This window comes from Dermacentor albipictus, chromosome 3 (assembly GCF_038994185.2).
Source record: "Dermacentor albipictus isolate Rhodes 1998 colony chromosome 3, USDA_Dalb.pri_finalv2, whole genome shotgun sequence".
In the NCBI taxonomy this organism is placed as follows: Eukaryota; Metazoa; Arthropoda; class Arachnida; order Ixodida; family Ixodidae; genus Dermacentor; species Dermacentor albipictus.
Genome location: NC_091823.1, coordinates 82,496,367 through 82,557,314, shown reverse-complemented (window position 1 = coordinate 82,557,314; position 60,948 = coordinate 82,496,367). Strand labels below are relative to the sequence as shown.

The 60,948-nt window shown below is 44.6% G+C and overlaps 1 protein-coding gene across 4 annotated transcripts; it reads right to left on the bottom strand.

Annotated features, from left to right (window-relative positions):
• Positions 1-18,432: 18,432 nt before the first annotated feature.
• LOC139046652 (troponin I-like) lies at positions 18,433-40,652 on the bottom strand. Of its 4 annotated transcripts, XM_070535693.1 has the most exons (11): positions 40,500-40,647; positions 35,493-35,538; positions 31,447-31,503; positions 29,374-29,508; positions 27,777-27,900; positions 27,038-27,138; positions 23,341-23,384; positions 23,195-23,224; positions 22,966-23,074; positions 21,483-21,520; positions 18,433-18,752 (listed from the first exon to the last, which is right to left on the bottom strand). In XM_070535693.1, exons 2-10 carry the CDS (start codon positions 35,499-35,501, stop codon positions 21,485-21,487), a joined length of 645 nt encoding a protein of 214 aa, XP_070391794.1. In that variant the 5' UTR covers positions 35,502-35,538; positions 40,500-40,647; the 3' UTR covers positions 18,433-18,752; positions 21,483-21,484. The 4 variants fall into 4 exon arrangements, with proteins under 4 accessions (XP_070391794.1, XP_070391793.1, XP_070391792.1 ...); XM_070535692.1 differs by lacking the exons at positions 21,483-21,520; positions 27,038-27,138 and adding an exon at positions 25,063-25,163 and having other exon boundaries at positions 40,500-40,652; XM_070535691.1 differs by lacking the exon at positions 21,483-21,520 and having other exon boundaries at positions 40,500-40,645.
• Between the last annotated feature and the right edge of the window lie 20,296 nt (positions 40,653-60,948).

Genomic DNA, 60,948 nt, shown 5'->3' with positions numbered 1-60,948 from the left:
ACAGATCCTCAGATTCAACTATTCTGAAACAAAGCCCAAACTTTGGCACGTTGGCAAGGCAGAATTCCTTATTTTATCTGCTTACGCTAAATCGGATATCATGAGAAAAATAAATAGGAAAGAGGGCACAATCTCATTTTTCGGACTCAAGGAAAAATCTGAGATTTACCACTCTCGAGCAATTTTTGTCCAGCAGTACCGCTCGGCGCACGGAAACTCAAAACTCACTATTGGTCGGCTTGATCATAATTGGTCTTCAGTTTTCTGAGGAGATAGTAAAACCAGTGTAGGCTTAGTAATAAAGCCGTAAAGGTGATTTAACTAAATTACATATATTCGTTGTAGCTGCTGTAACTGTTTCAGAAATGCAGGTATATGCATTGCTCTGTTGCACGTTCACACGCACCCGCATTTTTTGGGTGTCTGAGAGTGAAAGAGAGAGGAGGATAGAAAAGGAGAGAGGGAGGGAGATCGCCTGACTGGAGTCTCGCGAAGGTTCGCAAGTCTAGAAAGAGTCTCTTGCGTACATTTAGAACACGTTGCTACGAGAGCTAAATGGGCTCTTGCACGTACGAGTATCAATATGGGAAAACCTAATTACATGGCATTAACGCTTACCAACCGCAAATGCTCGACGACACGGCATCCATACAGTTGATTCAAATGCCCCGATGGCGTGCTCACGCCGAGAGAATTTCTACTCTTTCTCCCTCACTCTCATGTTGTTCGAAAGGCTGCGTATACGAAACACGTGGCGTACGAGGCACGCCGCCAACGTGCCTTACCTCCGTTAGTGCCGGGGACAATAAGGGTAGCATGCACGAGTTGTCAAGCCGAGGTGGCGTCCTGATGGCAGAAAAACAAGGAGACCGACAATGCGGGCGCTGCCTAGACAAAGAGCGCACGTTAGGGATTGCATGGCGTCTTACTATGAACGGATGCGGACCCTAGAAAATCAACGCCTCGTGATGTTAAGCGTACTGAAAGTACGGGGGTACTACATTGCTGGACGAAGCACAATGGAAATCAGTTCTTTGTACAGGCCTCTTGACCGGAACAAGCTGAGCCGCCGAACAAACATGCGCCACTGCAGTGTTGGCTGGCGTCCCCGGCTGGCCGCCTTCTTTCTTTCCCCATCCCGTGTTACACCTACGCAGCAGTGTGACACTTCGACTTGATACCCTTGGCTACAAAGAATGCACCACTGTGCCATTGCGAAGACAAAGGTTTAATTTCGAATCTGGGTCAAAGCTCCGTACCCGTTGTTTGCCCGAGATGTTCCCGAAATAAACTTCGCGGCTAGTCGGCCAAACTGCGCAGTTTGCGACACCGGCGCCATCGTGAGGATTGTTCAGGAAGCGCTGAGCGAAAGCTTCAGCTGCTTCCGGTAGATAGCGCGGTATACTTAAGCACGTTAGTGTTCCTGTATATGCTCCCGCAGGGAGCAGAGTTGCGCATTGGTCCGCCGTCGTGATCCAGCTCTGCAGCAAAGCCCCTCCTCGCGCGCGCAGGAGCCAAATGCCGCGCGGTGTTCCGCCTTATTATCTAGTGGTCGCGAGCTACAAGCGCCAATTGTTCGCAGGCGCTTAGCAAAGGGCACCTCTTAATACAGGCTACGCTCGAATGAGTCATTCGTGCAGTCGGAGGGGGTGAGCTTCCAACCAACCGAAACTTTGCATGTACCTATGTAAACACGCATATACAAACACACACATGAACGTACAAATAGGGGGTAGGACCGCCTTCAATTCCCCAAAATGAAATACTCTCATGGCTGGAACAGCTCCAAAGTTCGCTCGTAAACGCGCAGTACGTTGCCACAAAAGGCGGTGCAATGATTTTCAGCATGCATATGAAGTTGTCTTATTGTCAGAAAGCAAGAAATGTTTTAAAGAGTTATTAAAACTTCGCACACATAAGCTGGACAGTTAGTGCATTTTGGCTGCCGAAACCAGCCGATTAATGACCGTCGCCAAGAGAGCTATCGTGCCTGCAGTTATGTCAGTGACCGTTAATAGAGCGTCATTTATCACTAACCATCGTTCACAACAGCTGCACGTTTTCGATACATGTGGTGCAGACACAGATTTAAGCGCATTTCAAATGTTTACATGTGCACATCTTAAGCAAAGCTTACTTTTATGATCCATTCATACCGCAGACTAATCACCTATATAGTAGCAGCAAATCTGCAAGCAGAAAAAGATTTAAGATGCAAGAGCTTCTAGATCAAATTTATTTCATAGAAGGGAATGCATGAACGGCTGCTGGCAGCAGGCCAAGTGTGCTGGTTCTTGGAACCTTGGGGGCAGAATTCAAAGAAAATGGAAAGGCAACAAGCTATTAAGAGTAACAACAGGTTATTTTTATTGCACTAATCACATCAAGATGGCAAACTTGCAGAGTAATTATTCACACAGTGCAGACTGTAATCTGACAACACATTTTTGGCATCGTACTGGCACAATACAAGTGCCAGTACGATGTGTTTCGTATCACTTCACTAAGGTCCTTGACTTCACATCGTCGAATACCGTACCTGAAACCCGCAGCTGCTCCTCTCAACGCACGACCGACGGTCCGCTGATTGCAATGGCGATGGCACTGACGGAAACGATGAGTTCGCATGAGTTGGCGATGCGCCCGTAAAGTTGGCTTCGCAGCGGCGCGGATCATTTGACGTCATTTTTCGCGCTCGGCCAATAGCTGTGCGAGCGGCGCCGGAAAAGGTATGCGCAACTCTGCTCCCTGCGGGAGCATATACAGGAACACTAAAGCACGTCACGTTATTCTTGTCTTTCCAGTGTGCGAACTGCCTTTCTTACGTTTCCGTTTCCTGACATGAATTACAGCGAGCGCACAAGTGGTAGCGTAAAAATAAGCCATTAGAACTTCGAATTGAACGTCTTTTTTCGTGAGAAGGAAACACAAAGCTCGAACTGTTGGTCGTGTGGCAGATTTCAACATTTTCTTGTTATGACAAACATTTCGTCTTATCTCTTATTCCTTTTATGAATACCTGTCATAGTTCTAAAGCAAACCTTCTTATACCTCTTCCACTCGGTATTGGGTGGGCTCGATGCTGCTGTCTGACACAATGGGCCGGTTTCAGAGATAGTGCAAACCGACCCTGCACATAGTGCCAGCTCATGCGGTACCATGCGGCAGGTGATTTACGTAAGCGCTGACGTGAAGTCTAGGGCAAACGCCTCATCGTCGTCATTATTCTGTCGTCGTCACTCAGTCGCTATCTTTCCATCGTCATCGCTCCTCCGTTGTCGTGCTTGTCGTGCATTGGGTGCACGTAACAGAACGCCAAGTGGTCAACATTTATTCATAGTCCCCCACTACGGCGTACTTCATGATCATATCGTGGTTTTCGCACATAAAACCGCAAAATTTAATTTCAATTCCTTTTTTTTTTCATAGTGATGTTCTCGCCATAGTTTCCTCGTTTTCCCTCTGTCGTCGTCATTGCATCATCGGCGCACCGTGATCATAATTCCATCGTCGTTACTTCATCGACATCGTCCCATCGTAATCATGCAGTCGTCGTTCCGTCGTCATCATTTCATCGTCGTCATGGCGTCTTGGAACGCCATCATTATCATGCCGTCGTTCACATACAGTCGCTGCTTTGCAGTCATCGTCATTGCATCATCGACATTCTTTCTTCGTCATGCGTGGGAACAACGCGTACAAGAACAACGGTCCTCGCTAGCACCAATAAACCTAGCTTAAACCGGTTACCACAGTGCGTGAGATCCGCATAATTTTTGTTGTTGTTGTTGTTGTAGTTGTTGTTGTAGTAGTTGTTGTTGTAGTTGCTGTAGTAGTTGTTGTTGTTGTTGTTGTTGTTGTCGTCGTCATCGTCGTCGTCGTCGTCGTCGTCGTCGTCGTCGTCGTCGTCGTTGTTGTTGTTGTTGTTGTTGTTGTTGTTGTTGTTGTTGTTGTTGTTGTTGTTGTCGTCTTCATCGTCGTCGTCGTCGTCGTCGTTGTTGTTGTTGTTGTTTGAGAGGTTCTTCTCTTCTTCTCTTGAAAGGTTCTTCTTTGTTACAGCGACGTATTTGATGAAAACTGCGCTTTTCACTCAGTCTCTGTCGTTGTCCCAGTGGAAAAACGGTTGCGGTTGTTTTGGCGAGGTTGAGAATCCAACGTAGGGGACCCAGGACACTTCAACGTCTCTCCGGCCCCCGTATCTCTAAACATCGTTATGGTTTCGTGCCGAGATCGAACAGTGTAGGTTGTAGAGACAATTTTTTTCGCAAGCTTAACTGAACGTCCATTTAAGTATTCAGGCGAATACGAAGCAGGGCGCTTACTATTCGCTGGTGCCTAACTACCGCTCGCTTGATATATTTTCGGTTCGCTTATTATATATATATATATATATATATATATATAATAAGCGAACTGAAAATATATCAAGCAAGCGGTAGTTAGGCACCAGCAAATAGTAAGCGCCCTCGAGACATGTCGCGTTCTTTCCATCCCTTTCATTGTTCTACTTTGCAGGCGGTGCAGTCAGGTGACCTATCCTCGGGCAGTCAGAATGTTCTATGTAGGGTTCGCTGCATTTGTACACAATGCGCACCACGCGCAATCCGCGTCATTTCTTAAACTTCCTACGGTAAGTGGCTCGCCGTATCTCTCAAAGTGCGTGATTTGTTGCGTTTGGGTACGCATCACGAATGCATGGCATTTGTTGCTCTCCCAACAGGAAGGCATATTCTAACGCCAGTCAAGGACGCGTCTATCTGTTCGCCTGTCTGTACCTTCTTGTCTATTTGACCGGTAGTTATGCGTGTGCTGTCTCAGCATTTGTGCCACAATTGGCACTTCACAACAATGCACATACGTTTTTGATTGGAATGGCTGATAGCGCTGAGTGCAATACCTGCGGTGTTGAGGAAACTATAGAACATCTACTGGGCTACTGCCCATCTTTTGAAAGTGAAAGACATGGTCTCTGCACAGCTCCTCAACCAGTTAGATAGAAAACCATTCACCTTGAACAAGATCTTGGGACCATGGCCTCGCATATCGCAGCTACAAAACGCCACAAAAGCGCTGCTGCGATATTTGAAAGCTACAGGATTCAGTCAGCGTCTGTGATCTGGACTGAGTGACCGAACGATATCTCGAGTGGACTTTCTCTTCTTCTTTTAATCTTTCCATCCCCTTTTCCCTTTGCCCAGTGTAGGGTAGGCAGCCGGGCTCAGTCCTGGTTAACCTCCCTACCTTTCATTCATCATTTGCTCTCTCTCTCTCTCTTGACTCGCTCTTTAAAACTGTATAAATTCCTGTTCCCTTTTTCACGGTGCCGGGTAGCAATCTGGATTTTTTTTTTCATCCGACATCCATCCCTTCCTTTCCTTTCATTTTTCCTCCCTCTATCGCTTTACTCGTATTGTCAATAGTCATCGCATTGAAGTGATCCGATGACTACTGAAAAAACTGAAGCTTTTTCAGCTGAAGCTGAAGCAAGCTGAAGCTTTGTTAGGAGTCGGGGTCCGAACACCCTCCGGAGTTTTTTTGGGGGAAGGGGGGAGGCAGAGCCACCCACCGGCGATGCCAAAGCAACCCCTCCCCCCCCCCCCCCCCCCTCTAAAATGTCATTACCATAGTTCTGCTAGCTACATAATTTAATGTTTATTTGGAGTTGCCTCTACCTTTCTACCTAAAATCTTATTGCGGCTAAAAGCTTATTCCATCATTGTTGGCGCAGAGGTGCGCGGAGTTTAATTCGTATTTTTGCTTTATTTCTGCAAACCCTGACAATAGGAGGACAAGAGCATTAAAGCACCAGCGGCTGCTACCTCATCCGTATTTTTTCACTTCAACGTTGTTTTTTTTAATACCACTGTGAACACCATCCACAAACACAATATCTGTATATATATGCACAGGACAAACATTATTGTATATTTTTTTTTTCTAACGGTATGCATAGCCTATGCCTAGAAAATGAACGTGTTGCTGTATGCTCACCTCGCTTCAAATTGCTTTGCGTGCGTTGTTGACCCTGAAAGAAACCTGCAGGCTTCAGTGACCCCTTCGGCAGAGTCTTTTATTACCAGCGCGTGAACTGCACGTGAATGACATGTGTCCCAGTATTACATCTCTTTCCAGTAGCCAATGCTAACCACTCATGAAAAGAAAAAAACTTCGCCGACGGTTACGGTACTGCCTAAGGCGAAATTTTAGCGCAGCTCTATACATGTTTTCATTTCGCGATATTTGGCTCGTGCGGACAATTTGTCTCGTGAGGCCCTTTCCATACGAAGCGAAGTGTGGCGCCACTGCCTCGCCGATCGAGAAATCACCAGCGCGTGGGTGACGCGCGGGCGCGATTCACAGTCCCCGCCGCAAACAGACCTCCGCTCAAGACGTCACTCGCTGGCTTCCTTGTTTACATCAGACTAGAAGTTTAGAGTTGTTTTTTTTTTTAAGTAATACTAATATTTACGTAGATTATGTAGCAATATTTGACCCATGCCATCATGTGTGATTTTTTTTTCTCGAAGTGATGCGCCGCATTGTATTATTGCCATTTGCTTTTTCAATGAGAACTATACACTCTAGACTACATCCATTTGAGGCGTGCTGTTTCCTTTGTGCTTTCATGTTACTCTATTACGTTTCCGTGAGCTTGTAATAAATAATGAAAAAAGAAGCATTTTGCTGCCGAATAGCCGCCGCGTAACTTTTCAGTTCACTGTTTATTTATTTATTTATTTTTTTGGGAAACTGGGAAACTGGAACTATTCAACATCCTATTCGATATTGGAAGGTCGCATTTCTGAAATCCACGTATTCGATTCGATTCGACATTCCAACACCGCATTATTATTATTTTTTTTTCGCACTCAGTGTGGATCGAGATGAAATAAACGCGGGAGTGATGAAAGACGCGTCGAAGCATCGCACCACGTGCGATGCTTCGACGATGACTGCCCTTTTGTGTACGGCTGCTGTAGCTGTACAGCATTGAACTTCATTAATATATTCGTTGTCTTCCACCGGCAGCCCATTTCTTCCATCTGATGACAAAGCCTGCTTATGTGCCATAGGCAGTGTAAGTTTACTGCGATCAACTGGACTCAGCCTGGTTAACCTCACTGCCTTTCCTTCTTCCCTTCTCTCTCGCTCTCTCTTTCTCTTGCTGCGATATGTAATGGTTCGCGAAACCTTATCAATTTTTATTTTTCCAAATGATAGCTAATCCGGAACGATGTCGGGGTGCGCTGAAATCGAACCCCTACTGAACCCTAATATTTTCTTTTTTTTAGACACCCTGCCTCGTACTCACAGGGACACTGAGTTTTCTTTAAACTAGTTCTGCTTGCTCATTGGCTAAATTTTTTCCTTCCTGGGAATGATTATGCATAGCCAACACGCAACCTTTAAACCTTTCGTTCAACTTTCCATCTTGCACCATCGCTGTAGTATAACTTATAAGCTGCAGTTGACCACCGCGACGTTGCTGACGTGCGCCTCGCCATTTATTATTTTTTTTCGTTACAAAGTATATAGGGTTCTACGTGCCGAAACCACGATCTAATTGCGAAGCACGTCGTAGTGGGAGACTCCAAAAAATTTCGTCCAGCTGGTGTTCTTTAACGTGCGCCTAAATCCAAGTACATGCGTGTTTTCGCATTTCGCCCCCATCGAAATGCGGCCACCGTGGCCGGGATTCGATCCCGCAACCTCGTACTTAGCAGCCACACACCATAGCTACTAAGCCCCCACCACGAGTACGTTTTTGTTCTGATCAAAAGGCGCCCGGAATGATGCACGTCTGCATTTACTTTTAGGCCTATCTGTGAACGTGACCTTCACGTCCTGTTCATTTTGAAGGGGTGCCTCCCGCCCCCTGCTGGTTCTTGAAATAGGAGGAAGTATGAAATGCAGCTGTGCCAGGCCAGCTTTCTGGGTCGCCTCTCCACGAGCTCCAGCATTCGGCGGCGTGACACGGGTTCGTGGGTCGAAGCTGTGAAGCCTGCTCCGTTACCGAGCGCCGGAGAGCGGTGCTTAAGGGGCATGCGACTGCAGGGGCAAAGAGAGGGTGCTGTCAACCGGAACGCATTCACTGGACGGCGTCCAAATCGCCGGCTCTTGACAAAGTTACAAGAGCGACTGTGGCGGTGCCTACAACTACACGCGCCTCAAGCCTCACAGACATGCTCGACACACCGCCCCCTTGTGCGAATGCGAATAATAAGAGTGCAGTAGGGTAGTTTCTGCAGCTCAGTTCTACTGCGGTGTGCCTAGGGATCCTGCCACTTTTCTATGTTATACTGTGAATCGCGGTTGATTCCACTCAATGGACACGACCCTTTTTTTTTTCTTTGCCATTTTAGAGAAAACAGAAAACAAGCCTTGCTGGGAAGCGCCAACAACCTGTACACTTGCAGTGCTATGTTTTCTCATGATAATTTAAGGATAAAGCGCCTCTTACTGTCCCTTAATGCTGGTTTTATCTATATTTGACAAAGCGTACTGGTCGTCTTTGACATAACATGACCACCGTTCTAAAGACAAAGACGAAGGGGCCTTTGTCTTCTTGCCCATCGAAAAGGCCCCCGAAGACACATCTAAGACATCACAACAGCAACAAAAAAATGGGTAAACAATCAGTTTTATTGAGCATACGTTATACGCAAGCGTGAACTTCTGCAGCAGTTAGTAAATTGCACTTTGTATGATGCACAAGGTAAAAATAAAGAAAAATAGCAGCCTGCCCATCAGTTCTGCTTCAGATGACGAGGCTTAGCGCACAGGTACGAAGTTTGCGGCATTGAATCCCACAGCACTGACTGTGCCTTTTGCACCAATAAGTGTTCGCTGTTACCCAAAAATATTTTACGCAAACGGAGCCTAGAACGTTTCTCTTAAGTTGCTTCAGCGTGTACCTTATTAAGAGTTAATGCTCAGTATTTGTGCCATTGTAGTTAACGTTCACTTTTTATCATGGAAGGAAACTGAGTGCTACAGGTAATCCTAATTGTAACTAACTGCCTTTGAGGTTAAGAAGCAGCGGACCACATGGCGTACACCCGCAGTTCTGACGTGACGTAAGCCGACTATTCCTTGCGTTTACTGCTTCCCCCAGCGCCATTGAAGAGCTCTCTCCTTCCCGCCGCCTCCGTCCACTTGAGCAATGAACAAATAGAGGGACTGTGACAAGGATCGAACTGAGCTGTAAATTTATGTGCTTTCACAGCGCTTACGCCAAACGGACTGTAGACAGAAATCAAAAATTGCATCACTTGAAAGTACGAAGCTCAAATAACAACGCGATGCTGTGTTAGCGGCTCCGACGACGATGACAGTGGAGCCAATGACAACCGAAGTCAACACCGACAACAACGGTGATGACGCAATGAAGGAAACAACAACAACGGCAACGACACGAAGACTCGGACACCGTGGAGCCGACGTCTAATCCTGGGCAAGGGGGCTCCGTAAGCTGCGCCACTTATTGCCAGCACGCACTAACCTTCCGCAGCTGACTTCTATTGTAACGCTCTCCCTACGTAGACCCTGCATCATTTCGATCTGCAATATAGCCCTTAATGGCTACCGCACTGAAAGCAAGGGCCAACACGAGAGCTGTTACCCTGTGGTCAAGTTGTCCGCTTCTTTCTCTTTTTTCGAACGTTGCTCACGCTGCCCGTTCGCGGGACAATATACTAAGCCCTCCTACCTTCCTCCAGGTAAACACTTTCGCTGTCTGAAAACGGAGGAGCCGCGAGACTCCATCGTCCCCCCTCCGAAGTGGGTCGCTAAATTTAGCGCGCAGGAAATAACGGCAGGCTATGTCTGTCACGAACACATCCGTCACCCACGTACACTGCTGGTTTTCAAATCGTGGTCCGCAAGAAACACTACGTAAATGAGCCCATCGAAGCCATACCCGCATGTCTTGACGAGGTTTCTTTTCCAATGCACGTGACCGGGTGCTTTCATTGGCAACATATGTAAACCGCCCCCGTAGAATAAAACGGGGGGAGAGGTGGGCGCGGAAGGGGTCCATCGACAACTTTGTAGAAGGGGCAAGACGACGGGATCACGTGGTACTACTGACTCTAGCGTTGCGACTACACTGCAGGTTACGCGAAATGCTTCGTTTGTATTCGTCTCTGTGTCTCGTTCCACTCCTTCGCGCTCTCCTTCTTTTTATACACTAACGTCCTTTCGTTCAAGTGAGTAGTGTCGCCAGCCAGAACTACCCTTGCGTAATAGCCCTGCCTTTCTGTACAATCTTATTTTCATATATACCCTTTCTTTCTAAACAGCCGGCCTGAATAAAGAAATGTATTCGTTGTCAGTTTTGTTCCTGGTACTTGTGCAGATATATTCTCCTAGTAAATTCTCTTCTCATCTTTTCTGCCCTTACATCTGTCACTAATGCAACAGTAGCCAAACGGACAGTATAACTCATTAACCTCTCTGCCTTTCATTTCGTTCTTTTTTGTCTCTTTCTCGGCACTATGCTAGCTTTACCTGAACGGTTTTTCGTCAAGCTTAGACACCAGATTTCGTTAACGTACTTTTTAAAAAAACGTGGTAATATATTTTACACTCTATTTCTAAAAGCTTATGGTATTGGCTTTCTGACACGCCCCTAATTATTTAATCACAATTTAATCGGCCTATCAAGTATTCTCTTAAACAGCCTGTTGTGTTTCTACACTGGAGATGACTACATTTCTTAAAAAGATAAATTAACAATGCGGCCTAAATTGTCAACAACTTCCACAGCAGGCACGTTCCCTCCAAAACGAATGATCTGCTTCCCCTCTTATGAATGGATGGGAGCCTTAGTGAGCCCCCCACCTTACACTACATGCTTAGTTCATCGCCAGCATAGCGGCTCTCAGCGGGTCATATATTAATAAGACCGCGCCCCGTGAACGTGAATAAGAACAAATTTATTTTCAGACAGGAGTGACACAACCAGTAGCATCCCACATTAATGCTCCGGCGCGACGCATCTACTTATTCCGTACGCACTCCTTATTTACTTTCTTTTTTTTCTTTTTTTTCTATATTAAGGTGGCATCCCCCCACCCCCGAATGCCCGCTCCCTTGCCAAGCTTCGCACTAAGCGCAATACGACACGGGGTCAGAGTCACGGCGCCTGCTCCAAGAATGCCAGCCGGCCGAGAATTCACGCTGCCGCTGGCAGCAAGCCCCCGGTGGCTGCTTTAAAAGCCTTCCCACACACGAGCCCTCCTTCCGCCACAGCGAACGACCACTCAGCGCAGCGCGACCACCGCGGTTGCCGCACCAGACATTCGCCTCGCGAAGCAGAGCTGCGCTTTCTAAGTTTAACTAGGCGGTGCCGTCTCGTTTCTGCAGCTGCCACACCTTCTTTTTTTCATATTTTTTCTTAACGTTACTCTGTCGTCTTCCTAAGGAGGCGCCAAGATGCCGGTAAGAGCAGCAGCAGTAAGCGCCTACCTATGTAACACGTCGCCCTATCCACGGCAAATCATTCATAAAATGACGATGTTCTTATTCAAAATGAGATCGTCGTGTTTAAACTCGTGAAAACAATTGCGTCGTCTCTTATCTACTTTCTTGCCTAATCGCTTGGCTAGCTATTTCATAATCCTTTATTTGTAAACGTCAATCATCCTTAACTTTCCTTCATTTTTTGCTTAAGCTAACTTTCCAGCGATTCCTAAATCTTACAAAAAAACACAGTGACGCTTCAATTCGTGAACGCGGGTTACGCACAAGCGCACGGGTTATATTCCCTCTTTGTGCATTACGCTTAATTAGAATGTGAGCATTATCACAAGTGGCCTAGCACGTTCCTCGAGAGTCTCCTGGTCATGCAAAGCACCGCGTCTTTTGCCGGACTTGTTTAGCTCGTGCCCGGCGCTTGGCGACGACATCGGATTTGGTCGACTCGCACTGGGCCTGCGGCCGCTTCCGTCTCTGCTCCACCCTTCGCTCTCGACGCTCGGCCTCTCGATCACGGGAGGAACCCGGTACGTCCATAGTGCACATAGAACCCGTATAGAAACTGTCAGCGCACATCAACCCAGCGCGCCTCCTCGAAGCTTCGCCTCCTTTCTATTTCCCCGCTTAGTTCTACGCCACCAATACTTTCTTGTTGGTGGCATTGTTTTGCCGAGCGCATGTTGCTACACATGCGAAGAAGAGACGCTGCGAACATGCACAGAGACCGAGTGCGATGGTGAAGAGGAAGAGGCGCTGTTTTCTGCCGCCATAGCACCGTGACGTCGACGCGCAAACGGAAAGGGCGCGAACGCAGTCGCGGACGCTGCATTGATCTGATCGCTACGTTGAGCTCCTGGTACACCGGCGCCCGATTTCCTTCTGCACCCCGGGGTGCCTTCCTCCTCCGGCGTTCGTTTCCCTCTCGGGCAAAGACGTCATGTTTTGGCATAAAAAACGACTTGCGGCTCTTGCCCACTTTTAGCGTGATCAAGGAACGCGTACGTGACCCGAAACGTCTGTGTATTATTTTCACCTTGACTTGATCAGCGACCGTAATTTCTTGATCATCATGTTACCTGACCAGACGAACTTTCGTCGAGCTGTTGACTACTATATCGTTCAAAATTTGCACTGCAGAAACTCCCTACTGCGACTTGTCAGAATTTCGGGAGCATTCTTTATGTGTGCAAGATGTGTGCGTATGTGTGCAATGTGTACGTATGTGTGCAAGATGAGCGGCACGAAAGGATGCTTACGCACTGTCTGAAAAGTCCCTCTAGGGAGCTTCTTCAGTGTTCTTTTCCAGCGCGGGGGTAGGTAGGGAAGCTTCGAGTCGGAAGTTATTTTCAATCACGCCTTGTTATATACCCCTTACGTCGTTTGTTCTTTCGAATTTTCAGTTCATGTAATTCCATTTTATTAACTAAAAGTTATGTCCTGTCATCAAACATATCGGTAACGCGATTATGTCTGGCACACTTAAGTGCACACATTCATTTTCCTCATATTATAACCAGTGGTTATTACATGAAGGGTGGGTATAGGTTATTAGATACAGGAAAGTGTAATAAAAAAATTGTATATATATATATATATATATATATGTATTACTCTCTCTATTATTACTCTCTATATTACTCTCTATTACTCTCTTATTACTCTCTCCTGTATTAGATACAGGAGAGAGTAATAAAAAAATTGTATATATATATATATATATATATATATATATATATATATATATATATATATATATATATATATATATATATATATATATATATATATATATATATATATATATATATATATATATATATATATATATATATATATATATACAACAGAAAGGGGGAAAGGGTGTTCCACATCCGCCATCAAGCAAGGCCGTGAGTGGTGGCGCTGTTGCGCTCACGCGCTTGCGTCTACCTTCACCAAGCGCCGAAGCCCGGCGAGCCTGTCAGCGTGATAATGTGCCGTCGCGCATGATTGTTGTCGTGAGGAGGGTTGTGTCCTTCTCCCTTCGTGAAGGCGAGGCTGTTAAAAAGGATAGCGGAGCCACGCCGAGGGATTCTGCGTATCCACCGGCAGCCCTTTCAAGGCCGATCCAAATAGGTCGCGAATCTTCGGGCGAAAAGTGGTTCAGTACAAATTGTCACCGACATCAGCGAGGGTGGTTACGGAAGCAGCGACTGAAGCGCGACTATGTTTGGAGGGAACAAACATTAGGAAAGAAAAAAAGCGCTTTTTAATTCAAGCGAGACACAGTTAGATTCCTTGAACGAAAATAAAATTCCTGGTCAATTTTATATATTCATGACGAGTTAAGAAAATACAAGCCCATTTAATTTTATTCTTATTAATAAATAGATTTATTTTCAGCGGCCATCTTTACAGGGGGCATTGACGTCGCTATCACTCGCAATGCAATGAACCTCTTTATATTTGCAGAAAGGCGCGCTCGTAAAGTTCACCTGTTACAATACGCCCCCTAACACGTTGTGCATTTTTGCTTGTCGAAGTTTGTCTGAATTTGGTGACGCGGGTAGCTTCATCGCTTCTTAGCCTGTTCAGTCAAAAGTAGTGAGTTACGACCGTCACATAATTGTGTAGTTGTTTTCGCGCGACTGCGCTGGCCGACAGGCTGGCATCCGACGATAGGATCAGCCCTCTACACCTAAAGTTTCGTCAGCCTCCAAAGAAAGTAGGTTATGTGCAGGGGTGCGATTTCGTCAACCGTACGGCTGGCCTTTTCCTGCATCGCTTTCTGCGCTGAAAGCTCGAAACGCCCATCAAGTCGAATGGCGGGGCATTTCAATATATAGCTCTTAGGGCAGGCCAACAAAACAAATTTCCCGCCTTCGGAAACAAAATGGCGTCACTTCTGTTTCTAACGGATACTGCGTCACATTATTTTTTCTTCTGCCGAAAGTGTTCCCTGCACGTACAGATGGCGCTAAGGCCGATGAACCGCCACAAAACCGCCATATTTTTAACGTATGGGCTCCTACGGAAGCTTCGCTACCAGGTATATTTACCTTGGCACTTACGCCGGATTAAAATAAAGTTGTTCGGAGCCCTGCTCGGCCAAACGTAACAGCGCTGGCTAACACTCCCAGGTTTAGTTCCTGGGGATAAACATAAATGCCTCAGAATAATAATAATATTTGGGGTTTTACGTGCCAAAACCACTTTCTGATTATGAGGCACGCCGTAGTGGAGGACTCCGGAAATTTTGACCACCTGGGGTTCTTTAACGTGCACCTAAATCTAAGCACACGGGTGTTTTCGCATTTCGCCCCCATCGAAATGCGGCCGCCGTGGCCGGGATTCGATCCCGCGACCTCGTGCTCAGCAGCCCAACACCATAGCCACTGAGCAACCACGGCGGGTTAAATGCCTCAGAAAATGTATGTGAATGCGTCGCCGCGGGAGTTCATTTGGTAAGAGCATCGCACGCGTAATGCCAAGACGTGGGTTTTGTATATGCAACTCGACAATGTATGTAGCAAGGTTTGGGTACGGGCTAGTTGGTATTCCACGGTATCAATCGTCACTTATAGCGCATACATAGACTTAGGTTACATAGACTTAGGATACATAGAGCAACATAATCGATGCCTTAGAGTGGCGTTTAGCACAAATGACTATAATAGCACCCTCCACGCATTTGAAAGATAGGAGTTAAAACAACACAAGTACGATCCCTAACGAACATATTAAATAACAGAGGACTTAAAATGAAGCCCTGCGAACCGCCAGCTTTGATTACACACACGTCACTTCTAAGCATACCAATAAACAATTGTCTATCCTGTAAAATAATGCGAAGTGATGTATAAAGGTTTTATTCATGCCTAAGGTGCCTCGGAAAGTCTGGCCAACGTTTCGTTAGGAAGACCCATCTTCATCAAAGGCGGCTTTGTCACCCTCGGCGGGTTAGTTTTACCTGTTAAGTAGAGTGACGTCACGTGCAGTCGTTGTCAGTACCGGCGGGCTGTAAAGGGAGAGACTGAAGATAAAATCAGCGCTGTCGGTTGTCGTCTCTAGGCGTGGTTTCTAAGACGAGGGGACAAGCAAAAGCCTAGTCTACGAAGTTTAATTGCAGCAATATGTCCATGGCCAGCGCTGCGAACCTTCAAAACAGTGTGCCACTTCACGGCACCGACATGAAATATGCGCAATAAATTTTTCTTGCGCGCCGTAATGTACTGACGTAGAAACACTACGTTTACGTGCTCACATGTCACTTGCAGCAAAGTGCGCATAGGCGCTCCACTTTTTCTTTCCTCCATGCCCCAAATTCCCCCAGACAAGTGAGCACTGTGACTCTACAATGGGACTCTGTCCGAGGTTGCTCTGCCCATGGTTGGTTGCGAGCCAATTTCCGTGCACTGTGGGCGGCGCGTGCTACGATGGCCCTGTCGTGCTCAGCGCTAGGCATATGGGCCCGCTCATGTGGAGATTGGCCTGTGCTTCTTTGTTTGGCGTTGCCACATGCATTTGTTTTGCCGGTTATGGATAAATATTTCATTCAACGTGCACATAAATCTAGAGCGCAGCTAGAGGCGCAAACGGCAATAGTACAGTAGCTTTGCCCCGTGAACAAGCCCAGGCACTTCAAGTGTTCTTGCTGACTTGGCGAGGTGCGTTTACTGCACTGCAGTATGACCACAAGTCATACTTCTCCTGCTATGGCGAAGGTAGCTTGCGGTGAGCGAGATCAAAACACGCCGTAACCTGAGCATGCAGTCCCACGTATAATGTACCGGGATGCCTCGACAGTTGTTTGAGATGTCTGAAATGTTCTTTCCTCATCGTCCTAGCGCTAGTTTTCCCTAGATTTGGTCAATTTTCCTGTTTTCCCTAAAATGACTCCGCACATCCCTACATTTAGAGGCATTTCCCTAGGGTTGGCAGGGTGGCGTACATCCGAAAAAGTTTCACTGATGTTATTGAGAAGGGCACGCACAACTTAGTTCGATTTCAGAGAATTGTTGAAAATGCCGGCAAACTCCTCTACCAGTGTTTCTGTACCACAATTCTCAGATGATGTTGAAGCAACATTTACTGGGCCCGAAATAAATCGGTGGTGCCCTCAGGCACCAGACGGAGAAGAGGAGTAGGAGTGTTGCTTGCCGCGGGCGTACTTCACCTTACCAAAGCTGCTGGAAATTGCACTACTCGAGCGTCCGTTATCAGGCGCAGCAGTGTCTGAAGCCTGCCATATTCCATCTGGCAACATAAAAGTACCTGGTAACACAAGGAACTTGAAAGAGGGTGCAACAGGCTTCCCGCCAATATTTCCGAGCCGACGCACACGGCTCAGCGTTCACAATCTAATTCTGTATCATGAAAGGAGTTTAGGAAGAGACGATGTACCTCTTTCCTAAATATCCAATACCCTCGCGGAATCAATACGACACTTCCGCTTGAGAGACTCATTAATAGTTTACCCATTGCGTCAAATTCAGGACACTCTAGAAAATAACGGTCGATTTCAAAACGGTCGACGTGTAACGATGTGTAACAATGTCAAAACGATGTGTCATGGTCGATGTCAAAAAGTAGCGCTTATCTTTCATTGCCACTAGTATCTCAGCTGACCTTCAGGGGTTTTTTGTTTTATGCTGCCCGATTTTGAACCCACGCATGACAGCATTCTTAAGTGAACTGATTGACCAGTTCAACGAAGCTGTCGCACGTATCGGAAGGCAATGCAGTGCTAATAATGCTTGCCAATCACACTGACACACACCATCTTATCTATAATGTACACATACCACTTCTCCAAAAGTTCTCTAAAGCGCTGCATTTTTTATTCTCCTTGAAAAAAAAGCATGATTTGTGGGTGAAGGAATTATTGTTTTGTCTCCAATCCCCTGTTTTCATTTCCTGAATGCAGTTGTTGGTGCAACATCCTATCTCCCACATACACAGTAGTAATACTATCTACCACGTACACATATAATTATGCGAAGCCTGTAGTACATGCTCTGTGAAGTCTGCATAACAGTTATTGTAAATGGCAATCTTCACTGTGCTCGCGGATCATCACTATCCTGTTGTGTTTAGATTTTAATGACATATTTTGTTATCTTTTTTCTTTCTTTCCTTTTATTTTGGGGGGGGAGGGGTGGAAAAGGGTTAAAAGCGCTCTTAACGTGAATATATATTCTTAATAAAGTTATGCCACCATACTGCTTTGCTACAAGTGGTTGATCTGCAGGAAGCTTGTGCGTAGCTTACACTGCATCCATACTCTGTTATATCACCAATAGAGAAGTGTGCATATGAAGAAGCCTATAAACTGATGTCATTCAAATACTTAGTTTCTATTGCTGTTTACATTGTGCAGAGTGAAATCATTCAGAAAATCAGAAAACAAGGCTTGTTCTTGTTTCTTGTACCTTTATTTTGTGACGTGTTATTGTTTCCACCTCCGTCACATGCTTTCCATCTCGACACCGCCCATTCTTTTTCATTCTTTTTTGCATCAAAACAAAAAGCTGGCAGAAGTTGTTCTTCCGCAGATCGGTTCTTGCCTAAAGCAGTAGCTGTAGAGTTAGCAATAAGATGAGCAGACGAACGCTGTTACCGTCACATCTCTTGCGCACGCCGTGCCGTGATGGTACAGCCCTCGCTTCATCATGAACTTGGTAATTGAATAGCAAAGACCAGCATTTTCTCTGCTTAATGTTGGTGGACCTCGGTCTCTCGTCAAATAACTCGGTAAACACTCCTGCGTGTTGGCAGCGTCGCTGGAGCAGCAGCGAAGGCTGAACGTTAAGGCATGCTAACATAGACAATAAGTAGGAAATACTATTGTGGTTCTGCTCTGAAAGAAGATGTAGATGGCAACACAAAACGAGTGAACAATCTCTCCACAACGAACAGGTGTTACAAAAGACATATGGAGTAACTTAAGAAACCACGCCCGATATTTCAGGCAAATAACCGTCTGTAACCGTTGTTTATTCATTCAGAAGTCATTCCGACCACAGCTTCGTGTCGCTTACAAAATAATTAAAGGCATATAACAAATGAATGGTTCCTGGGAAAAACAAATATAACAGAAAAAGAAAAGAAATTTCGACCAGGGAAGCAAAAGCGACAGTTCGTGTGCTGGGACGTAGGGCTTTGGCAATTTTTTTTTCTTGTTTGTCGCGCCAGGTGCTTCGTTGTGGTGGACTTCCCTGTCGTGATCTTTGGCATTTCCTCGCTCATTCCTCGTTCTCCTTCTTGGATCCGAGGGCCCATTCTGGTTTCTTTTCCTAAAAATAAAAACAGTAAATATTTTAGCGAAAGTCTTTGCGAATTTGCGCTCTTTAAGGCCACGCCTCTGCCCACGTTGCATTTGCGCCATCGAAATGCAAGCAGGCAATATCACTTCAGCGTTGTCGCAAGTTTGCACGGTCGAAAGCGTACGTAATTAAACAAAACGAGCCATGTTAGGTATATCAAGCACCGTTACTAATGACAGATAGCCACTCTGTAACATTTTGTGCATGTACTTGCGGGTGCACATGATTTTTAGAGCGTTGTGAAGAAAAAAAGAAGCACGCGTGCCTCTTACAAGCTTTATGATTCATTGTTTATGTTGTGTAAGCATCAGCGCTGGTTGTTTTCGTTTCGTTATCTCACTTCAGCGATTTCACGAGCAGTTAAGACATACGAACCTCGTTTAGCAACAAAGCAATCTGTTATTGTTATCCAGTTAATTTGCTGAATGACGTCGTTCGCCACGGCCCAAGCCAGCGAAAGCAGTGTTATAACGTGAGCGGCATTTGGCATTTGGGAAAAAAAAGCTTCATTGCGTTCCTTCTGCGAAAAACTCGGTTCACAGTCACTTACAAAAAGTAGGCACCATGACAACGCTCAATCCTTTAGTAACAAGCTGCAGCGCAAAAAAAAAAAGGTATGCAGAGTTTAATATAAACTCGGCTTCGCAGTTAAGTACTTGCAGTTCATCTAGCCACCGACTCGCTGCCGTATAAGTAGCAATAAACGTACGTGCTCAGCCGTTTCGTCATTCACAAACAACATGTGCAGTTTCTTTAGTCGAGGCATTTAAGCAGATAAAATCTGAAACAGTGCAACGAGCTGTACGAGATATTCGTTCGCGGACAGAAAATTGGACAATTTATCCCTCGGATTAAACAAGGTTGAATGTTGCTGTGATTGGCCAGGTCATCTTGAATGCTTTCGAGTGCCGCTTCGCCATTAGGATGAAACACTACATTCTAACCCAAATTTAGTCTAAGGCTCACACGCCTTGTCTTCGCGAAAACATCTTTTAGTCATAAAATCAAAATCACTCTAAATGAAGCGTATCGCACGTTACAATGGGTTTATAAAGCCTAACTGTAAAAAATCTTGTTGATTACGTATTGCGGTAAGGCCTAAGTTACAGAGATGCGAATTTTACTTTGCGGTAATCTAAAGGCATTAAACATCGTGATAGTGCACTCCTTAGCTGTAATAATAATACTTTACTCTTTCTGTGTAATTGTTAACTGGGTAAACTTGAGCCAGATAACTAGAAACAAACTACACAGCGTAAATTCCATAGTTCCTGGGTTTAGGCGCTTCCTTGAAGCAGATAACCATCTCACCTATGTTGCAGTTTCTCACGGCGGGCGGGTTCAAGGAAATGTTCCCACTTCGATGTAGCGGATATTGTCAGGGTCATTGTCTTTCCCGAATGTGCAGTGAAAGGAGCGGATATCCCCTTTGATGTGTTAATGTTGGCAGGGACATTACGACTAAAGAAAGCTTTTAGAAATTTCGGAAAATATGTGTGCTACAGTTCAATAAATTATTAATTTAAAACAACAAATGAAGAAATTTTTTTACCAGGAAATGCAGTAAAAAGTCAGCTTTGGCTGCTCACTTGAGATTAAGCCAAATGCCGATTTCAAAATATGATGCGCAGTTTGCAAAATCCTTTACTCGGTCACAAAAATCCAAGAAAGTTGCAACGGGACTCTGTCAAAAACACTGGTAGCAATGGGATTAGTGCTGCGTAAGTGTTTGCAGGAAAAAGGTGTTAGCAAGCGGAAGCAGTCAACCACAGCAACGTCACAAAATGTGTCCACTGTGAAGAGTGAGAAACTTGAGCCCGTCGCTTTGACTTCAGAAGTAAAAAGACTGTGCAGTCTTTGCACGCCAAAAGAACAACAACAAAAAACTGCATCGGTCAGATCTCAAAAAGTTAGCATGCTTTCTTATCTTATCGACCGATGACCTTTGGGGCACAGAATGTCCGAAAACCGCCAAAGACTGCAATAAAAAATTCTAGCTTGAAAGCTCTGGAATAGGAATCACTGTCCCTTTTAAAAATCGTAGCAAAACGCTCAAAATGTGAAACTGCGGCTGAAAGTCCTTCAAATTACTCATGGGGGGCAAAATAGAGGCCCCTGGCTTGTGCGGAGAGGATTCAAAAATGGCCAAGAAAGATTTGGGCTCATAGGTTTAGGAAAGAGTACGTTTCTTTTTTTTTTTGGCTGGATCGTTTAATCGGGGAGTAAAAATTAAGTTTGACTTTTAACTCAACGTGGGCTGGCCATGTGGAATTTATATTAAGGAGTTATTATCAGTTATCATTGGTGCGAAAGCCATCACGATCGTATTAAAAGAATGTGCTGATATGATGCGCTAGTAGCAAGAAGCAGACAGCTAAAGTGAGCCGATATTTTGCTGTCAAAGCCTCGCATTATCCCCGCTCGCTTCTTTTGCAATCACAGGGGAACGTTAAACTGGCATATACTATAATTCACGAACCGTTTCCTCTATTTTCAAACAACATACTTTCCAAAAATTTGGGAGGTAGCGTGCGTGGAGATTCAAAATGAACTACATTTAGAGACCCATTACTTCGAGTGACACAGCCAACCCACGCTGAGCCTCATTGTGTGTTAGAGTGCAACTTGGGTAAAGTGAGGCATTCTTTTTCTGGATCTACAGAGAGTGAACAATGTGGGACAGTGTTCAAATTTCAGAACCTCTACTTCGCGGCCCATTCTGGCACCTCCTTCTTGACCTGGAGACAGAAAGACAACATCTCACACTGTAGCGGTGACAAGACAGCAACGACACTGAAGACAAACTCAGGACAACAACACACTTTAGACACAGAAAAAATAAACGTCACAACGAGGAAAAAGAAATTGCAACGCACGCTTCCCTCTCCGCAGCACCTCTCATAGTCTAGTGAGCATTTAAATATATCTATGTTTTCTTCACGCAGGTAAGATGTTATTTGCATGAAAATTAAAAACAAAACGAACACTGCCTTTTTATGCACATTGCGTAAAAATGATGAAATATATGCTCCTACGTATGTAATCTGACTAGGTACTGCTGGCTGCTAGTATGTACCTGCAAAAGGTACCTGCAGCATAAAAGCAAACACCAGAAAAAGTAATTGCGAAAGTAATTGCGAAAGTAAGTTGACTCCGAATTTGTCCTCCAGTTGGAAAGTATTTAGCAACGTGAACAAAAGACACTAGTGTTCCGCACACTATGCCTTTATTTTTTTATAGAGAGAAACTGTTGCCTGAGACTTTCGTGTTTGATATGTTTACGAGTAGGGTTTGACTTAATATGGCGCTGCTATTTTCGAGGAACAGTGCATTCAGATAAAAAGCTTTTTTCATGATGTCAGGAGGAACATCACACAAAGAACAATATTAAAGAAGAGGTGAGGAAAAATGGTGATATCGATAACCAACGTTGACAAAAGTTTACCTATAGTAATGCTTCCATGAACTATACTCGCAATATTGAACTGCTACGCAAAACTTTGGTGTAGGGGTTCACAAGTGCTCACCCAATAGACACGCAATGGTGCTATAGGGCAATATGTCCTGAAAGCACGGGTGATCTCAACTTTGTTTCTACTACCGCAAACAGTTTCCATTTAACGTATTTCTTTAGCTCCTACCCAGCAAACTTCTGTATGTTACTTTATATAGCGATATTATTCACCATTTTCCAGAGGAGCACTGATTTGCGTCAGGTGTTGGAGGTTTTTCGCAACTTCATAGTGTATCCAGCCACTGAAACTTCGGTGGAAAATGCTCAGGTTGAGTTTCTTTTTCCCCTCAAAACTAACATGTCATCACGCCCTGACTTGTTCGTTCATTGGCACCACTCTGAATCTTTAACTTCCTATCAGGCAAGAACTAACGCTTTTAAACAAATTTTCATTTTTCTCTACACTATAGGCGAACGGAACGCTCTGCCATTGTCATTGTTAAACAGTATTGATTCTTTAGAACGGAATAATTGCTGGTGTCGAACTTTTAGAAGCTGACTGTCATTTGTTCGTCGACGAAGATATTGCATTTTTATTGTTTTTTTTTCTGGCTCTATATCTTTACCCCTTCTGCTTGGTCCAGATCGACTTGCAGTCTCTCGGAAATATAAATAATACATCTTGATAATCGTGTTGGTAAACTAAGCCGTGTCAAAGCTCAATCTTACCGTCTGCTTCTCCTCATCAAGCTTGAAGGCCTCTTTCTTGACTGCCTTGAGGTTTGACCTGAAGTCAACCTCCGAGGTACTCTTGGCGATCATTTTGAGCTTGTCGAACCTAAGAAAAAATATAAAAGTGGTCAATGATATTGATTTCCCTGTAAAGCGTAATTTCAAGACGTTGGATTGACGCTACCGAGGTACAGTATGTCAGGAAAGAAAAGAAAAGTCAACTCACTTGGAAACCTTCTTGAGGGCCGGCTTCACGCTGAAACGTAAGGTAGGAGGTAAGGTTACAAGAGTTTGACCCTCAGATCCGAGGTCGCCAAAGCAGATAAACACCAGATAAAAAATGTATTTTTAGTACAGAAATACTGCACTTACAACTTGCCACGAAGATCGTTCACCTGGATGGTCAACTCATTGATCTGAAAGGATCCCAGAAGGATAATTACTTTCCGAGACATGTACGGGATCAAGCAATCGTGCCTCACTCGTCTTATGAAGTCTATTTACACAGAAGTGCTCGCTATCTTTGTAAATGAAGCCTGGTGCTTCCATTTAAACCAAAATTCAAAACAGTTTATGTTAACCGAAGAATTTACTCTCGAACAGAGCTTTCACAACGTGGGGATATTTGGCATAGCTTCAACGCCTCGGGTGTTTTATTTAGAGCCGGTTAGAAACGTGCACGATCCCGAAATCGAATCCTTGAAGACTGTTGAAACCGGCGTTTAATTTCGGCATATAAGATGTTCATTGGAATTTTTTCGATTATGTCAGCATCATTTTTATATAATAAATCGAAATGAGCTGCCACTTCAGTAGCTTGCTCGGTTATGACAGCAACTAGTTACGTTGTATGGCTACTAATTCCGGCTTAATTTTATAATAATTTTCTCATGGAGAATTTGTAAAGGAACACAGGCATTAACAGAGCACCACTGCGGACATTTGCCAAATTGCTAGCGAAGATGTGCTAAAGGAACCGAGCACATTCTTTAAAGGAAGCCTGTAACACTTCAAACGTGATAAATGGACCATGACAAGGGCAATGATCTCAGGAAAATCTGTGCCAAATATTGTTGCTGTAGTGGCAACAGGTATCGCAGCGTTTTGTTCAAATTACCGCCTGCTTTTTCCTTCACACGTTCCCGAAGTTCCTTCAATGTTTGTGTAATTGGAATGCACTTTAGCACAAGTTGGCCATTGGCCAGATTTCTTCAAACTGATTAAACTGCGCTTCCGCCCGAAGCAAAAGCCGCTATTTTTTTATTACGTTGGGGTGGAGCGGAGATGCTATGACCTATGATTATGGCCTCTGAGATTGGTCGGTGCGACAGAGAGTCGCGGCGAATGATATCGAGGTGATGTAGATACAAAAGTTTGGCGCAGTGGTTGGAGGAACATGACAGGCATCTTTTCGCATGCATTGGAAAGACGCCTGCCAGGAAAGGATGGAAGAGAGCGCCTTGAGAGAATAGCTGCTGCAACATTCCATTGCCGACAACTCTTCCACACAAGTTTCTCTCAAAAAGCTCCCCGCTTTAATTGGTTCGTGAAGAGGTGCACTTTAATATCCGACATATTCCGCATCTCTGGCAAAGATTTCCCTAAGCCATTTTTAAATTTAAGTTCCGAGCTAATGCTCAGCTATTTCTTTCAAGTCTACATACGCACATCGTTCAAGCGTACGTGACAGCTATTTCTTAAATTATTGTGGATGCAATAACAACACACTTTTCATGCACGTGCGAACCTAGACTGTGAGCACACCACCCAATATAGCCTAAAATAATGCGGCACAAACTGTTGATATAGCTGTCGTTTCATCTAATATTATCTAAAATGAATGATTCAGCATCCTTCAGCCTCAGCTTAAACATTTCCTGAATATTCTCAAAACGAGAACCTCCTCAAAGAGATCGTTCACATAAATTTGGGTCGGTTTATTAGCTCACAGTCTAACTTCGCTTTCAGAAACGAGAGAGAAAAGTATAATTCCTGTATGAGTGTGTAACGGGGGAATCCATGTGTACAGGGGCTTTTTTTTTACTTCAGTACTTGGGGGACGATAGGGGAGACATGCGTTCTCACGTCACTGACCTCATAGTCTTTCTGCCTGACCAAGTACTCAGTGTCGTACTTTTCACTTTCCAGCTTGCACAATCGCTCGTAGTATTCTTTGCAGATGGCCTGTAGCGTGGCTGTAGTACGGTCGCAGCCGTGAAAGTAGTCAAAGCATGAAAAAAATTCTCGGTTAGTTTGTCGAGCAACAGCCGTACTAGCTTTACTGCGCTTCTTGCCGGCAGTTTCATTTTGCATTCGTACGAATTTTAACGAAGCCATGAGTGGGACCAACCATTACCAAATACCGATTGTTGGTTGAAGTTATAGGCTGCTTTGCCTCGAATGTTTGACTCATTTCATAAACGCCGTTGATTGGCAAGAAGCACAGCAAAGCGGTTGATTAGATCACAAGCAGCCTTGATAATTAGAGCAGCAGATTATCAAACAGCACCATAATGCTCAGCTCAGAAACGTTTCTTTTCAGCAACAGTGCAATCATAAAACAGGAGTTGTGCTCCTTCCGGTGGTAGGTGCCGGAACTTTCCTTCGTTTCTCCTCTTTAAGTTTGTCTTTTGTTCCCCCACACCAAATAAGAATAATACGAAGGGAGGTATTTCTTTTCGAATGTTACATTCCAGAAATGTTTCGGTGCTGGGCATTGTGGGGGCTGCAGAGCCACACCACACTGTCAGATTCAACAAACTTCAGTGTTAACAGGCATAATCCAGCGTGGTCGCCATCGCTGATGAGTTGCAGAAATTAAGCTGATGGTGACCTGAAACAAAAGTATAGTTAATGGAGCTTTCACTCAGTGCCACTGTAAAAAGAAAATATTAGCCACGCTTCCGATGAAGTTTGAAATCAGTCAGCAGGTAACACGCAACATTTTATGCCATTATCGCAAGCCAAACAGCTTTAAAACTCGCAGCGAATGCGTCAGTTACAGCTCAGGCACACAGCAGCACTCTTGAAAACAGGTGAGAGAAAAGCTTCACACAGTTACGCATCATTTATGTACAAAACACTCGGCGTAATTTTTAAGGCGCAAAAAGGCACCGCGTTGCAGCTTTTGGTTAAGCACACACGTATGTCACACGCTTCAGAGAAGAAAAAAAAGTATCGCAGGTTAGCAAGCGCCGTTGTTTACCCTAGAGGTATCCAGCAAAAGGCGTCGGTTCGGTTTTCCTTCAGACTTCCCACAGCTAAAAGCTTAGCGTTATAGATCATTCTCGCCAAACTAAATGTTTTGAATGCCATTTCGCTTAGTGTCCAAAGTTCCGACAATCCTTCTTCGTTCGAACTTCCATTTTTGTACAAGATCGTTTTATGCGGTTTATGGTTGCTTTTTTATATAAATTGTGGCTCTAACTTTGCGTCGGTGTGCTTACGCGAAAGTATAGATAAGGGCTTAGAGTACTAAGGATTGTTGAGGCGTTGTAATCCCCAATACGAAATCTATAATCAAGTTACAGCGTTACATTGTTGTAAGTACGTTCCGTAGATTTTAGCTCACTTCCTCCAGGCAAATACGCCAATGAGCAAAGGTATACAAAGAACGCTTGCCTCGGAAAAACTCAATTTATCCGTGGGCTGGAGGCGCAGCCTGAAATCCCCTACATTGTGCTTTGACTGCAATCGTCATAATCAGGCTGTATGCCTAGCCTGTCGGACAATTAGGTTTTTTCGCACGACCCGAGGTACTTGCATCTTTTGCTCCGGCAGGCCAGGCATATAGCCTGATTATAACAATTACAGTCAAAACACAGTGTAGAGGATTTCAGACTGCGCTATTCTATTTGTTCGCAGGACCGCGGTACTTGCATTCTTTTGCTCAAAGGATCTCTATGCCTTCCGACTATAGCACACCCTCGTGGGAAGCTCTAAGTTCTTGGATTACGAGGGGTAGGGCTGTGTAGGCCGGCTGGGGCCGCGCTGCGTTGGTTGTGTTGTTGTGTAGATGGCATGACGGTGCTGACGAGGCACGGAGCCGACTTCAATGAGGTGGGCGTACCACGAAGTCCTTCTGCCTGACTTCGTACTCCAGGTCGTACTTGGCGTCCTCTAGTGCCGCTATCCGGGCGTGGTACTGCTTGAGGATTCCCTGAAGGGTGGCTGAGGTGCGTGGGAGCAAGAGACGTAAAGTTATCAACAATTTAAAACCACTACAACATTGGTTTGGTTCCGACGTAGCGCTGCGCCAGTCTGTTCGCAAGCCTAGACTTTACACTCGTCTTTACTGCAAACCATTCTACCAACAGCCTAGGCAGAAAAACAAAAACACAAAACAAGAAAAGAAAGTCGCAATAGCCTGTCGAGGGTACAGTGGTTGTGATCGTAAGATGTTCAGGGCTTCTACGTAGTTATTAGTTCTGCTAATGTCGATCGCACCAGCATGCAGCTTTGTCATTTTTCGTTTTTAAAATAAATTGGCCCTGATGGAGCCTAATTTGCGGTTGGCATGTAACAACTGGAGCATGAGAACGACGCTTATGACGATATTTAACGCAAGCACATAGGTCCTTGCTTACCTATAGGATTACTCGCACACACAGTACACAGGCACTTCTCTTATGCCTTGTAACCGCTGGTAGAACCCGCTTTTCGTAATTAACAGAAAACACATTCAAAAGTTACACTCACTGTAACTTTTGGAACGTGTCACAAAGCAGAAACGCCGCGCGTTTTTCATCGTAATCGATCAGTCCTGCACAAGGCTAAACATTAAATCACGATTTGGAGTGTCGACAAACCTTCGTTGGCGCCATCCACAGGCTTGGGCTGGCCAACACGCTCCGCGATGATCTTCCGGCGCTCCCCGGCCTTGCGCTCCTGCTCCTTCTTCAACTCCTCGGCGGCTTTCTTCCTCAGAAGATTCTGTGGAGTCGGAGAAAGAATGTGGTTGCTGTCGCGCTCACTGAACTGTCATGGAGGTGGGATCATTCGACCCGCAGGGCCGGCACAAACCCATCATCACACATGACGAATTAACTCAATTTCACAAGGATTCGCGCAGAGCGTATGCATTCCCGAGTCCGATTCTCTCCCGGGCGCTCGCCACGGCTCTACGGCGGGCACAGACTCGATCCGTGTTAAGACCTAAAAGGGCCGCAGAAATTTCTAAGCAAACGTTTAAACTTAACTGCAGGCACTGAGAAGCACTAACGCACACCAAGATACCGTACTATGGGGCTGCCCATCCAACCCCCCACCAAGAACGATTTTTCGGCAAGCTCCCACGCTCGAGGCTCGAAGCCTAAGAGCATATGATCAAGACTGATGTTCCAAAATGCTAAGTCGTGCTGGAAGAGGGGCTAACCGTGTCGCGACCATACTAGCTACTTTTCCAGGGTTTCAATAAGTAATACGCCTTAATAAAGTTTGCTTTCTTTCTCTGTCTTCGTGCCACCTTCAGTGGCTATCACATGCGCACATGAAAAGTGGCTCCTCGCGTACTGAGTGTACGCCAATTCAACATTTCATCGGCGGGAAACTTAATGAAAAGTTAGATGCTGGAGATTTAACGGCCATAAAGGGATACGATTACGAAGCACGACGTAGTGGGAGACTTCGGGTTAATTTTGACCACCTGGTTCTCCTCAACGTGCACCCAAAGCAGAGTACGCAGGCGTTCTTGCGTTCCACCCTCATTGAAACGCGGCCGCCGCACTCGGGATTTGATCCCTCATCCTCGGCCTCAGTAGCGCAACGCCATAGACAATACACCACTACAGCAAGTGGCGGAAAAATACTGATGCCGAGGGGGTGTTCGATGGTGACGATGTTGCGGTCGTTCACCGCGAGCAATGACATAAGAAAGGTGGTATGCCACGCTGGCGGGGACGACGCAGAGTGAATTAAGAAACTACAAAGTCACACTTCGCCGACGGTACAAATGTCGATGCGCGAATTTTCAAGGTTAAGATCGTTGGGAAAATGGCGCAGAGGGTGGGATTCGCGAAAGGGAAAACATTGTCATCCACCGAAGTGTAACACGAAGCTACAAAGGACACCCAGATGGGTTCATCACAAAGAAAACTTCGCAGTTGAACAAAAATTTGTCCTGGTCCCGGGATAGAGCACACGACCATTGATTGACTTTTCGGGACGGTCTCTCTACCACCTGAGCTAACCAGGAAGCTAGCAGACTGCAGCGTCCAACGTTCAACGACTCGAAGCGTGAGCACACTGAATATGGCAAATCTGAGATCACTGAATAGGCAAGGTAATCACTGCAAATAACTAAATAGGTCTTTGTCTTTGTTCTATAAACCTTCCATCACCCTGAGGGCTTTCGCAGGACTGATTCATCAACAGCGGGATTAATCGGGAGAACAAGTTTCCACTCACCCTGAGTTTCTTCTTGCGTTCCGGTGTCATGAAGCCGCGCTTTCCTCCAGCCTTCTTCGCCTTGGCCGCCTCCTCGAGACGCTTGCGCACCTCGGCCTTTTTCCTCTCCTTCTCCTCCATCTTTCTCTTCTCCTCCTGCGAGCCGATGGGCAACAGCAAAAGCGTAAGTACCACAAGTTTCCATATTTAGAAAAAAAAGAACAGCGAACGAGGACTCGTGGACTCACTCAAAAACTTCATTATTGACTATGTAACGAGTCACGAAATCTAACGAGCTTACATCACCCCGCCTCCTTTATCTCTATGAAGTTTCTTTTTCTACGTTATAACTATTGCTAGGCTAATCAGTCAAAATATATCGCGCGAACGGTAAACTGGCCCTAGAACCATTCTCTCGACGTCGCACTGCAGATGTTTATAGAGAGAAGCAAGTGCAAACATTCAGAAGGGGTGACTGACAGATGCCTTCGGTATTTTACGTCAACATTGTTTGCTTAAAAAAATTTAAAATGTGAACCACTGGGTTAATCGAGAATGGCCGACACTATCGTACTTTGAATCGTAAGCTACTCACAGAAGCGACTTACTTAATTTCGCAAGGCTTCTATAGCGGACATACCATTCTGCTTAGCTCAATGTCATAACCAACTTTATTAATAAACAAGCCAGTTCAAAAATGTAGTACTCTGCGAGGTTATTGACAAAGTGTAAGTCGGAAATTGTACAAATAAGTTTCGTAAACCTCTTTGCCAATATACATGTCAGAGCATGGCGCACACATGGGGCATGCACTTGCGTTTGGTCCTCAGCTTGTCGTGTCTTCGTTAGTTTTCCAACTGCGTTAAATACGTTGCAGTGGCAATATTGACAAGTGTGCTTGTTTATCTTTCTCGGTTGAAAGATAAACTATATATATTGACAACATATATTGCAACACGCAAACGCACATAAGTTTCGTAAACATGCACCAAGAAAGCAAGACAAAGATATAAGCCATATTAAATATACTTAGAGGGCTCATAATTACAGAAATGTCTGCAATCGACATTGCAAGACCCCTAGTCTAATCATGATCACGCCTGCCGTTATACCATTTGTAATGCGAGCCACACAGCTTGCGAAAGCAACTGCAAATATTAATGCAGTAATACAAAACATAATTTATCAGGCAGCAAAAGCAGCAAATAAAGAGAGCAACCAAAACATAAAGAGAATCTTCTAATTTGGCAAAATTAAAGAAAACATAGTGTGGAACGTTACCTTTGTTTGCAGCAAACAGAAAAGGCAAGCGAAGAATGCGCATGCGTCTTCGGAAGAAGCCGTACTGCAGCATGCGAACGAAGTTCACCTGGACTGGCGCATGGTTAGCAAAGAGCAGCGTAGGCACAGCTTAGTCTTGCAGCAGCGTTTCGATTTCTTCGTCGCGCTTGTATCGGCGGGCTTCGTCGGAGTGCAGCATGTACCACAACACAGCATAAAAAACGGATTTGTCTTCAAAAGCGCCGGGCACTGAACGCAACATACGAACTTGACACAAACATAGCAATAAATGTTTAGCGTCATTGCCTTATCAGTTTTGACTAGAATCGCGAATCATGAGGAGAACTACAACACGTGCAATCTACAAAACGTTGATACTTTGGAATGGTGGTATGTTGAGTGTGCGGAAAACGCGTCCGCCCTCGTTAAATTTACACCGGTCGTTCTTACCAAATTGCGGTGAAGCGCGGCTTTCTAACCGTTAAAATGAAAATGACTTAATCGTGACAAGACTGCGTTCAGCTGCCGATAGAAATTTTCGTGTATCCTATTTGTAGTGGCAGTAGCCCTTTATATCAGAGGCATACCTGACGCTACAACCGAAAATATCTAACTCGCTTACAGCAGCGCGTCGACATTCCAAGTCAATGTAAGTTCTGTGCTTGTTTTATTGATATGAATACTTCTGTATTTAAGGCATCTTCGACAGCAATAAGCCAACATTGTCAAGCTGCACGCGTATGCTATAGTATCCTAAGGAATAGTTCCCCGAGTTATCACTCCGACAACAAGTTCATTCAGTGGCAAACGTACTTCCTTGAGTCGCCTGTGGGCATCCTCGGCGTCCTTCCTCCTGCGATCGGCGTCGGTCTAACACATGAAACACAAATGGATTAGTCAGGGGTAAACACTGTGGGCGCATAACGGAGCTGGCACTACTACTACGCTCCGCACGCCCGCATGTCTCAGCCGGCTAGCAAACACAACGCCAGGCCGGCGAGGTTATTCACATAGCAGCCAGGGATCCCTACCTGGACTCCTGGCTGCAATACGATAGGAACTACAATACGAGGGAATGACAATTAGGCAGGCAAACGAACAAAAGGTCTCGGCATAGGAATCCCTCCACGAGACGCAAGGGAAGGGCTAACGAAGGATAAGTGTGTATGTGAGGAATGACACAGGGAATAGGAGACACTGAGAACAGGAGGAATGCTTGGAAGAAGAGGAAAGGCTCACGAAAAGCGCCGACATTTCATCGCGATACGCTGGGCAGAAAATTAGAGGATTCTCGACTCCGTAAATCATTCTGTGAAAAAAACGAAAAGAAACCTGTTCCGGAAATCTACGTTCTTGTATAACGTGTAGGCAATTTAGGCTGCTTTTACAGGATAAACGTTCGAACTGTCGTAAAACATAATAATGCATGTTGTGACTGCTAACTTAGGATTTAAATTACGAAGACTCTGTAATGCCTTCCAGCTTTAGTTATTTTGCTGCTCCAAACTGCATGGTCCTTACGAAATCTTACAGGCAATACGGCTTGTGAATGAACTTAGAAAGACCCCGCTTTTGACCCATGTCAGGTGCCTGTATTCTAAAGGGCACATTATGGTTTAAGTTTCAGTGTACGTGCATATACTTCCTGTGTGCGCGCTTATCTACCATTTAACGTTCTTGTGTGTAGTTACAAATTGCTCCGCCCAATAGCCAATAATTTGAGGCTAGTAAAGAAAAATGAACATTCCTGCCAAGCATGTCATATCTCACGTAATGACAATATAATAATATAATAGTCGCAAAGAATAAAAACGTGGCCAGCCTATATTATGGCAACCAACATGTAGGCACACCTTGAAAAAAACGTTTAGGAGTCAGTGGACATGTCATATTAGTCGGGATGGATTCTGTGCTACATCTTCGTATTTATTGTAAGCAAAAACCAGCTGTTCAGTGATCTTCAAAGTAATACATCGATAAGTGCCTTCCTGTGGTGATATATAGGAAATATTTAGAGAAAGAAGATAATTGGGACGCTGGCAACAATCAACTGACCGCAATAGTTTTCAGTGATGGCTTCATTGAAAAACGTCAGTGCATCATTCTATATAAATATCCCACTTCGATCTGCTGTTACTCTGCACAAGAGTGAGTATAAATACATATTTGCCTGAGCAAATGTCGCTATGCAATGGTTTGCGATACGTCTTTTTTTTCATTTTTTTACGAAGAAGCAGCAGCAGCAACAGGAACCTTAATTCTTGTGAAAATGGGGCGTCGGAATTTTTGCCATAGGGTGCTTTTAGTTCATATGTAAGCCTTGTTTCTAAATTCAGCTTCGAGGATCGTACTAAATTCTGTATCGTTAAACTGCTTTGTCATGAGCAAAATCTTGTCCCATGTGGAAAAAGAATGGACATGTGAGGTAGCTCACAAACGAGGTCGTAGCACAGAAATATACTTGTACGTTACCTTTGTATCCTGCCGTCTCCGTTAGCTTCGTTTTATTTAACCGAATCACATTAGGATATCAGTTACACCTTCCAAACGACAGACTCGCCTTCTTCGTTATCTTAGCTCTGCCCAACATTATTTGCAATTACTAGTGCCAAAGCGTACATTTAAAGAAGCCTTATCGAGACTGCGATTGTCAACAACGCTATCTGACTTGTGCAAAAGAAAGTACCTGTCAAGGTTTTTAAACGTTTTTTTTTAGTACAGGTGTACTCACAATGAAATGCACTCCAGGTGCTATATGTACAACAGTGACTACAACTACTACACTAAACACACAACACAACTACTTCACAAAGGAACGAGAGGGAATCATCTGCACGCATTGAAACGAACTCACGTGACTGTAGACATCGGCGCTCACACTGGCCTGGAGTTATGCACGCACTTACCTTTAAGGTGCGGTATTGAAAAAGCTATGTGACCTGTAAAAATAAAGAGGACAGATTGTGAGAAGCCTATTCACTCCTTCGTTAACACTCAATATAGCGTCTCGTCAATAAACCTTACATAGATAGCGCCATGTTTCTTATAATACTTCGCACTCTCCATGAAAATAGTTAAATTTTCTAATTATCTTTTGGGAGATAAAAATGCTTCTGCTGGTGACCCGCTATGTGACCCGCTAACAACACACGAAAACCGCTTTCTCTCATTGTTTCGCGAACAGCATTCTACTACTCTGATGAAAAACTGGCGAGTTATTTACAATGAAATCCTCTCGTTTCAACGTAGCGGACACCTCGTCGAAAAAATCAACAGTGAAAAATTTGGCTTTCTTACCTGACAGTGGGCATTCCGGGTCTTGTCTTCATGACGAGTGCGACGGTCTTGTTCTATGGGAGACTCACTAACATCTGATCTTACGCCACTTCTCTTACCCTTATGTCCGGTTCTTGGAAGTATACTTCACTGTATGTGAAAGCGCGCTATGTATTTAGCCCCCTGTGTCATTAATATTAGAGATTCCCTTTACATTTTGATCTCGACATTCAATTTGTGTACTATTATGGCCAGGAGTGTGACGTAAAATCAAATGCAAGTACCAAGAAACAAAGACAAAGTTTATTTAGATATAATATACACAACACAATTTTTGTGAGTTTCTCAAATAATTCACAGGTTTGTTCTCCGCTTGCGTGCGTTTTGCAGAAGCTTAACGGGCTAGTAAGCATCAGCGATACGCAGTCACGTAAAAGATGTGAACTTCTATTTTCCGAACAATGGTTTGAATTGCCACGGAACAGCAGCGGGGTGATAGTCCTTTTTTTTCTTCATTTTTTGCGCTAAGACCGCTGGATTATCGAGACGGATTTCATACCTTAGTGATTTCTCTTTATTTTCCTTGCGAATTAAGCAATCGAGCAAAGACCGTCACATTGCTTATGATACACCACATTCCTGCCCTGAAGAACCTTTATAATTAAACCACTCTGAAACGTGCAGAGGCGGTGATGTTCTCAGACTTTTTTACACAAATATTTATATCTACCGACTTGTTTACAGATTTCCTTTCCCAACTTTTACTGACGGATAACTCTACAGCATAAGGTTTATGTCCAATCAGTGGGACTTCCCTTCAATTCTCGGTGCTATTTTTATAGGCTGCAAGTAGTAAATATTTAGGTCCGCTTATATGTTTTTTATTTGCCGCCTGTCTGCCTACACGAAATTTTACAGACGCATCTAAAAAAACTTGAAGAATAATTTCATTGCACCGTGATGCATATGTTAAATATGAACGTTTTCGATATAACTTAGTATTACTTTTCTTTCTTTCTTTCTTTCTTTTCTTCTTTCTTTCCTTCTTTATTTATTTATTTATTTATTTATTTATTTATTTATTTATTTATTTATTTATTTATTTATTTATTTATTTATTTATTCATTCATTTCTCTTTTTCCCATGGTTGGAGAAGGGAACAACGCAGGAGTAGCATGCGCCACAATAAGGCAACCTATCATTTGAAAGGTTTTCTAAGCCATCGTATGGCACAAAAATCTACAAATCTTTTCGCTCAGACTTGTTACTAACTATGAATTTCTTATTTAACTAGAATAACGAAATTCTACCAGCATTGCCCCAGCTAGAAAAGAGAGGGATAGTTTCTGCTGTATAGATGGGGGTACATATTTTGTTTGATCAGTTGGTGGGCATTTCCTTGCGAAAGGTTGAACGCACTGAAAGATAAACTGGCTTGTACTTTACTTCAAGGGGTAAGGTCTAAAACATTATAGTAATGTGCCAGAGCGATTCTATGAGAGTAAATTGACTCTCCTAACTAAAGGATACTACATAATATGTCCACTGAGGTTGCGCAAGGTTCAATCTGGACTCACCTTACGTCTCCCATGTTGTTAGGCTTGTTTGTTTACTGGACTTGAATAGTTCTGCAAAAGAGAATACGGTACGTTTGAGAATAAATGCAGCAGGCATTCTTGAAAAAAAAAAGAGAAGCAGTGTCAATGAGGCAGTAGATGCTGAAGCTGTCGAATATTAAGGTACAACATTAAAAAAAAATTTCACAAAATGTCCGCCATCTCGTGTCCGTGCGAGCAGTGATTATCGGGAACTTTAATATTGCTTCGTCTTGAAGTTTAGTAATCATGTTTTTTTTAACATAATTCACGTTATAGAATCGGAAATTCGTAACTCGTGTCCAATTCTTTGAATGATGTCTTCATTTTCGTACCTATCCATTTCCGGAATCCACAGTGGCAGGACCACGTTTTGCGTTTTCAATTTTTCAAGCGTAGCTTCCTTCGGATTGCTCAGAACTGTTTGCTTGATTCCTGTGTGTGACTAACGCTGTAATATACTACTTATTCAGCCCCATCTAGGATTTCAGGGACGTCATTATGTTTAAACTAGTGACACGGCAACCCTCTTTGGAAACTGGGATTAGTACTTCTTATTCAGAAAGCAGCCCTTGTATGTTTTTCTTCTGAATTTCACTAGCTTTGTCACGCTGCAATTGAGCTATGCATCAATATCTGAATATTTCTTTGGAAAATAGTAGCTCACTTGTTTTGCACTTGCACGGTTCTTGATTAGATAGTTCTTTTTGGCTGCCTTCCTGTCGTCCAGCACCCTTATTGCTTGTATCAATTTTTGTTACAATTTTCAAACAGTGGGCTCTTCCGCAGGCGAAGTTTTAATACTGCCGGAATTTACAAGTTGCAGCCAGACACCACAGGTTTCCTTATTTATTTATTTATTCATTTATTTATTTATTTATTTATTTATTTACTTATTTATTTATTGATTTATTTGCTATCTGTGTCGCTGATATTTACCGGGTACGTATATTCACCCGGAATTGAAGTTTCCTTGTATTGTTCTCGTGTAAAAGTTAATGCCATGGTTGCTTCATTGAATGATAACTCAACATCAGAGAACTTATTCAAACAGAAGCTGTATTCATTCTCAACGGAAAGGTTTCATTTGCCATTTGTTTCGCATCTTTCCGAATTATTCATATTTCAATCGATATACCAGTGTTACAAGAGCACAGAAAATTGACACCGTATAAAACTGTGGTTAAATTCACAACAACTTTAGTTCCTAAGGGCTGTTCCCTGTTGACCAGCCGCTTTCCCTAACAATATGTGCGTCATCGTGATTTCCTGGCATTTGCTCTTACAAACAGTTTCAGCATTCTCACGAATACGGGCCCTAAATAACAAACACTACCGTCAGGTTCCTGTTCAAAGACTGGTAATCTGATCATATTGACACATGTGCTGCGCAATGCGTTCTCATAAAAGTTTGTACTCTTTACAATGCACTCATATATCTGCAAGAAGGGACAACTTTTGCAAAGTTTTTTTCTTCCTGCGGCGCGCATAGTGTCAAGCAAATTCGTCTCTTGTGACGCTTATACGTCTGTCGAATTCGCTACTTTATTAAATGGAGTTGTTACCATTTCTGGTCATGCCAGTTTTTTTTTTCAGTGCTGCTGGACAATACGTGGTCGCACAGTTAATGTTTCGTACCTTTGAAATGCTTAAATAGTGCTAGTTATCAACTTTTGTTCCTGGCTTTAGAATGAGGCTTACATTTCTTGTTATACTTTTCTCATGCATTCACCTACCTCCCCCTTGTGTAATGTTATTTGGAGCTTTACGGGTCTGTTAACTGATGATGATCTATAAAGATCGATTAGTTGTTGGAACCGACATTCCGTTAGTTATTTTCGCAATACCATAAGCATCCTCCCTTCTTTTTTTCTTCATATACACGATATCCACGATCCATATACATGTAAGTACATGTAACCACGGAGGGAAACGTGACAGAGAAACCTTAAAATAGACCACACCATATGTGCGATTAGTCGAGAGAGTCACGTGACATCGCTATTAAACTGATCGTTAAGCTAATGCAGGTCTAAGTGTACGAGCCAGAATTACGTCCATGTCGTGTACGAGCCAGAATTACGTCCATGTCACACGAACTGAAGACGGAGGAAACAAAATTACGAACACGAGTAAACCCCATAGATTGACGCGTTTCATTCCGCGAGTGTTCTATCTCAGCTTCATTGCATTTAGAAATGCTTACGCTTAACTCTCCCGCTTGACGAATGCGGCTTTATTTGTCTTCACAACTGTTATTTGTTTCCAAGGCCTTTTCGGCAAACATTTGCGTGCACATTCGCCACTGCGAGTGGCCGGAGTGCCGCTGTGTGCACCGTCCCAACTCCTGGGTCCGGTCTAAAAATACGACGGCAACAGGACGGCCGACGAACGGCTCCTGAGAGCGCCCACCACCGCGGCGGCGACTATATATGGTGGCGGGCCTCGGGCACGGCGCACCACGGGCAGGGCAAGCCTTTTCGGATGTCCCGTACGCGAACATCGGACGTCGAGTGAGATTGACGCACACGGTTGCAGCGCTCGTCGCATTGCGTCACATTTTTCGAGGCGTCGTTGCGGAAATGCGTTCTTGTCACGAAGTTTTGTCTTTCTGTAGGTTGACATTCAGCTATATCTTGGCGAGACGGCGTCATACTCTCCCTCTCGTGATGCCTTTTTTTTCGTATAAATTTTGGCAGGTGTCCCAGTACAGCTACCACCACCTGTCCAGTGGACATCCAAATGTGCGTTTATCCATGTTCACGTTCTGCGTGATGTGGCGCACCTGTGCTTTCGGAAGGACTCCGGTCGTGAACTCCGAGTCTGCATCTTTGCACGCGCTCCTGTAGCCATAGAATTTACTCCAGGAAAAGGTGCTCCAGACGTGAGGTGTTAGGAGCGTGGTTTAACGGGGACGGCGTGAAAGTCCCGCTGCACCGCACATTTCCTTGTACGGACTTAAGCCGACTCGCCGGGTACTGTAGAACGCTAGCATGACTGTAACATGTTCGCTTTTGATGCAAATGATGATTGGTTTTCTTATTTCGTACCCTAACATCGTCGCTTCTTTTAGTGCTGACAGTGATAGCTGCAGAAGCTAACGCTGGGTGAAGTGCTCTATAGTAGAACCAATATTTTATATTCGACTACCCTGTTTCTATGTATGTGCATTTTTGTTGATCTTTCTGTCTCCCCTTGCCACTTCCACAGCGCAGGGTAGCATGTTAGACATCTATCTTCCGGTTAACCTCCCTGCCATTCGCATATCGCTTAACTCTCACTCTCTCACTCACATCAATACCGCGCATCAATTAGAATCCCGATAAATAGTGTTTGTTATAATTGGTGCACACTGCGCGCAGTCCATACGTTAGGCCGAAGCTGCTTGCATTGACAGGCGCCTGCCAAAAACGTATTATTTGTATTTATCGATGCATGCCGTTGCTCATGAATACTAAGAGGATAACTAAACGAGTAAAGGGTCAAAACGTGGGCTGTTACTGGCTTCTACAGAAACTACCAAGCAGTTGTTATAAATTCGTAATGCTGCATTTCACCGGGAACTTTGTTTGTCATGGGATGCATCCTAAAACTGCCTATCTTCGACATAACAACCATTGCAGAAAAGTCACATACGATCACGTAGCTGCTCGACGCTTGCTCCAACATGAAACAATTGAGTAGTTATTGTGCTGTATCCCTTGTGACAGAGTTACCTGTCATTCGCAGTAACCTCTAGAACGCTCTCGTCATTTTACGATCGAGCAATTTAATTGCGCTGCAATGTTACATTTCAATTCTGCGAAAAGAAACTCTCCCAATTTATGGTACAATCCTCTGGCGACCTGAGTGCATCTACAAAGCTAAGCAGTTCAACAAAACTGTACAGCAGATGTGCCGTACTCCACTTAGCTGAACCGCTGACCCACTCATACTATCAACACAACTTCGAAACTTCCAATACAGCCAGGGTAACTATGGGAAAATTTAAACCAACCAGCGCTTTTACTAGGCAAATGTGTAACTATCATGTGTGCGTTTCAGTGTAAAATATGCACGCTCAACAGATTTGCAGCATTTCATTCAAGAAGCCATTAATCACAGTGAAGAAGTCAATGTGAATCTCAAGAAACTGACCAGTCACGATTTTCTGTATTAATCTGTCGTGTGCATATTCAAATACAACGGCATATCAGTTTAAAGCAAGAATTCTTCTGGGAGCTGTACCACCCTTTACGTATTGCGCGGCCTGGATTACCATTCTCAAGGTCAATAATATTATTGGCCAAGCTCGACATTTTCCTTCACAGAAGAAAGTTATTCGAAAACATTTCCATAAACGACACAAAGGCGTTAAATGTGTTGTACTGAGCATTTCGACGTGCCAAAAAAGATGCTAATTGCACCTTTATTGTGGCAACCAATAACTTTGCGCGTAGCACTACCAAAACGATAACAGATCAGACGATTGTCACAGAATCATTTTTTCACACGTCCTATCACGCAGACACTGCAATAGAAAGTCCGACGGTTTGGTCGCGAAACCCTCACGTCAACGTTCGAAAGCTAAGCGACGGAGATGTATTGTCGTCCAAATTCTGCCCACTACCCTTTTTATGAGTATCGCTACCATTTTGCATCAACAGTAAGAATTTAGCATTGAAGTATAGTTATGTGTCCGTTTGCCTGCTGAGACTAAACATGACCATGCGATGTGAAACACAATGGACATTAGATGGCACTAATCCAATAAGATGCATATTCGTGGCCAATACGATGCACCGGTACATCGTCATCGAGCGAAGAGCAACGAGTAACGAGACATGGGCTGAACATGCTGAACCACCGAGGCCATTAATGCTCGCGTTCGAGAATCGACTACCGGGAGCGCAGAGCTGAACGTGAAGTCACGCTACGTGTAAAAAAGGCAGTCCACTCGCAAAAATAAGCGCGTGCCGGCTCCATCGGCGTTGAAATGAGCGCACAAGGTTTACCTGGTGTTACGGGAGCCTCGGAGGTGCGGCGCGACGGATCTCCTCGGATGCGGCGCAACCCTGGGACTAGGCAGACGGAGACCGTAGCCGCCAGGCCCTTGGGTGTTGGGCACGGCTCCCGCCGGAAGTCGAGAAACGCAACACCCGAGGGAGAGAGCGCCTGGAGGGCGAGAAGTGAAGCGAGATCTTCACCATCCAAGTGCACGGCGCTTAGTGTGACGTATGCGCGCAGCCGGAAGTGACGTCGACACCCAACTCGCAGAACGCGGAGAGGGGGGATGGGCGCTCTCTGTCTGCTTGGAGCGTGCTGTTCAGTGCGCGTCCCGCCGCCGTGCTCTCTCCTTCACCGTCTCTCCCTTTCTCTCTTTTTCTCTGTCCGTTTTTTTTTTTTCGTTCGATGGTTTTTGGCATCGCGCCCCACGTTGGGTATGAAACTAAGCGGAAAGCTTTTGGTATTTGCGTGCCTTTTCGAGTGTTATGCTAACAGCACCGCCCTTTCCATATGTTCGACGTTACTGCGTGCGTAAATGTGACGCCAGCACACGATGACGATGCATTCAACACACGGATCCCACAGCGTGTTTGCCGTTTTCACTTTTCGAAGGATAGCTTCGTCCTCTCATTCATCGCCCTTCTTTGGGTTTTTTAGAAGTATTGCACAAGAATCATTTCTCCATTCTAGGTTCGATAACTGTTTATTTAATTTATGTTTATCAACACTTCGGGTGCCCAAACGTCTAAAAAAAGAAGTGGTTGGTAACGCCAAAGATGCTTACAACTCCGATAAGTACACCGGAGGGCTCACTGCAGCGGATGACTCATTTTGCGCTCCTTTTCTCTGCTACACATTGTTTCCTTCCCACTATATTCCCATAAACGTAGTACTGTGAACTTTAATATCCTGGCATTTCTCCGCACGACCAAGTAGCAAATGACATTGCCAGAAGTGTATAGGTGGAAAAAAGTTGCGACAGTAAGATGAAAGATACGTGAAATTCCTCTAGTTTCGTACACAAGTAAAACACGCTTGTTTAGAACCTTGTGGTTGTTGTCCTTATTCCCCATAAATAATCCCGTAAACTCTCACATGCGCTAGTCCATATTTCTCACGTCAAAACCTCATTACTGTTCTACCTCGTCACCTCTTGTGTCAGGACTCCTAGTTGCATCTAAGCAGGCCCGCATACGGCCAACTTTGTTCATTTAAACGCATTTTCTCACTACTTCACGCACTACGCATTAAGATCATCAATTATTATACCCTGAAGGGCCCATTTCGAGGTATTACACAAGGGGCTGGGTGGGGTGGGACATACAGAAAGAGAAAGGGAGAGAGTGGCTTTTTATTAGAAAAACAAATTTTTGTCGGCGCATATAGACCGATGGCATGATAGTCTGTACAGAGGTAGGGAATGGGATTAAAAGATACCGGAGGAGAGTGAAAAAAAGGAAAAGAAGTAAATGTGAAATGCGCAAGTGGACCTGATCCTAATATTTACAGGTGAGATGACTGGTAAATTTAGGCTTTTCTATATGAGATGGTGAATATTTAAAGCTTTCCGATTACGCTAATTTCGACAAAGACATCAAAACATGGCTTACAATAACATGTCAGTACTTGTCTTTACATTCACATGTAAAAAAACAGGTAATTTGATCAGACACGGCTAAATATTGCTAGAATAGCTGAGAGTTAATTTCTGAAATGGTCTGAGAGCAAAGGCTTGAACTCGAAAACCTTGAGCTCGTTAACAACTTCAACCGGTAGCTTCTTCCATGCTCGATCGTTAATGCAGAAATTATTGGTTGAAGCTGCAAAACCATGTAGACGCTACACGCTTCAAGAATTAAGAAGGCGATGTGATGTGCGGGTAGGAGGGATGAGAAGCTTATCGTATAGATGACTGAAGTTGTAGTACAATCTATGTAAGAGACTAAGTCTGGTGATATTGCGGTGGTGCTGAGGCGTATCGAGTCCAGTAGATACTTTTCTTTGTGTAACACTCTGTTCACGACTGTAGATGACGAAACGCGCTGCGCGGTTTTGAATAGCTGCCAATTTGTTAAGTATATTGAGTGGGAATTTCTTGTCGCAAACACTTACTCAAGTTTTGTTTGTATGAATGTTCCACAGGCGAGTTCTCGGGTAGAGAGAGGGCACAAGGCAAGGTTTCGTCTTGTAAACCCAAAAAAGTTCGATGCTTATCAGCCGCAAATTGTGCGACGTGTTCAGACCAGGCAAGCCAATTTGTAATGGTGAGGCCTAGGTAACGGTGTGGGTCAACTAGCTCTGTGGCTGTTGAATTTCAAGGAGTAGCAGAAGTTGAACGTAGAATGTATGCACGTTAAATGCATGAGCTTCCATTTAGTAACGTTGAGCTTCAGTAACGCGTTAGTACACCAGTTATCGGTTAATATTATGTCTCTTTGTACAGCTGTAAATGGGTTTATTCGGGTCGTAGAGCAGCAGCGACCAAGGCAGCACCAGCAGGTAGGGCGCAGCCAGAGAGCGAACTGGGTATGAGCCACGCGATGGCAGCAGGGCTTTTTAGCATGCCGATCTTCTTCGTCCCAATCACCCCTGGAATTGAAGCGTAGCCTTCCTCGCGGCCTAAGAAGAGGTGAGGGGATCGTAATACGGCTTCAGCCGGTCAATGTGCACAGTCTCTCGCCCCCGACGATGCAGATCAGGAGATGGTGATACGGGTTCGACCACGTAATTAACTGGTAATGGTTGCGCAACCACTTCGGGAGGAGCTTGGACGAAAGGCCAGGAGCAGCAACACGTGGGACCCAAAGCCACACGAGTGAGTCGATGGGGAAGGGGTGAGGGTTTGGGCTGAGTTCATGGCGCTCTTTTTATCGGCACTGTTGAGCAGATGTCAAAGAATGGGCCGGTTGTCGGCATTTCTCGGCGTACTGAGTGGCCGCAGTAACAGATGAGCATTCAGTAGGGTCCCACCGGTACGGGAGAACTGTATCAATGGTGCTGGAGGTATGGCGGCCGTAAAGCAGAAAGAATGATGAGAATCCGGTAATAGCTTGAGAGGCAGTGTTATAGGCGTATGTGATGAATGGAAGTACAAGATCCCAGTTGGAGTGTTCAGATGCAACATACATCGATAGTATGTCAGGAAGAGTTCTGTTGAATCGTTCTGTTAAGTCTGTGGATGGTAAGCAGTAGTAGTGCGGTGAATAATTTTTAACTCAGATAGGAGTGACTGCAGGACAACTGAAAGGGATACGCGACCCCGATCACTCAGCAGTTCACGAGGTGTGCCATGGCGGAGAGCCATGGCGCACCAAGTTGTTTAGAATGTCGTTTAGAATGTGGTTTAGAATGAATGAGGCGAGGTATGAGGCGGCAGGCAAGGCGGCAGTTTTAGCATATCGTTTAAAATCATCTACGGCGTCAACAATCCATCGGTTGCCAGCGCCAGTAGATGGAAGAGGCCCGTATGAATCAATGCCGACACGGTCGAATGGATGAACTGGGCAGGGAAGTGGCTGCAGAGGTGCGGTGGAGAGATGCGGGACACATTTGCGTCGCTGGCAGGCAATGCAGGAACGCACGTATCTGTGGACGAAGGTGTACATCCCTCGCCAATAATATCATACGCGAAGCCGTGCGTAGGTTTTTTTACATTCCGCCGTGACCACACTGTGGTTCAGCGTGAAAAGCTGAGCATAAATCTTGTCGAAGGTGGCGGGGCACTACTAAGAGCCATGTGCGGCCGTCATTGTGGTAGCTGCGACGGTACAAAAGTCCGTCGCGGATGGTTAAATGCTGCGCCTCTCGGCCTAACGCTCGAGATGCCGAAGCTGCCGGAGGAATTGAGAAAAAGTCGAATATGATGACGATCCATGGGTATTTTCGTTGCTCCGAAGCTATGTCCAGGATGTCAAGTGGTGAGATATGATGTCTGTAGATAGAAGTACTGCTGGCTGAAGTTATTGGGAAGCGCGAGAGGGCATAGGCGTCAGATTGTCTGCGTCCAGAGCGATAGACGACACGGATATCATATTCCTGGATTCGGAGGGCCCACCGAGCGAGGCGGCCCGACGGGTCTTTGAGGTTAGACAACCAGCAAAGAACGTGATGATCCGTTAGCACGTCAAAGGGTCGACCGTAGATATATGGGCGAAATTTCTGAAGAGCCCATACGAGAGTCAGGCACTCTTTTTCTGTTACTGAGTAATTGGCCTGAGGTTTTGTGTGGGCACGACTGGCATACGCGACCACGTATTCGGCATTAGTGTTCTTACGTTGTGCGAGCATGGCACCAAGGCCGACACCACTGACATCAGTGTGTAATTCTGTAAGTTTGCTTAGATCGAAATGCCGCAAGATCGGCGGAGACGTGAATAGGCGGCGAGGAGTCGTAAATGCATCATCGGAGGCTTCCGACCAATTAGAAAGTTAATTGTCGCCTTGTAGGAGTGGGTTTAGTGGTGCGATCACAGTAGCAAAAATGTGAACGAAACGTCGAAAATAGGAGCATAGGCCAATGAAACTGCGTAGTGCTTTTAAGTTAGTGGGCTCCTGGAATTCGGATACGGCGCGAAGTTTAGCAGGATCAGGAAGAATGCCTTTCTTGGGGAGACAAGATGCCCTAATATAGTCAGTTTTCGAGCTGCAAATAGGCACTCTTTTAAGTTAAGGTGGATTATGACGAAGAAGATCGGTATGCTAAAAAGCCCTGTTGCCATCGCGTGGCTCATATCCCGCACCTCCACCAATTGTAAAGGGGGTTTATTCGGGTCGTAGAGCAGCAGCGACCAACGCAGCACCAGCAGGTAGCGCGCAGCCAGAGAGCGAACTGGGTATGAGCTACGCGATGGCAACAGGGCTTTTCAGCATGCCGATCTTCTTCGTCACACAGCTATCTAGTCTTGAACGGAAGTTATACGGCGTATACGCCAAATCATCTGCGAGGAGTCAGATTGGGGAAGAAATGCCAGTAGGAAGATCATTATAGAAAATTAGAAAGAAAAGCGGGCGCAAGACTTAGCCCTGTGGAACGCCAGAGATTACTTTCGTGATATCCGAGTGACTATATGGCTAACAGCAGTGAATTGTGATCGACCGATGAGAAAGCAGTTAATCTAGGCGAGGATTTGATTGTCAGGTTTAAGACAGGAAAGCTTTTTCATTAGTCGCTGATGCGGAACACAATCACCTGCTTTCGCATAGCCTAAGTAGATTATGTGTGTCTATAATGAAGGATCAAGGTTGAAGTCAAGGTCGGTTGTATATTCCACCAGCTGAATATCACAAGAAAGGCTAGGACTAAACACATGGTGGTTGTGAAAGAATGATCGAGTGTAAGGTGGGATACGACGAGCGAAGATATTATGTGCTCAAGATCCTCGCATGCAATGCAGGTGAGAGATATCAGGAGATAATTAGACGAATTAGAGGGGTCACATTATTTAGGAATGGCAGTAGCTTTACTACTTTCCTAATAATTCGGCAGAGAACTATCTCCAAGAGATTGCAAAAACAGTACTGCTAGGATATGGCTGCAAACAAGTTTTGTCCTTTTTAAAGTCTTGGCTGTGATGAAATCCAATCCAGCAGCACTTTTCATTTTAGTGTTTCCGATGCGCTATACAATGCATTCACTTTATTGGTAATAAGGGGCGTCGCTGTTAGTTGGTAGCTGGGCAAAAGTAAATTAGTAACAGGAGGTTCACGGGTGAAAACTGAAGAAAAATACGAGTTCAACACATCCGAACGCAGGTCCAATGAAACCTTAGAGTCATCTAGGCAACACAAGGAAACGTGTAGAACACTGGTAGGTTTGAAGAGATTGCAAAATTTAGTAGGGTTTTTTCGCAGGATATCCTACAGGTCAAAGTAAACAAAAAAAAATTACCATGGCACCGCCTCCAGAAAGGAGGAAGACGGTCGCCTCCAGAAAATGAAGTTCTTAGTGGTGCATGTCCTGTGGTCTACCCTTATTTGTCGTCTTGTTTTGTTCCATTTCTACCCAGATGAACTTGTACCAATTAGGTCAAGAGTAGAGGTCCTTCTCGGTGGTTTAGCTGTTTATTCGCCACCCCTCTTTCTCAAAAAGCGGCACAACACATCCTCGTGTTCAATAGTTTCTGCCACTTGCACGGGCTGTCCTCAAATCATTACGGCTGGTTTATTGCACCATTCCCAAGTAGTAAAAGAAAGAGAAAAAAAAGCGCTCTTTTCTTTACGGCAATCCCAGATGCCGTTAGCCAATGGCCCGATCGCTAGCTGAAGCTTTCCTGTCGCTCGAGTTACAGATAAGTGTTTTCAGGGACGTCACCTTTGAAGAGCAGGTAGAGCGACGGTGGTGCGCATCTGTGCGCCCTTCTTTCTGCTTAGTGGGTCAAGACACGAACACCCGGTGCGCAGACAGGCAAATCTCAGCCGGGCACACTCCCGACACGTACGCAAACAAGCGGGGCAGGAAAAAAAAAGAAAAACGCAAAAAAAGAAAGAAAAGAAAAGAAAGCAGAAAAAGACACGAGATCAGCGCAGGGGCGAGCTATCCGTAGTGCAGACGGGTTCAACGTCGCGTTTACCGCTGCTTCCATTTCCCCTTGCTCTCGCCCCGGCCTATCACGTTCCATCCAAGAAGACACTAGCGGCGCGTGTTCAGCCCCCGGTCTCGACTGCGGGGCCACTGCGCCTGTACAGCCTTCCCCCACCGAGATGCTCTCCTCTCGCACCGCAGTGAACCGGCGGCGAACGCCAAAATAGAGCGGCTATGTTTGGCGGCGGCCCGCCGCCGGATTCCCGCTGCGTTATCGCTAGCGCCCTGCCCTTCCCCTTTCTGCGTGCCTGCGTTTGCACCGTGGGCAGAGTGCAGCGAGACGCCGCAGCTTTCCAGGAAGGAGCAAAATAATAGCGGAAAGGAACCTGGGCAGAATGGCAACATCTCGAAAGCGGTGGAGGCCTCCGTGACACAGTATGAGTGGCGCCACCTGGAGATAGAAAGCGGAAATGGGCTAAACGGGCTAAATGGGCTAAATGGGCTTCTGTTAAACTTTCTTTGCTAGCTGCTCGTAACGAGAGGGTTAGTGATGCAAAAAAGGAAAGATCATGTTGTGTGGACACCGAGGCTGGTTTATCCGTTAATCTTTCACGCAACGTGCTTCTGCATGCGCCTCTCTCGTTCTTAACGCACTGTTCTTCCCGTACGTAATTGCTTTTTAATGGGCCTCATGTAGCAGCGATATGGCGCGGACGACATGTTTTCCACGCTTGTCGCCGCTTTAAATGCATCCACAGTGCATCGCGAGGCGATGCACCGAGGCTCATGATTATCCACCATCTTTTGGCTGATGCATGAATTCTAAAACAACTCTTAAGTGGAACTTTGAGTGCAAAGAGCTTAGCTCGACATTCTTCATTTCTAGATGTTGGTGTGTTAGCGCACGCATGTTCATCTTTATCATACACTGACAAATCACCGCCGGACGATACAAAAGAGCCTTCTACAATGAGCACATTCAAATAGTCTAAATTTCTTAAATGAACTATTTATTTTTGTTACTATATTATTACTCAAGTTCAAAATGTCCGCAGCGAAAACATCAAATAATTGAATGTATGTGAAGGGCAGCGCTAGACGAGGTAACACGGAAAGAAAGGCGCATGACGACGAGATAAAGCACTCACTTGCAATAAACAGATGTTATTCGATAATATATATATATATATATATATATATATATATATATATATATATATATATATAGAGAGAGAGAGAGAGAGAGAGAGAACAAAACAACCGCGTTCTTTTGTTAGCATCATATATCAAAAAAGCTCATTCGCTGTCCAAAAGATTGATCGACGGCTCACTGACACACTGCTAAAGTAATTTTTCTTCTTTTTATTATATGTAAGCGAGGCAACCACAAGTTCTCTTTTAATTTTTTTACACTGTTACAATAGATGACCACTTCTTCATCATCATCATCATCATGCAATCTTTATGTGTAGTGCAGGACGAAGGCGATCTCTAATTATCCCTCTCTTGAGCTAGCTTAGTTCAACTTGCGCCTTCTAATTTCCTAATTTCATTACTCCACCTAGTTTTGCTGCATTCCCCGGCTGCATTTCACTTCACTTGGCAGCCATTCTCTAACTGTAAAGCTCCACCGGCTATCTACGCGTTACATGGCCTGCCCATCTCAATGTCAACTGGAATATCAGCTATCCCCGTGTGGTCTCTGATCCGCATCGCTCTCTTCCTGTCTCGTAACGTTACGCCCAACATTTCTCATTCCATCGCTCTATGCACGGTTCTTAACTTGTTCTCGAACTTCTCTATTAGCCTCCAAGTTGCTGACCCATATGTTAGCAGCGATAGAATGCAATGATTGTACACTTTTCTTTTCAATGACAGTGGTAAGCTCCCAGTCCGGATTTGGTGAAGCCTGCCGTATGCACCCAACCTATCTTTATTGTTTTGAAAATTGCCGTCTCAATATCGTGGTCCTCTGTAATTAAATAACTTAGATAAATGTACTCCTGCATGCACTCTAGAGGCTGACTGGCTACCATAAATTCTTGTTTCATTGTCAAGCTATTAAACATTGCCTTCATCTTCTGAAAATAAATATTCAACCATCCTCTTAAGTTTTCTCGGTTAGTGTCCTCAACAGTTTGTTGCAATTGATCCCCAGTGTTGGCTGAACAGGACAATGACATATACAAACCGGTGGTTGTTAAGATATTCGCCGTTGATCCTGCCTCCTAAGTCTTTCAATTATAGTAGCCTGAGTATGTTTCTAAGCATGCAGTGTATAGAATCGCAGAGATTGTGTCTGCTTGCCTGACCCGTTTCTTCCTATGCCTCTTGTACTCCTTAAATATGCGATGCCTTCATTACTGCTGGTATTTCTACAGATAATGCATTTTCATAATTTATGAAAGCCGTATAGAGAGGATGATTGTACTCTGCAAATTTTTGAGTTACCTGATTGATGAAACGGACGTGATAAATTGTAGAATATCCCTTCGTGAAGTCGGCCTGCTCTGTTGTTTGAAGCCAAGTGTTGCCCTGTTTTTATTGGAATTTATCATGGTGAATACCTTATACAACACTGAAAGCAAGCTAATGGGCCTATAAGACTTCAATTCTGCAACGTCTCCCTTCTTATGAAGTGGTATAATTTTGTCATTCTTCCAGCTCTCTGGTACACTTGAAGTCGCGAGGCATTCCATATAGAGGGCCGCAAGCTCTTCAAGCTTAACTTCTCCTTTCATTTTTGATTGAATCTACTAATATTAAATCTGCTGCTGTTTTTTTTTTTTCAGGGAACATGTCTGGCGAGGTCCTTCAAGCTTCACTGCTAGTTACATAAGGGTCATCTACATCCTGTTCATCACTACTTCCAATGAAAGTGACGTGGGTGCTCTGGGTAATATACAGGTCAGTACAGAATCTTTCTGCTGCTTTTACTATATCATTGAAACTGCTGATGGCATTGCCCTGCTTATCTTTCACAGCATACATCTTGTCCTGTCCTATCCCAAGTTTTCTTCTCTCTGATTTTACACTGCGGCTATATTTTGCTGCTTCCTCTGTCTTTCGCACGTTATAACTTCGAATATCTCTTAATTTCTTCTTCTTTATCAGCTTTGACAGATCCATGAATGCCATCTGATGTCTTGAGTTAGAGACGTTCATGCTTTGTTGTCTTTCTATTAGGTCCTTTGTTATTGGGGAGAGCTTACCAACTGGTTGTATTGGCGCCTTACCTCCCACTTCGACTGCTGCTTCGGAAATTAGCCTAGTTATGGTTTCATTCATTACCTCCGTGTTATCTTCATCGTCCTGTTCTAGATATGCATGTTTGTTTGCGAACACCAGCCTGAATTCGTCTGGTTTTACCATCATTGCATCTAGGTTGGTTTGTTTATTCTTGAGTAATTTTGCTCTTTTTCCCTTCAAATTGAGAGCAATCCTAAACCTCAATTACCCATTATCAATACCCTTCAGAATACCTAACATCCTACACTATGCTAGAATCGGTCGGAAGTATGAAATATATTTCATTTCTTTTTCGCCATTAGGGATTTTACAGGGTCACTTCCACTTCGTCAAACTGTGAACAACACATGCGATTCCGACAGGGCGTTGACTGATGGGATTGGGTTGGCTACTTTATGTCATATTGTCACGATGCTCTGTGAGGTGCTTGTTCACACATCTTCCTTGCCTGGCCAGTGTAGATGAGTCCACAGGTGAGGGGAATGTGAGGCACCACAGCGCATGCGCATGCCACAGACTGGGTCATGTGTCTAGTCGTGCGGAGCCCACGCGGTCCGCTGCCACCTTGTAGTTTGTTTCCCATCTAGAATGTCGTCCGCAACACCTGGCTCCACTCGTTCATTGCCCAAAAGCCTACACCAGTGTCCTGCTTAGCCGTCACTTTTATCTCGCGACACGAAAGTCGGTGAACGTGCGCACAGCCACTGATTGAATTCTATCTGTTTCAGTTTTTCACGTTTCTTTTAGAAAGCTTGTCGTTGTTGGCCGCTGTTATCTACTCAGGATACGCTCATTCTTTAAACCTCGATATCTATTCCGCTGTGTTCAAGTTAATCTGATGCACACATCAGTTTGATCTGGAGTGGTACCCCCAGCAAACGTGAGTGGGGATGAGCTGCAGGTTGAAATATAGAAACCACAGCTGCTAATTCTCAGGAGTTTCTTGAGTAAGCTTCACGCTCTGTTCTGGCTCACTGAAAAGCTTGAAGAACTACCTAGAGGCCATTGACGAAGAACGCAGTGGGGTTGCATATGCAAGAAGTCCTCAATGTTACGGGGCTAAAACAAACTCAGATCAAAAGAAATGTTTGCCCTTATTGCATATCTCTGGCCCCGTATTTTGAAGCATACTACCACCTTCTTTTCATCATATTTTTTGCCAAAAATACCCATGAACCGTGCATTGGGTGCATGTTAAATTACCCCTGGTCATCAAAATTGATCCGGAATACCCGCTATAGCGTGCCTCATAATTCTATCGTGTTTTAGCAAGTAAAATGGCAGATTATAATTCTCAATAGTTTTTATCCATCACCAGATAGGCAAACTGGAACAGCCTTCTCAGCTGCACCGCTGCTTTCACCCATTCATCTAGCTCCATGAAATACCTGAATTTTGTGTAGACAACATCGTGAACAAGGCCTTCCTCACTATTTTTTAATCCTGAAGTAACACTGTCAATTGGGATGTTAAAAGGAAACAAAGTGAAAGTAAAAGCACACTATGGCAACGCATCAAGACGCGCTACTTGAAAGTTGCCGCGCACTTGTATAGCTTCACTGGCGTTCGCTTCGCATTGCACGTGCTGTGTTCGACATTCGCTCATTTGCAAAGCAAACACGTAAACAAAGTCGACAGAACCCATCTCACGATAAGCGATAATGCGATAAGCATTAAAGCAATGTAGAAACACACCCTATTGCTGCCACCGAAACGCATCATGTATACGAGGCGTGTATGCAGCCGGGATCCTATCTCGCGCATCCCTCGGGGCACGCTGAGCCATCTCGCGTAGACCGCGTGTGGCGTGTGTCTGGATGTATATTCAGGCAAGACTGTCTGAATATATATGACGCGCGTTCGATTCCGCCCAGCACAGGAGAAATCTTAACTGGCCCTTTTTTTTCTCAATAAAGAATGGCACAACCAAGTGGCATATACCCAGTAAGCCAAGCTGGTGTCGAAGGGGTTCGCTGAAATGCAGCACGCACCCACTGACACATGTTGGTATCGGAAGGTTTCATTGAGGAGCAGCACATAGGCAGAGGCATATACGCAGTGACCCAAGTTGGTCCAATGGTTCGTTTTGAACCCTCTTCCCTCAACACGGCAGCCCGAAGCACCAACCATTCTACCATGGAATGCACAGTATCACAGGTCGGGGGGACGGACGAACGGACGCCCGCTGCGGGGCCACCGACCGACCGACCGACCGACCGACCGACCGACCGACCGACCGACCGACCGACCGACCGACCGACCGACCGACCGACCGACCGACCGACCGACCGACCGACCGACCGACCGACCGACCGACCGACCGACCGACCGACCGACCGACCCACCGACCGACCGACCGACCGACCGACTGACGCTAGACGCGAAATTTCTCGACATCTTCGATCTCAAATACCGAGACGCTGTTGGTCTCGCGGTACCGGCAAGTGTGTACCGGCAAGTCTCGCGGTACCGGCAAGTGTCTGCACTGTGGAGTACGAAGGGTAACGCCTGGCCTTGAACACGCCTACGCCCCTTACAAAGGCATAATCGATCGCGCTTCACAAATTAGGCGTTGTTAAATGTCACTTAGGGTCGCCCTTAATTATTGGAACACCACTCGTGACTTACAATCCAGTGCCACTACGCAAGCGGCGACGACGACACGCCAAATCCCGGGAAGGTAAGCAAAGAAAGCTTTTTTTGTGTGTGTGAATAAGCACATAAATCCGCCTCGCAAAATACCACACAAAGGCGCTTGCAACCATGTTGTGTAATGCATATTCTGAGCGCCAATAAATGACGATGTGAACTGCGTGCGCCCGCTGCTTTGTGCAAGCTGCATATTTCAGATATTTGCGGGACAGCCTTTTAGTATTGCCCGCCAGCTTTGGAGAATTATTAAGGCAGCGCTGGCACTCCCTAGAGTGTTTTCTTGAAATTAGAGCAACTCAACATGAGTGAAAGAAAAAGTAAAAAAAAAAACAAAGAGAAACAGCCCTTTCCATGCATTTCTGTTTTCTTTTTGTCATCTTTTTTTGCGCGCAGTTGCGTGTCCCCTGAAAAGCAAGCCGCCACGTTTGTGCTTTGTCAGAATGTTCCAGGGCTACCGGAATAAGGGGGTGGTTTAAAGAATACGTGGGAGTCTCCGAGCATTTCGATGACTTGGGGGCTAATAATTACTTGCTGGTTCAAAAAGGATAAGTTAAGCGAATGAAGGAATCAGACAATCTTGGACTTCTTTTCTTTTCTATGTGTGTGTGTCTGTGTGTGGAGGCGGGGTAAGTCGAGGCTTTTCTTGAATAAAAAATAATAAAGAAGGAAACTTATCTACGCATTAGATTGCATCGCCACATTATGTGTCAAGGTGCTTACTGAACTCCTGCAAAGGTTAAAGCGGTATCTCTCAGAGCCTACTACAATTGTACTCGGTTCCTAAGAATCTTATATTTATAGAAAGCTTACTGATCTCCTCTAATATTCTCGTGTTCGTTTACTACAATCAAAGCATTTTGTATATATGCTGCCACCAGACAAGTGCTATAGCACTTGTCTTTTCGAGAAAAAAGGCTGCATGTCCCAGCCGTATTTTTTTTTTCACTAGTTGCCCAGCAAAAAATACAAGGCTTGCTTTCCAGTTGGTTCAACTATTGGATAACGCTCATACTGAAGGTCAACTCTAACTAAGCTGAACCAGTGTAACGTGACTGCTGCTTTTCTTTCCAGAGAATACTGACGGACCTAAAGTGCACTGCTACTTTGAATTTTGCGAAACTGTAAGAAGCGAATATAGTACGCGAGTTCTCTGCTAACGTGTCGTTACTTTCATAAGCTCATAAGCCATAATAAAACGCAATCGATATATCGATTCGTTCTTACAGGTTCTGCCATCTCTCACAACAACGTTGGATTAATCGATGCCGTCAATAAAGCCGTTTATCATGCTCCTGTTTTAGAAAAGATGCCAGCAAATACGGGGTCACATTGCTTGCTTTGCTTACTTCTTCACACACGTGTACATATAAAAGGCATAGAAGCAAAAGGTTAACGCCATTAAGGAAAGGTGGGATACTCACTCTACCTTTTTTACCTTATAATGTCAGTGGACTAGGCACTATAACACAGTGCCCCACGACACTAACTGTGGAAAAGAACTCGAAGCACGATGTTTCATCGACACGTGTAACGTAGTTGATATGCTTTTTTAGAGTGCAGCTATTAGGCGCCCGTTCCTGAGTTCAGCGCCGGTGTCGGCGTAACCACGCGAATCCTCTCGTACCACTGCTCGCACGTTCGTCTTCGTCTCCTTCCACAGCTGGCACCGATGCCGCTCATCATGCCAGCGTTCCCACACTGTCCCTCCCTTAATAAAGGTGTTGACGGCACTGGCCCACTGCCAGTCGGTACGGTTATTTCGGTATCAAATTATCTGCCTCAATATATCGCGAAACGAAGACACATATAAAGCTGCGCTAAAGTTTTCTATAAGGGGGTATCGTAATCGTCGGACTTTTCTTTTGTTATGATTCTAATGACTGAAACATAAAGTCCCTTCTTTAGGATTCCAGAGCTAGCGTGACAAGCTCTTGCCCCTGCCTTTAGCCTCCCCTCCTAAATATAGTTGCTTTTGGCAGATATTTTTAGCGCACGACATTACGTTTGAAAGCGAAGGCACTTAACATACAAATACATAACTCTATGTTAAGAGGTGAAAACAATAATGTCATCTATGCCTCAGCATACCTTTAGTATTCACCTACTTGAACAATCGCAGAGTGCCCCCTGAACCTTAATGAAATGATAACATTGTCCCAACAGCAACGAGCACTTCGATACAGCTGCAAGGAAACGCATTGGGTATCCGTTGCTGCTTACAGAGAACACACGGGCAAGGATCGCAAACACATTTCCAGCTTGTAGAACTCTTGTGCGCCGGACGTCCGGCTTTCCCAGTACAATACTCCCCACCAAGCTGATCAACTGGCAAGTAAACGCAAATAATAGACCACGTACAATGGCAGCTTCCCGTCCTGAAAATTTCCCAGCTTGCTATTCTGCGACAACCGATGATCGGCTTAGCTTTTAAAGAAAATTTGCTACCGCAGAAGACAGCGAATAGCCCCGGAAAACGAATGAAGACACACAATCGCCGCACTCCACCAGTAAACTCGAAGTTCATGCTTTCCTGGGCACTGTCGCCAGCGGCGAGTTTGGGGGCGTCAGAGAGAGGGCGCAAAGCTTGATCAAAGAGCCGCAAAAAAATTACGGCTGATTCAGCGCGCTCGTTGGAGTCAACGTTAGGTGAATCAACGTCACCTGTCGAGCAGAGAGACACATAATGAGCGCAGTATTCCTTCGATGTTGAATTAAGCGCAAGTAACTGCTGACTAGTTTCTTCCATCACGGAACTTTTGTGACACTTGTCTTTGTGGTAGCGCACATAAAACTTTTCATCTTGTGCACACTTACATTCGTGTGGCCTACATCAGTACTTTGCATACGATATGGGAACGCATGTGTATTGTGCGCTTCATAAAAGTTGGGGGCAACTTATGCATGGCAGGAGCGTGGAAGAGGGTAAACACGATGTCAGGCTGCCGAGTGCAGGGGCGCACGCCGTGTGCAACACCATAGAGTGCCAACATGGAGCAAGTGACTGCAATAAGCAAGGACGAAAGAGTGCGGTGAACCTGTCATACGAAAATACGAAAACACCCAGGTACTTTAGATTTAGGTACATGTTAAAGAACCCCAGGTGGTCCGAAGTACCCCAATTCGGCGTCCTACATAACCAGATCGTGGTTTTGGCACGTAAAACCTCATAATTTAAATTAAGAGCAGCATTTATCTCGCAAACACCAAAGGAAGCTCCTCTTGAACTAATTACCACAATGTGTATGATTAACATATTCTTTCCCTGTTTGAGTTCAATGTAAACTTTGTTATTTGTCTGACTACCGTTTGTTAGCTGTGTTAAGGAAGAGACACGTGTTTGATAGGTGTATCCGCACTACCACAGTGATGGCACAAACTCATTGCACACGCCTCTACCTCCTCTGCACACATTACGCACAAGGTAGCGCCAGTGAGCGCAATCCTCTTCTGCTCCTAAACCTTCAAACCACAACAAAATACTTGCATATACATTGCGTACTCCCTAAAGGAAAAGCAAATATTACAGTTAACGCAGAGAGGTTGGTCTCAGGCAATAGTTAGGCCCCTATCTTGCTACTCTGCTAAGAGGGAATGGAAAGAGGAGAAAAATAAGGGTATGAGGAGTGATGATGAGGATAGAGAGTAAGACGTGATCATGCACGCGTTCGTGTCTGAAAGGCCAATGCATAGTCGTCAGTTTAAGCCTGTGTTAACTAAAAGTTCTAAGAGAGCCTTGATGGCTCGTTTCGTTTATGTTATGTTAGGCCAAGGGCACAACTACTACAACTTTTTTTACTCAGGGACCTGTCGTTAATGGGCCCACTAGAACTCATAACTACACAGGCTTACAACCTTTAACACCTGAACTCTGTCCAGTGAGGCTGGCTTAGCAGGACTCTTGGAGGAACTATCAGGCATTGTTTGGCATATCATTGGCCTTAGTGATATTAGAAGAACTGATGAGGTTTATACAGTGCTGACTAACGGTCATGTCCTCTGCTATGGGGGTCTCCCACATAAGAAGCAATATGGGGTAAAATTCCTAATCCATAAGCATAAGCATAAGCATTAATGGTGCATAATTTGTCAATGGTGCCCATTGACAAATTATACACCATTAATGATAGGGTAGAAGTAGTCATAATCAAACTTAATAAGAGGTATAGAGTAAAAATAGTACAAGCCTACGCTCCCACATCCATCCATGGTGATTATGATGTAGATCTGTTTGTGAAGATGTTGAATTAGCGATGAGAAAAGTGCAAACTCAGTATACTGTAGTAATGGGTGACTTCAATGTAAAAGTGGGGAAAAGCAGGTTGATGAACAAACACTTGGCAACTATATACGGCCTCTATTCTAGGAATGCTAGAGGAGAGATGCTAGTAGAATTCGCGGAAAGGATTATGCTGGGAATAATGAACGAATAATGAACGAACAATGAATGAATAATGAAAATTCCGGGAGCGTAGCAACAGAAAGAGGACCTGGAAAATCGCTAATGGTGAAACAAAACACGAAATAGATTTCATACTTCGTGCCGATCCCAGCATAGTTAAGGATGTTGAAATGCTAGGTAAAGTGAAGTAATCATAGGTTTGTGAGGTCCAGGATTCACCTCAATTTGAAGAGAGAAAGAGTAAAATTGGTGAGGAAGAAACGGGTTAACCTAGACGTGGTAAAGGTAAAAGCAGACCCATTCAGGCTACTACTTGCTAACAAATTTGCAGCCTTAGAACAGAGAGATCAAGATGACAAAGAGGTTATGAATGAAACCGTAACTAGGCTGGCTTCAGTGGCAGCAATTGAAGTGGGAGGTAAGGCACCAAGGCAACTAGTAGGCAAGCTCACCTCAGTGACGAAAGACCTAATAAAGAAACGACGACGAATGGAAGTCTCCAACTCAAAAGATAAGATAGAATTCGCGGAACTGTCAAAACTGATCAACAAGGAGAAAATAAAGAATATTCGAAATTCTAACGGGAGAAACACTGAGGAAGCCGTAAACAATGGACGGAGCATGAATCAGTGAGAAGGAAATTTTGCATAGGACAAGCCAAGATGTATGCACTTAAAGATAAGCTGGGTAATATCATCAGCAATCTCGAAGATATAGTAAATGCAGCGGATAAATTATATACTGACCTGTACAGTACCCAGAGCAGCCACGATACCTCCATTCGAAGATGTAATAAACAGGTCGAAGAGACTCCTTCTATAACTAGCGATGAGACTGAAAGGGCTTGGCAAGACATGAAACGGGGGAAATCGGTAGGTGAAGATTGAATAACAGCGATTTAATCAAAGATGGAGTTGAGATAATGCTTGAAAAACTTTCGGCTATCTATACGAAGTGTCTATCAGCTCAAAGGGTCCCAGATAACTGGAAGAATGCAAACATTATACTAATCCACAGAAATGGGGACGTCAAAGAATTGAAATATTATAGGCCCATTAGCATAGTCCCAGTATTAAATAAAATATTCACCAAGATAATTTCCAATAGCATAAGTGCAACACTGGGCTGTAGTCAACCAAGGGGACAGGCTGGCTCCAGGAAGGGATACTTTACAATGAATCACATCCATGCAATTAATCAGGTAATCGAGAAATCAGCCTCTCTATATGGCTTTCATAGATTACGAAAAGGCATTTGATTCAGTAGAGATACCAGCAGTCATAGGGGCATTACGTAATTCAGGAGTACAGACCGCTTACGTAAATGTCTTGAAAAATATCTACACAGATTCCAGTTACCTTAATTCTGCACTAGAAAAGCAGGAAGATACCTATAAAGAAAGGGGTTGGAAAGTAGACACAATCTCTCCTATGTTATTCAGTGCGTGCTTGGAAGAAGTATTCAAGCTATTAAACTGGGAAGGTTTGGGAGTAAGGATCGATGGCGAATACCTCAGCAACCTTCGATTTTCCGATGACATTGTTCTATTCAGCCACACTGCGGACGAGGACCTTAGCAGAGAGAGTGTAAGAGCGCGGTGGAGGTTTAATATGCAGAAGACAAAGATAATTATGAATAGCCGGGCAATGGAACAAGAGTTCATGATCGCCAGTGAGCCTCTAGAGTCTAGAAAAGAGTACGTTTACCGAGGACACCTACTCACAGGGAACCCTGATCATGAGTGGGAAATTCACGGAAGAATAAAAATGGGTTGAAGCGCATACGGCGGATATCGTCAGCTCCTGACTGGAAGCTAACCATTATCATTGAAAAGGAAGGAGTAGAATCAGTGCATTTTACCGGTGCTGACATATGGGGCAGAAACTTGGAGATTGACAAAGAAGCTGGAGAATAAGTTGAGGACGGCGCAAATAGCGATGGAACGAAGAATGCGCGGCACAACGTTAAGAGACAGAAAGAGAGCGCTTTGGATCAGAGAGCAAATAGGTACAGTCGATATTCTAATTGATATTAAGAGAAAAAAATGAACCTGGGCAGGTCATGTAATGCGTAGGTTAGATAATCGGTGGACCATTAAGGTTACAGAATGGGTGCCAAGAGAAGGTAAGCGCAGTCGTGCATGGCAGAAGACTAGATGGGGCGATGAAATTAGGAAATTTTCGGGCGCTATTTCGAAACGGTTCGCTCAGAACACGGGTAATTGGAGATCGCAGGGAGCGCCCTTCGTCCTGCACGTCTTGCAGTGGACATAAAATAAGGAGATGATGATGATGACTAATATAAAAGCGCGCGATATCCTATGGTTTCATTCTAGAGACGCAAATAAAATTATTCAACACATTAGGTATTACATACGAATGTTGGCGAAACATGCTAGGTGTATCTAAACTAGCGCTTACAACAAAACTGTCCACCACCGCCACTTCGATTATTTTTTTTATTTTGATTAAACTCTTTGATTAAACTCCCTTATTTTATTCCTATCTATTTAGCAGAATTTCTGAGCAAATTGCCCCGGTTTCTTTCATCAGTAACTGTTATTACCGGCGTACTGCCTTCGTTTTCACTCTTACATAGCGCAGAAACTTTTCCAAGCATTATATATACTGGCTCTTACTGAGTTGCGCTCTCTTCGTTTAATTAGAGGGTCAGGGAGCAAAGCCTTTTAGCTTGGAATGAGTGTGTCGAGACATTGGAAAATGTTTCCCTGGGTAGCCCGATATATCTTCTTTTCCCCGACCGCCTAGGTTTTAGGTATTAACGATGCTGAACAAGTTTCATAAATCTAGCGTTGCTTTCTACTCTGACTACCACCACCAACTATTTCCCTGGAGCCGCAAGTTCTGCTCGACAGGTAAACTAGAGGTTACGTTCATTAGGCCACGTCCCGGAACTAAATTTCCAGTCGCACAAGTCTGGTTTGGCAGTATCTTCGTTCGTGTATATGTGAATGAATATATGAATATATCTTTATTTCCAATAGACTGGGGGAGACAGGGAAGAAAAGCTGCAAGTGCAGCTTGAAAAAACACCCTGCCCCCTATGACCACAAGACATGGGCAGCGCGGAGCTGCCGCGTGTTTTTAACAACAAAAAAATATACACAGTTTTGCAAGAATGCATAAAAGGTGAGTAGTTGTACATAAAGAAGCTACAAAACGTTTCACATATGAGAGACAAAAAAAACATATATACACATATATATGTAATATAAATGTGAACAAAAAGCTGTAAAACTCATCTAATCTGCACTTCTGAAATAGCTGGCCATATAAACATTAATATTAGTCACACTGAATTAGTCGAGAAAATTCTGACGGGGTAAGGGTATATATATCAATGCCAGATTTGTTGTAAGCATTTAGAAGCCTTGGTAAGTTGTTTTTTAGCATTTGTGAGCTGTAATTAGTCCTAAAATGGTGCACAGTCCAGGGTTCTGTGTTTCTTGTGAAACGTGAGGGGTCACGTTCTTCTAAGCATGATAATTTAACAAGGGATAGATCGTTTTTCCTGTTCAGGTAATAAAACTTCTGCAAAAGTCGACGCCTATAGATTTCGTGAGCTGTGATAATTTTAAACTTGTGAAATAAATGCTCGGTGTGTGCATCATACGGAA

Excerpts from the sequence above, each read along its gene's own strand:
- LOC139046652 (XM_070535692.1), bottom strand. Across the intron at positions 27,901-29,373 it reads AACGCAAGAAGAAACTCAGG|AATCTTCTGAGGAAGAAAGC; the intron begins GTGAGTGGAAAC and ends CCGACTCCACAG. Across the intron at positions 23,075-23,194 it reads GCCCTCAAGAAGGTTTCCAA|GTTCGACAAGCTCAAAATGA; the intron begins GTGAGTTGACTT and ends ATTTTTTCTTAG.